The sequence below is a fragment of the Procambarus clarkii genome, chromosome 38 (assembly GCF_040958095.1).
Source record: "Procambarus clarkii isolate CNS0578487 chromosome 38, FALCON_Pclarkii_2.0, whole genome shotgun sequence".
NCBI classification, from domain to species: Eukaryota; Metazoa; Arthropoda; class Malacostraca; order Decapoda; family Cambaridae; genus Procambarus; species Procambarus clarkii.
In genome coordinates, this window is record NC_091187.1 from 9,428,204 (window position 1) to 9,489,151 (window position 60,948).

Below are 60,948 nucleotides of genomic sequence, written 5' to 3' on the forward strand. Positions count from 1 at the left end.
ATAATGTCCTCTCACACCACAGTTGTAGCATCGGCTGCCTCCCCTGGGCGGCCACTCGCTAGTCACTCTGGCGGTACCACTTGCAGACGTCCCCTGGGTCCTCCTTGGACTCCCTGTCGTCGTATCCGGGACTGCAGCACTTGCTCCCGAGTTAGGTCCACTGCTCACAGCTTGGGGCTTCCTCCCCGCGTCTCTTGAGCCCTTGAACCACGTTACTTCATCGGGCACACTACTCTTGGGAGAGTCCCCACTCGTCCTCGCTCCTCCTGGACTCCTAAGGTTCCCTCCCGACCTGGGGTAAGGCGAGTGTCTGGGCGGCCCCTCCCTCCTGATATGTAGTGCCTCCTCCAGCATGTCGGCTCGATCCGCTGCAGCCTTCAGGTCCTTAATACCTGCTTCTCTCACCCTTACTCGCAACTCAGGATGGAGCACCGACATGAACTTCTCCATCACTATCAGTCGTTTAACATCATCCACCGACTCCGCTTCCTCCGCCTTCAACCATCGTAGGAATTTCCGTTCCATATCCCTGGCGGTCTCGGCGTAAGTCTTTCCCGACGCTCTTGTACACTCTCTGAACCGCTTCCGGTACATCTCCGGAGTCAGCCGGAATGAGTGGAGAACCGCATTCTTAATCGCGTCATAACTAGTACACTCCTCTAGGTCCAGCATGTTATAGGCTTCCCGGGCCTCACCAGTCAACCTGCCCTGGACCAGAGCAGCCCAATCATCTTCCGGCCACTCCTTCAGAGTTGCTATCCGTTCAAAGTGTTCAAAGAACGCCTCAGCTTCTTGTGGTTCGAACGTAGGTAAGTCACGTTCCCTTACCTTGAGGTCATCCCGCCGTGCAGGTAGTGAGGGCAGACCACGTTCAACGCGACGCAATTCGACTTCTTTCTTTGCCCTTATCTCCTCCAGTCGCAGTTGTCTCTCTCCTTCTTCTCGCTGCAGCCGAGCTTCTCGCTCCTCTCGCTGCAGCTCAGCCGCACGTTCCTCTCGCTGCAGCTCAGCCGCACGTTCCTCTCGCTGCAGCTCAGCCGCACGTTCCTCTCGCTGCAGCTCAGCCGCACGTTCCTCTCGCTGCATTTGCGCTTCTCTCTCCTCTCGTCGCAGCTGGGCTTCCAGTTGCATCTTCATTATTTCCAGTTGCAGGCTCCTCTTACTACAGCTGGACCTTCCACTGCTCCCATGTTCACTGTGAATTCTCTCCACACTGGTAGGCGCTTGGGGAGGCCCTAGTCGGGACGGTTCACCTTGCGACGGCTCTCCTCGGGACGGCTCCTCTTGAGATGGCTCCTCTCCCGTCGCTTCCTCTCGAGCTGTGAGCTGTGCCATGATCTCTATCCTTCGCTCCGCTACCTTAGTCGTCCTCAACCTGATCCCAAAGTGGTTTGCCACTTGTTGGAGCTGGGCCTTGGTACACTCTTCCAAAATTCTCTCGTCCCTTGTGTCAATAAATTTCTTTACTTTGTCTTCCTCCATCTCTATATCATTGAGCATACACGACAGCACAGACAAGTTAGTAGGCACTAATTTCACCGTTTCAGTCCCTTAGCCGGTTGAGTAACAGTACCACCGAATTCACTGGCCACACTGTATTAGTACCCTGGCAACACTTGTCTTGAAATTTGGTCCACACTGTAGCTTGATCCACGCTTCCTGGCGAGGTTCCCAGTTCTTGGCTACTGGGGTTCGAATCCTGGCAAGGTCGCCAGTTCTCTTGTCACGTGGGGGTGGGCGGTCCGGGGCTCTGCTAACACTCGGCTGCTAGGGGCTCAAAGGGCCCAAATACTCAGCCCCTCCGACTCCCTGGATTCACCGGAGTCTCCTTGGTCACACAAGATAGGACCAACAATGCCCACCTCCGCAGGTCTTTGCTTCCACCACAAAGGGGTGCCACTGATTCACCCTGGAAGCCCTTCAGTCGACCACGGGGAAACTGCTGTTAACAGTTCCGGCCTAGACCCGTGGGGGAGTGAAGGAAGACTCAGGCTTACCTATAACCATAACCTCCCTGAGTCTTGCCTGCCAGACAAAAAAAAGGTTGCAGGAACTCCTTTCCCGCCTGTCTTCTCTATCTTCCTCTTAGCAAGGTCGCCAGCTGGGTTATTATATCTGCACCCCAGCAATGCAGTTCAGTGGGTGTATCATATATCGTTTGTAGCCAGAAATGTATGCTCATAGAGAAAATCACAAATGGAGGCACACTCAAACACAGTAATAAAATGTGTGGATTTACTGACGCAAATTACATGAACACACACACACAATCACAAGTAATACATGAATATGGAATATGGATGATGAGTCTGGAGATCGTCAGCCTCTTCTTCCACGACCTCCAACTCTCCTTCAACTGGGCAGGAAGACAGGAGTCTCACACTCTCACAGGAGGGCCTCTTCACCACGTCGGCACCTCTTCTTCACTGTCCTGCCATCCATACACACTGTCCTCTCTGACAGTCCTGGACACAAGCTGCCTTGCAGCCTACTCTACTATTAAGGTAATAAAGTCTTGCTGCCACATACACGAGTAAATATTGTGGCCTAACTAGCCTACTCATACAAGGGGTAATGGGAGGGAAAAATGATCTACCTTACACTCCTGGCTCACGACGCCTGTCCCTCGATGGTGTGAGGTTCCCACGCTTCCTTGGGTCGATCCTCGACGATCCAGGGCGTTCCACAGGTCCTCAGGTGTCGTGAAGCCTTCGCGTCGTCGCCGTTCCAATCCCTGAGATTCAGCTGCCCCAATCCTGGTTCATCGATGGGCGCTGAGCTAATCACTATTTTTTTTTTCCCACACTCGCCTCTCCCACAGGGCGTCGCTCCTTGTCCTAGGCACTGTGTCGTCCTTCCAAGATTCTCAGTGGATATGACCCCAGTCACAGCAGCTTGCTCGCCCACCTTCCAGACCTCAACGTCCAGCCAGCGGCGCCGCCTAGCGTCGTCGCCGACCGTTTTCCAAGTTTGGCACTTCTCTGCTCACTGAACTTGGTTCCTCTTTGGCTCCCCAGAAGCGCAGGGTCTCCAATGACTGTGAGGGGCAGCGAAGGCCAGCTCAATCCACTGAACAAGGCTTGCAGAGCCTCCAATCTTTGAGAGCAGACCGAGGCGCGTCCTGTCGCTTCCACGGTCAGTACAACTCTGACGTTGGCGCCGCCCGGGGCACTCGGTGACGTCATGGCGGGCCCTGATTTGTCGCCCGCGACCTACGTCGACCAATCCGCGATCGACTAATGTCCCTTCCAAAAGGTCACATCTGCCGTAGGGGATACTGTTTCATTTTATAACAGGGCGCCAATTTTCCTTTATTTACAACTTATAATGTAACTTCTTTCCTTTTACTGGCAGCCGGTCTGGTCGCCACATATGTCAATAGACTCCCTGAACCTCAGAGAATCAGTAGGGAGAGCTGATATGACTCTTTAAGCCGGCAAACGAAAGAAATAGGAGAGGGCACCGTAACAACACCCACCCAACTGGGCGGCAGCTTTACAGTCATGTGCTCCACACCCACCCAACTGGGCGGCAGCTTTACAGTCATGTGCTCCACACCCACCCAACTGGGCGGCAGCTTTACAGTCATGTGCTCCACACCCACCCAACTGGGCGGCAGCTTTACAGTCATGTGCTCCACACCCACCCAACTGGGCGGCAGCTTTACAGTTATGTGCTCCACACCCACCCAACTGTTCGGCAGCTTTACAGTCATGTGCTCCACACCCACCCAACTGGGCGGCAGCTTTACAGTCATGTGCTCCACACCCACCCAACTGGGCGACAGCTTTACAGTCATGTGCTCCACACCCACCCAACTGGGCGGCATTTTCACATTCCATTATATAATGACGCAAAGTATGCGAATAGTTCTGCTGACAGAGTTTACATTTAGTCAAATCTACATCAGCAGATGTTACAAACTCCCAGAGGTACTTGTAGCCGAGCCTAAGCCTAGCAGTGGTAACATCTAGAAGTCTGCTAACATTATTGGATGACACATAGACGTGCGGTTCTTTCTGCATAATAGAATGATGATAGATGGAGTAACTGGTGTGAATTTCACTTTGCCTCAAGTCTCCAAGTTGATGTTCCTGGGATATTGCTGCCCTCAGGCTGCTCAAAGGCAGTCCAAGTTGGTAATCAGTTCCCTCTTTACGAGCAAAAGTCTTGGCCAACTCATCAGTTCTATCATGCATTCGGAGACCAATATGGGAAGGACTCCACAGGAGACAAACTCTGACTCCATCATTGATTATTTCACTATATCTGTGTCTAGGTTCAGAGATAAGCACTTAGGGAGCTGAGGGCCTTCAAGGATGACAAGGAGTCACTTACAATTAGCGTGTCAACTTTGGAGTCATATACGCGCTCTAGTGCAAGGATTATGCCAACCAATTCTGTTTGAAGAATATGTATATATTTATTTCTCAGAATGTTTGGCAATATGTTTATTGTTTGTGATGTGTGTCTATGTATGTATGAACACGATGTACCGAACGGGGTGAGAATAGCTTGAGCTACCTCATCCCTTTGTGTGTATTTTACCTCAATAAACTTAGTTCAATTTCTGGAGTACAGGTGTCAATATGAGGAATAGAGCGCAGGGCAGCGTCTAATATGGTGTCATGAAAAAGGAATAGGCTCCAGGCAGATCGGAGAGGTGGGAAAGGGTATAGCATGTAGGGTGAATAGATTCCAGTCAGCCATAGCAAACTGCCACCTATCGGAAGGAGGAAAGAGAGATCAAGACAGGAGAGGGTGCGAGTACAGGTGTCGACATGAGCAGCTTAACCACAATTCAGAAGAGACAGAGAAGAACAGAGAACAAATGGTTTGAGAAGACGGCTCCCGTGTATCTGTCAAAACATCGCCCCAGAGGGTACGTCGACAGATTAAATCAGCTAAAAAGAACACAGGCTCAGATAAAGTGTTCAACAGGGGTTTAAGATCAGGAAGAAAGTGGAACATTTGGGGAACATAAATGGAACAGATCGTTTACCATTTACTCATAAAGATACGGGCCACTGAATGTGTGACTGGAAAAGTAAGGGGACGAAGGGAATATCAGTAAGAATCAAGGGCCAGATTCACGAAAGCACTTACGCAAGCACTTACGAACCTGTACATCTTTTCACAATCTTTGGCGGCTTTGTTTACAATTATTAAACAGTTAATGAGATCCGAAGCACCAGGAGGCTGTTTATAACAATAACAACAGTTGATTGGCAAGTTTTCATGATTGTAAACTGTTTAATAAATGTAACCAAAGCCGTCAAAGATTGAGGAAAGATGTACACGTTCGTAAGTGCTTGCGTAACTGCTTTCGTGAATCTGGCCCCAAGAGAGCAGTTATGGGCGCCAGCAAAAGTTTGAGGTCAGGAGAGATCACCAGAACTAGTGTCAAGCTTCGCCTCCTGGAGACAGCACGCTGGACTTGTGATCCTGTGGTCCTGGGTTCGATCCCAGGCGCCGGCGAGAAACAATAGGCAGAGTTTCTTTCACTCTATGCCCCTGTTACCTAGCGGTAAAATAGGTACCTGGGTGTTAGTCAGCTGTCACGGGCTGCTTCCTGGGGGGTGGAGGCCTGGTCGAGGACCGGGCCGCGGGGACACTAAAAAGCTCTGAAATCATCTCAAGATAACCTCAAGATAAGGACAGCATCCGAAAGAGAGAGAATCGAGGGCCAAGGGAATCTCCATATCCGAGACAGGGGATTAATCACCGAATTGGGAGGAGATGCAGGGATAGAGTTGGAGTCGGAGAGTGTGGAGTAAGGTTTAATCTCCGTGGTGCAGTGGTAAGACACTCGCCTGGCGTTCCGCGAGCGCTTTGTCATGGGTTCGTATCCTGGCCGCCAATCCTTAGCTGTAGCCTGTGTTTAACTCAACAGTAAAATGTGTACTTGGTTGTAACAACGATTCTTCGCGGCGGGGATCGTATTCCAGGGACCTGCCCGAAACGCTACGCGTACTAGTACTCACCTAATTGTGCTTGCGGGGGTTGAGCTTTGGCTCTTTGGTCCCGCCTCTCAACTGTCAATCAACTGGTGTACAGATTCCTGAGCCTACTGGGCTCTATCAGATTCAGATTCAGATTCAGATTCAGATGTTTATTCAGGTAAGGTATATACATACAAGTGATGTTACATTAATGGATTGATATATAGATAGAGCTAGTACATACAATGCCTAAAGCCACTATTACGCAATGCGTTTCGGGCAAGAAAAACATTAATATCTAGAACTTAATACTAATTGAGCATAAAGAATAAAAAGTGTTGAGAACAAATACAAATAAAGATAAAAAAAAGGGGGAACATGACTGAAAAAGCAGCACAAATACAATAGGATGACAAACAGTGTTGATTAAAAAAAAAAAAAATAACAGACATGGGTTGACAATAGAGGAGTGAGGTAGATTACAGGGAATTTATTAGGTAGTGTTTAGTTTTTATCTTAAACTGGTTGAGAGAGGTACAGTCTTTAACATGGTTGGGAAGGTCATTCCACATTCTGGGCCCCTTGATTTGCTGAGCATTTCTAGTTTGATTAAGTCGTACTCTAGGAATATCAAAACTGTATTTATTTCTGGTGTGGTGCTCATGGGTTCTGTTACAACCTTCTATGAAGCTTTTAAGATCAGGATTGGCATTATAGTTTAGCGTTGTATATATGTATAATACACATGAGAGAATGTGCAGTGACTTAATATCTAACATATTCAGAGATTTGAGTAGGGGTACCGAGTGATGTCTGGGGCCAGAGTTGGATATTGTTCTAATAGCAGCTTTGTGTTGGGTAATTAGAGGACGTAAGTGATTTTGGGTAGTAGAACCCCAAGCACAAATACCATAGTTGAGATAAGGATAGATAAGGGAGTAATAGAGAGTCACCAGGGCAGGGCGTGGTACATAATATCTGATCTTAGAAAGAATGCCCACAGTTTTTGAAACTTTTTTTGATATATTTAGAATGTGTCCCTGGAAATTCAGCTTGTGGTCAATGAGAATGCCAAGGAATTTGCCATCTAATTTGTTACAAATTTGGGTATTGTTTATTTTGAGATTTATATGACTAGAGGATTTATTGCCAAACAGAATATAGAAAGTTTTGTCAATGTCATATCATATCTACATTTGAAACTGTGTATGGAGTCAGCCTCCACCTCATCACTTCCTAGTGCATTCCATTTATTAACTACTCTGACACTGAAAAAATTCTTTCTAACGTCTCTGTGGCTCATCTGGGTACTAAGTTTCCACCTGTGTCCCTTTGTTCGTGTCCCACCCGTGCTGAAGAGTTTGTCTTTGTCCACCCTGTCAATTCCCCTGAGAATTTTGTAGGTGGTTATCATGTCTCCCCTTACTCTTCTGTTTTCCAGGGATGTGAGGTTCAGCTCCTTTAGCCTTTCCTCGTAGCTCAATCCTCTCAGCTCCGGGACGAGCCTGGTGGCATACCGCTGAATCTTCTCTAACTTTGTCTTGTGTTTAACTAGGTATGGACTCCAGGCTGGAGCTGCATACTCCAGGATTGGTCTTACATAAGTGGTATACAGGGTTCTGAAAGATTCCTTACACAAGTTTCTGAAGGAAGTTCTTATGTTGGCCAGTCTAGCATATGCCGCTGATGATATCCTTTTGATGTGGGCCTCTGGGGACAGGTTCGGTGTGATATCAACCCCCAGATCCTTCTCTCTATTTGACTCTTGCAGGATTTTACCTCCCAGATGATACCTTGTGTTCAGCCTCCTGCTCCCTTCGCCTAATTTCATCACCTTACACTTTCCCGAGTTGAACTTTAGCAGCCATTTTCTAGACCATTCCTCCAGTTTATCCAGGTCATCCTGTAGTCTCTGTCTATCTTCATCCGTCTTGATTCTTCTCATAATTTTTGCATCATCAGCAAACATTGAGAGGAATGAGTCTATACCCTCTGGAAGATCGTTCACATATATTAGAAACAGGATGGGTCCAAGTACTGAGCCCTGTGGGACTCCGCTGGTGACATCTCGCCACTCTGATGTCTCCCCCCTCACCGTTACTCGCTGTTTATATATTTATTTATTTATTTATTTATGCATATACAAGAATGTACATTGGGAATGTGAGGATACAAATATGGTAATTACAGTCTTGTAAAGCCACTAGCACGCGCAGCGTTTCGGGCAGGTCCTTAATCTAAGAAAATTTTAAGGAGGTAAATACTTGCAAAGTTTATAGACAAAAAAATGAAAACAGATTACATGGAATGAAAAAAAAAAGAAGATTGGTTCTGTTGGTTGTACAAGAATGTAACAACTCTTGTATATTAAAAGAAGAGATTGATGCCTTCTTAACTGGCCAACATGAAGATTGCTGGGAGGATGGACAATGACCTGGATGGACAGGCGGTGTAGAAGGCCAGAAGACAGGGGAGGGCTGAGAAGAATTGGGGCAAGAATGAAGAGGGAGTGAATGAAGGAATGACTGGAATGAAGGAAGACTGGGAAGGACGGAAGAAATGAAGATGTCATTGGACAGAGAACCAGGAGGAAGACTGATTGATAAAGATTAAGCCACCCAAAAGGTGGCACGGGCATGAATAGCCCGTAAGTGGTGGCCCTTTTGAGCCATTACCAGTATCAAGAGCTGATGCTGGAGATCTGTGGAGGTGCGACTGCACCCTGCGTGACGGGAGATGTCTCCCGGACCAAATGGTGACCAAATGGTCAGGAGAAAGGCCCTCTGGCCCAGAATTTAATAGAGTAGATGAGGTGATAGTGGAGGTATCCAGGTCCAAGACCCGGGGCCAGATTCACGAAAGCACTTACGCAAGCACTTACGAACCTGTACATCTTTTCTTAATCTTTGACGGCTTTGTTTACAATTATTAAACAGTTAATGAGCTCTGAAGCACCAGGAGGCTGTTTATAACAATAACAACAGTTGAATGGCAAGTTTTCATACTTGTAAAGTGTTTAATAAATGTAACCAAAGCCGTCAAAGATTGAGGAAAGATGTACACGTTCGTAAGTGCTTGCGTAAGTGCTTTCGTGAATCTGGCCCCTGGAAACGGTTGGGAAACTGAGAAAGTTGAGAGAGGGAGAGAAGTGGATCTCAACACAGGAGCATAAAACATGCCAGAGGAAGAGGGAAGATGGTGTACTTGGCATTTCGCCTCGGGAAAAGATAAAAGCAGTCTCCGTGGTGTAGTGGTAAGACACTCGCCTGGCGTTCCGCGAGCGCTATGTCATGGGTTCGTATCCTGGCCGGGGAGGATTTACTGGACGCAAATCCTTAACTGTAGCCTCTGATTAACTCAACAGTAAAATGTGTACTTGGATGAAAAAACGATTCTTCGCGGCGGGGATCGTATTCCAGGGACCTGCCCGAAACGCTACGCGTACTAGTGGCTGTACAAGAATGTAACAACTCTTGTATATATCTAAAAAAAAAATGATTCTGATGTTTCAATTTGAAGATGGCGTCCTCAAATTCGTAGTGCACACATGTGCAGGAGAAGGTAGGGGTGGGCGTCACTGGAATTGATGCAGTGAGCTTGAGATGAAAAGCACTGTCTTGGAATAACTTGAGTATCCACACAAGGGGCATAGAGACACGGCACTTATGCATTTGAGGGACCCATTCCCAAATTCCCAGCACCTATTCCAGAGGCAAGGAGAGCAGATGTACTCCGGAACAGAGCATCTTGGGACCAGCAAGACTTACGGAAGACGGAAGGGACCTACTATCAAAAGTGATGTTCATTACACAAAGAGACTATAGCCATGACGAGGAAGAGGGTGGGACAGTAATTTGGAAAGGAGTGATCTCCCAAGGGGGCAGGAAATTATTCTTATTGTCTCTCTTGGTAGAGGTGATGAAAGTTATACATTCTGAGCACATTGCCAGTTACGGTAAGCCATTTGGAGGGATGCTGACCTTCAAGGAAGAAGGCTTGGAGGGCTTCAGTGCAGGGGTTAGGCTGGGTTAGCCTAAGCATCTTGATGTCAACTAAAGCATTAATTTCAGTGATACGATCACTTACAGATGAAATATTCAGTTCCTTCCTCATATTTAGTAATTTAGTTGTACGGGGACATCCTAGAATTATCCTCATGGCTTCCTTTTGCATCTTTTCCAACCCTCCAAGTATTCTCTCAGGCACTAGAGCAAACATGGGTGCAGAATAATCAATCAGAGACCATATGAGAGATACATCATTTTTGACAATTCTCACATTTGCACCATAGCTTGGATGGTCGCCTGCCACAGCCTTGAGCCTCTCTCTCTCTCCATTGCGGTACAATGGAGCCTCAAGACCATTATATTTGTATAATGAGATCATTGTATCTGGTTACATAGTCGAGTAGAGAGCCATCATCCAACTCCATCACCCACTAAATGTAATTTTTGGACCAGAAATGCTATGCGTACTAGTGGCTTTAGGTATTATATGTACTAGATCTATCTATAAATTTATTTATTTTATTTATTTATGTATATACAAGAAGGTACATTGGGTTTGAGAGAATACATAGCATAGTATTTACAATCTTGTAAAGCCACTAGTACGCGCAGCGTTTCGGGCAGGTCCTTAATCTAACAGAGAATTTTAAGTAAGTAAATTCTAGCAGAATTATTAAAATTATAACAGATATATTGCAAGAAAAAAATGGTAAAAAAAAAAAAATTTAATCAGAATGTTTGTAACTGCATCTCTGTATGTACTTTGCCTAAATAAAATATTATTATTATTATTATTATTATTATTATTATTATTATTATTATTATTATTAGTAGTAGTAGTAGTAGTAGTAGTAGTAGTAGTAGTAGTAGTAATATTAATATTATTATGTCATAGGAGTCTACCCAAAAACTGGCGAATAGTTTTGTGCGTTCGATCGCGTTTGTGGTCCTTCAGCTGGGAAATAACAGCCGTCATGCTTATAAAGGCCTCATTATGTCTATCACATTACTCACCTTCATTTAATAAATATATGCTTGTTACGTAGAAGATTTTTAAGTGTTAATATCATTAAATTATGAGTTATTAATATTAACGAAATCCTCTTTATACGAAACTTGCCAATGTTTATGTGCGATTCGTACCTGTTGTGTACGAAGTGACTCGCATCATATACGGGTAAAATATTATTAAAATACGCCATAAAAAGCTTTAATAGTTATATAACACTAAAGTGCAATAAAGTAGTTAAATTTAATATATACTGGCGATGAGGTAGAGGTAAATTCAGGTAAAGGGATGAGTGTTGTAAGGAGCCTTGACGGACTGACGATGCAGATTCCTATAAAAGTGTAAGTTTATATCTATTTTATACATATATATCTAGTCTATATCTATTATATATATGTATACAAGAGTTCTAACATGGTTGTAAAGCCACTGGCACATATAGAGCTCCAGGGAGGTCGTTAATGGTAAATTACTGTTAGGTGAACAATTATGGTTTGGTGCCCAGTCAATCCTCGTCCCCGGGCCAGGATACGAACCCCTAGACGAGTGCTTTACCGCTGCGCCACGGCTCTAAACCCCCTTGTTCTTGTCTCCGGGGGTCGGGGGTTCGAGCCTGCTAGTGCCCAATACCTCTATTCACGAAGTATCGTTTATTTTTCTTTTCTCCGCTTTACGAAGGTTCTTAAGAGCGTCGAAAGACCAATTCGCACGATTCACCGAAGGGATTGTGCTCGGGGATTAGCGGTTTTGACGTAATTCACTTAATCGCATCTCGTCCTCGTAAAAATAGCGCGCGTAACGTCGCTTTCCGCTCGTATGCGCGCTGTATACTGTATAAAATTTATATGTATCTATGTAATGAATATGTATCTATGTAATGTATATGTGTCCATGTATATGTATCTAAATTGATGTACGGTAATTTGAAATGAAATCGGCTCAGGAAAGTGACGTCCCGTTTTCTGTTCGAGTCGTCCGGCTTACTCGGTTAGGTTAGGTTAGGAAAACTTTCTTAAACTTTAAAACTTTAAGAGGAAAAACTTTAAAAACTTTAAAAAAAGCTTCTTAAACTTTAAAACTTTAAGAGGAAACTTTCAATTAATGTTTTTCATGACTTTTGAAACCATAGGAGAATTTCCTGCCCCTCTTAACCTACCACAGGACCTTTAACTTATTGTTTTGGGAAAAAAATCCAAATTTATTCTCAATTTTTTTTTTTCAAATTACGTCCAATAATTTGGACGTAATTTACAGTAATTACGTCCACAATCGACTGGAGAATGGTCCAGGACGGACCGAAACGTCGTCGTCCCTTCACCTTCTAGTGTGTGGTCTGGTCAACAAATTACGTCCATTTTCGGGTAAACGGCCAAATTCAGACGTAGTTTGTAAGAGGTCAGGTTGATTCTCGATAGATGTCACTGGTGGTTTTTCATGTGGCCAATCGGAGAGAAGGTAACTTTTTCATCTCATTGTTTAGCCAATCACATTGCTGGATCAGATGTAGGTGTGACCGATCGCACAATAAATTGACTTTAACGTACCTACTGTTTTTTTCTGTCAAATTTCTTATTCAATGTATTTTTTTTATACCTTTTTACAATGTATTTTTATACTTTGTTACAATGTACCTATAAACTATTTTTTTTTTTAATTTTGCTATAAATTACTTTCTTAAAATTATATGTTAGATTAACCCTTGCACTGCTCACCTATTTTCGGCAAAAACGTCTTGGTGCAATTGACAAGGACATATTTTTGTTATTTTTACAAATGTTCAGGTAAATTTAATGTCAAAATGTTTCCAAAGTCAAATATTTCCATTTCAAAACACAAATAGTAATGAAAACATTAAAAAACATTAAAATATAGCCAAATTAAAAAACAAAAAGCACAACTCTCTGAGAGCCTAAAGGCGCTTTGCGCAGTGTAGTGGTTAAGGATCTGCCTGAAGTGCTATACATGACAGTGGCTTTACAAGAATGTCAAACTTTAAGTCTCTGTACTCTCATGAACCCAATGTACCTTTTTGTATATAAATAAATAAATAAATATATGTCCGGAGACTGGCAATTGTGATTTTGCTCGAAATGCCCGAAACGCTATGCGTACTAGTGGCTTCAGGTATTGCATGTACTAGCTCTATCTATAATTCCAACATTATGTTTGTAACTCCCCTGGAAACACAAACCGTAACTGTCTCTATTTTCCGCTTGTTACAACTTGTAATAAAGTTGTTACATCTTGGCTTAACGTGTTTATGCCGTATTAGAACGTTGTTACAACTTGTTATATTGGTTGTTATAACTGGCTAGGAGGTGTTAAAACTTGTTCGAACGTTGTAGCAACGTCTTACTTTCGGTGTGTGTTTGGTGGGTAATCCTCTATGTATGTACTTTTACCTCAATAAACATTTGATTTGATTTGATTTTGATATGGTAGTCCAGTTTAAAGTATCTGTGCACTAGCAATATATAGACTATGTCTTTGCTCACACACTATGTATCCTCATAATCCCAATGTACCTTCTTGTATATATATAAATAAATAAATAAATAAATAAATAACAAGATATATTCCTTGACGTGTGGTCGCAATAAAGTTTTTTTTTTTTTTTTTTTTTTTTGAGATATATACAAGAGTTGTTACATTCTTGTACAGCCACTAGTACGCGTAGCGTTTCGGGCAGGTCCCTGGAATACGATCCCCGCCGCGAAGAATCGTTGTTACAACCAAGTACACATTTTACTGTTGAGTTAAACAGAGGCTACAGTTAAGGAATTGCGCCCAGTAAATCCTCCCCGCCCAGGATACGAACCCATGACATAGCGCTCGCGGAACGCCAGGCGAGTGTCTTACCACTGCACCACGGAGACTGTTAATATATTTATATCAATCAGATGGTATATAAAATGTTAAGTATTGTTAACAAATTTATTTATACATTTATGTATATACAAGAAGGTACATTGGAGAGTTAAGAGAGTACAGAGCAATGATGATTTTTACATTCTTGTAAAGCCACTAGCAGGCATAGTGTTTCGGGCAGGTCCTTAACCTAACCTAACACATAATTAAAAATAGATAATTTCCAGCAAAATTGACAAAAATTGTTTACAGGTTCATTGTAAGAAAATTTAACACAATATACAAAGATTAGATTTAAGTAATTAACATTATATTTGTTATCTTTCCTGCTCCCATCAATCAGGTGTCACCTGTGGGTGTTGGGGAAAAAAAATGAGTTAATAGTTAGTAACAGTTGATTCAGTGACAGTCGAGAGGCGGGCCGAAAGAGCAGAGCTCAACCCCCGCAACCACAACTAGGTGAATACAACTAGGTGAATACCTGTCACCTATTTACGTCTTGTGTTCTTATAGAATGATTTTATGTGTTTTTCTCAGCTTCTAGGCTCGGCACAAACATTGTAGTAAAGAAATATTGTATATTTTTCTTTGCCTACATAATTCTAAGAGATATTACGTGGCTTCATTGGCATTGTTTAATTGAATGGTCACCCAAAAAAACTCATTAAAACATGCGTATCTTTGACTTACACATATTCCTTATGATGACTTCATAATGACGTATAACTGTTATCCTGGTCACATAATAACTTATAACTGTTATCCTGGTCGCATATAAAACTTTAAGTACTATTAGCAGCTCTTGGAAGGTTGATAAACGGGTCATACTGACAAATACTGTATGTGTATATATGTGTATGTATATGTGTATGTGTATATATGGTTTTATAATTATAGCTTGTAATTCGGTCTTTCTTGAGACATAAGCCATTTATTTTTTAACATGTCTAGAACATAAAATGAAATGAAAAATATGATAAAGTGAATGATTACGGGTAAAGTCAAGCCTTACAGCTTCTTTCATGATTTTGATGTATTACTAGTTAACTATGTAACGTGGTGTAATGTATATTGATTGATATTCGTTTGATTATCTTTTAGATTAAGGACCTGCCCGAAATGCTATGCGTGCTAGTGGCTTTACAAGAATTTTTTATTTATTTACTTATTTTTTTTTTTTTTTTTTGAGATATATACAAGAGTTGTTACATACTTGTAGAGCCACTAGTACGCTTAGCGTTTCGGGCAGGTCCCTGGAATACGATCCCCGCCGCGAAGAATCGTTGTTACAACCAAGTACACATTTTACTGTTGAGTTAAACAGAGGCTACAGTTAAGGATTTGCGCCCAGTAAATCTTCCCCGGCCAGGATACGAACCCAGGACAAAGCGCTCGCGGAACACAAGGCGAGTGTCTTACCACTGCACCACGGAGACTGGAGGAATGTAAAATATCAGTGCTTTCAGGAGTATCAGGAATCAGGAGTATCAGGAAAATATCAGGAGTGTAAAATATCAGTGTACTGGAGTACAGTACAGAGCACTGTACTCCAGTATACTACAATACAGAGCACTGTACTTCAGTATACTACAGTACAGTGCACTGTACTCCAGGTGAGGTTAAGTCAAGTTTGTCTTTATTACTTAATGTTTTATATTTCCCTACATCTTATATGGGTAATTAATTTCAATCTATAAAGAGTACTAAACAGTATATGAATGGGGGAAAATATTGTATAAAGTTAGGGTAAGACTTATTCTGATTCCCATTCTCATTGGCCTGGTCTTCAGGACTGTATTTGTTGCGGGTTGAACAATATAATATATAGGCCTGTAATCACTAACATGCCATTCACTTAGCTTGAAGTTATCTTGAGATGATTTCGGGGCTTTAGTGTCCCCGCGGCCCGGTCCTCGACCAGCCCTCCACCCCCAGGAAGCAGCCCGTGATAGCTGACTAACTCCCAGGTACCTATTTTACTGCTAGGTAACAGGGGCATAGGGTGAAAGAAACTCTGCCCATTGTTTCTCGACGGCGCCCGGGATCGAACCCGGGACCACAGGATCACAAGTCCAGTGTGCTGTCCGCTCGGCCAACCGGCTCCCTCAGCCGATCGGCTGTTGGAGACTCGTACTGCGGACCCCAGGCGTGTGAGCCCAAAGGTCTATCCCCCGTTTATTTTGTAATTACTAAAATACTTTACAGCTTTAATTGAGGGCGCCTGATAGCTGAGTGGACAGCACTTCGGATTCATTCTCCTGAAGTTCCGGGTTCAATCCCCGTTGGAGGCGGAAACAAAAATGGGCAGAGTTTCTTTCAGCCTGATGCCCCTGTTCACCTATCAGTCAATAGGTACCTGGGAGTTAGACACCTGCCACGGGCTGCTGCTGCTTCCTGGGGATGTGTAACAAAAAGGAGGCCTGGTCGAGGACCGGGCCGCGGGAACGCTGAGCCCCGAAATCATCTCAAGATTACCTCAAGATAAGATGGGTGAACTATTTATTTATTTATTTATTTATATATATACAAGAAGGTACATTGGGTTTATGAGAGTACAGAGACTTGAAGTGTGACATTCTTGTAAAGCCACTAGCACGTATAACGTTTCGGGCAGGTCCTTAATCTAACATATGATTTTAAGAAGGTAATTTCTAGCAAAATTAAAAAAGAAATTACAGATACATTGTCAGAAAGTGTAAAAATGCGTTGTCAGAAAGTATAAAAAAATTACATTGTATAAGAAATTTGACAGAAAAAAAAGTAGGTACATTTAAGTAAATTTAAGAGTTATCCACAGATACATTTGATCATAATTTGAGGATTATTGCAAGATATAATGTAGTAAACTATGTGTATAACACGATATAAGATAACAGCAACGATTACAATGGTGAAGTTGTATGGCATAGGTACATATATTGGGGGAATTGGGTAGCACTAGATACAGTGCGAGTTTCAAGACACTAGGTAGGAAACTATGAAGATGAAAATAGGTACTTTTTGCAGGCGATGAGTCACAATAACGTGGCTAAAGTAAGTTGACCAGACCACACACTAGAAGGTGAAGGGACGACGATTATGTTTCGGTCCGTCCTGGACCATTCTCGTCGATTGTGACTGGTCCAGGACGGACCGAAACGTCGTCGTCCCTTCACCTTCTAGTGTGTGGTCTAGTCAACTAGGTACTTTTTGGTTTTATTTTTCAATAAGGCAAAAGTTTGACAGCCTTTCAGTTCATTAGGGAGTGAGTTCCATAGACTAGGTCCCATTATTTGTATAGAGTGTTTACACAGATTAAGCTTGACTATGGGAATATCAAAGATATATTTATTTTTGGTGTGGTGATTATGTGTTCTATTACATCTGTCCAGGAAGAGTTTCAGAACAGGGTTTGCACTTAAGAACAGGGTTTTGTAAATGCATCCTTATCTCAATTATGGTAGAGCGGGGCCTCGATTTACGATGGTAATCCGTTCCCAGATACATATCGTAATTCAAAATATCGTAAGGCGAAGCGATTTTTCCCTTGAGAAATAAAGGGAATTGAATTAATCCGTTCCCCACCCTCCAATATATTAACTTACAAATACATTTTACACTGAATACAAATTTTTTCTCTAACTACAATACAGTACATATGTTTATCTTACCTTTATAGAGGACTCTTGATGGTGTATGGAAGATGGTGATGAGGGGGGGGAGGAGAGGTGTTACTGTTTGGAAGGGGCGTCCCCTTCCATTATAACATCAGGCAGTGAGGACTTCTCTGGGATACACTCTCTGGCATGTTTTGCCTGCATACCACTAGGACCTGCTTGTGGCTCACTGCTTGCTTGTCTTACTAAGAATCTGTCTAAAAACACTTGTTTTTCCCTACATTGTAACACTTGTCTGTAGTAAGACATCACATTGTCATTTAAAGGTAAATTCAACGGCCTGCTACAGCTTTATCTGGGCGTGTTTTTTCAACAAAACTTTGCAGTTCTTCCCATACTTCACACATTTTCTTAATGAGGAAGGGACATCCTCTACTGTCTCTACTCACAACTATTTTCTTTATTTATTGATTTATTTATTTATTTATATATATATATATATATATATACAAGAAGGTACATTGGGATTGTGAGGATACATAGCATAGTAATTACATTCTTGTAAAGCCACTAGTACACGCAGCTTAGGTTGAACCTTACCACTGACTTTCTTGGGACCCATGGCGTGATATATAATAATCAGTTTTATGTTCGAAAAGCAAAAAATCACCATAAAATCACCACCAGCTCTAGTAAACTGAGGCAGGTCGGCCCGCGTGACCGGGAACCACGAGCTCGGTCAACCCAAACGTGTACCAACAAATATTGTTAGTCGACGTCACTATCGTAAGTCGAGTCACATTTTTCAATCAAATTTACATCATAACTCGAAATTATCGTAAGTCGGGGCAATCGTAAGTCGAGGTGCCACTGTATTTGGTTGGGTTTTGTCATCAATGTCATCACTACTTGGTAATGCAAAACGTTAGGAAAGAAATTCTTTGATATGGACTGTCACATTGTTGTACCACATAAAAGAAGAAATACATGAGTGGGTCATGAGGTTGGGACAGAGTCCACTCGGAGCACAATATGTGGGCCGCCAGATGTAAATAAAACTCCAACTCTCTGGAGTGAGAGGTCACTCCCTTCAGTACAACTTATTTATTTATTTATTTATTTGTTATTTATTTATTTATTTATATATATACAAGAAGGTACATTGGGATTGTGAGAATACATAGCATAGTAATTACATTCTTGTAAAGCCACTAGTACGTGCAGCGTTTCGGGCAGGTCCTTAAACTAAGAAACTTATAAGTAGGTAAATACTTGCAAAATTTATAAAAATTATAACAGTTACATAGCATGAGAAAAAATAAAAGATGAGAGAAAAATTGTAGGTATATGAAAGCACATAGGTAGCTCAGAATGACTGCAATAACAATGACAGCTTGAATGGTAGTTTAACAAAACTTAGCAGGCACAATACAGCATATGGCTAGCACATAAAAGAAGACAGCAATGAATACAATGATAAAGTTGTTTGGATTAAGTACATAAAGATTGGGAGATTAGGTAACACTAGATACAGAGCAAATTTAAAGCTCAGTGTTGGAAACTACGAAGATGAAATTAGGTACTTTTTGGTTTTGTTTTTAAATGAGGCAAAAGTTTGACAGCTTTTCAATTCATTAGGGAGTGAGTTCCATAGACTAGGTCCCTTAATTTGCATAGAATGTTTACACAGATTAAGTTTGACCCTGGGGATATCAAAGAGATATTTATTTCTGGTGTGGTGATAATGGGTCCTATTACATCTGTCCAGGGAGAGTTTCAGAGCATGGTTTGCATTTAAGATCAGGGTTTTGTAAATGTAGTTGACACAAGAGAATGTGTGGAGGGAGTTAATATTTAGCAAGTTAAGGGATTTAAACAAGGGAGCTGAGTGTTGTCTGAAAGCAGAGTTAGTTATTATTCTGATAGCAAATTTTTGCTGGGTGATGATGGGCTTAAGGTGGTTTGCAGTGGTAGGGTGGTACCACTTAACAAGTTACCACTTGGTAACTTAGGGTGGACGGTAGAGCAATAGTTTTGCTTCATGCAGGTCGGTGTTCAATCTCCGACTGTCCAAGTGGTTGGGCACCATTCCTTCCCCCCTATCCCATACCAAATACTTATCCTAATCCCCCTTCCAAGTGCTATATAGTCGTAATGGCTTGGTGCTTTATCCTGATAAATCCCTCCCTTCCCTTCAGTACTTGCAATCTTACCTTAGTGACAGGCAGCAGTATGTTTCAGTGAACGATGCCACTTCTACTCTCACAATTAACATTGGCTTTCTCTAGGGTACTATACTTGGTCCACTCCTGTTTCCTCATGTATATCAGTGATCTTCCAAATACCACACAACATTTAAAGCCAGTTTTGTATGCTGATTATACAACCTTCATTTTCTCACGTGCTAACCCACTTAATATGGGTTAGGTGAAGTAACTTCACTAACTTAAAGTAACTTAACTTCACTTCAAGATGGGACACGACGAGCATAGCTCTTATCCTGTAACTACACTTAGGTAATTACTTATTCTAAACGACACAGTGAATACTGAAGTAAATCAACTCCATTTGTGGTTGACTGCCAACAAACAAGAGGTTTTACATAATGTTTGGTAACAAGTCCAACAATTACATTAATCTAAGAATTAATGATACCCAAATTACGGGTAGAGTAGAAGGGAAGTTCCTTGGTGTTCACATTGACCATAAACTAAATTTCCATTGCCATATACAAAATATAACTAAAAAATTTCTAAGACAGTGGAGGCATTCTCTTCAAAATCAGATACAGTACTATGTTCCTCGCTTTGCCCTAGTTACTCTACACTTAATGCATATCTCACCTTTGATATCTGTGCCAGGAGGATCCACCACCATTAATTACCTCCGACCTCTAATTACTCAACCAAAAATCAGGAATTAGATCAATAACAAATTCCAGTCTCAGACACCACTCAGCTCTCTTAGGGAAATCTTTGACCATGTTAAATATCAAGTCTCTGGACACACTCTGAAGCATTCTCTATATCTACAAAACTCTGAACTGTAATGCCAATCCTGACCTAGCAGGCTGTAATAGAACTCAAGGTAACTACACAAGGAACAAATAGTAGTAGGCATCCATCAGGGCCACATACCCACCACAGCTCAGTCGGGCTGTGGTGGGTATGTGGGCCTGCGGGCCGCTCCAAGCAACAGCCTTTTGGACCAAACTCTCACAAGTCAAGCCTGGCCTCGGGCCGGGCTTGGGGAGTAGAAGAACTCCCAGAACCCCTTCAACCAGGTATCAACCAGGTATCAGTCTCAGGAGACTATGTTGTTGAACTCTGGTTATCGATCTGGAGTGACTTCTCCAGGGTGCAAAGCCAGGGTGGATTGATATGGGGGGAGAAGCTGTCACCCATACAGCAGGTCCTTCCCTTTCCACAGCGCAGAAAGTCTCCAGTGGAGACTTGAGGAACAAATATCTCTTTGATATTCCTAGAGTTGAGACTCAACCAAAGCTGAAATGCATTGCAAATCAAGGATCTATACATTGAAATGGATTGGATCCATGTTTGTGGAACGATCTCACAAATGTAGTTAAAAAGCTGTATGTCTCTCAACCAGTTTAAAAGAGAGACTTAAGAAATATTTACTTAATATCGTGCAATTAATGCCCAAAAAGCTAAGCGTACTAGTGGCTGTACAAGAATGTAAGAACTCTTGCATATATAAATAAATAAAAAAATAAAAATAACACTGTCATATACTCAATATTATGTAACTAGTTTCTCTCACATTTTCCCAAGTTTTAAGGTCTTAGTGTGTTAATATTTTCTAGTATTTTTTTTTTACTAATAAGTACTGTATGTCCTTTCTTCATTGTCTTCAAGTTTTTTGCATTTCATTCGTAAAGTGTTTCTTGTGTCTTTTTCTATCTTTTTCTATCTTTTTTTTCTTTTCTATCTTTTTTTCTATCTTTTTCTATCTTTTGCAATTAGAGTCAGCTATCAGCTTGCTACTTCCACTGCGAGCTGACTCTTCTTCAGTCATCTTTCTTGTGTGGAGTAAATTAGATTTATGCCTCCTAACCCCCAGGGGGCCTGTTTACAGTTTAACAGGACATGTTTTGTGAGTCTTAGACTCCGTTAGTCATTCCTGTTGCCTCCAATTTGTGGTCTGCTGATGAGGGGTTCTTTTTATCCGTGGGTGGGTACCATTGGTTGGTGCTGGACTATAGTTCTGACATTGTAATTATAAGGTGTGAAGGATAGATGCAATTGTTTATGTAATAATCTCCGTTGAGGTCTGATAAAGACCTTTTGTGCCCTCTGTAATAATGTAATGCCCTCTGTAAGCGCATCCTGTGCGTTACCACTCACAGGATGAGTATGGGGTGCACAATAAACCAGATGCCTCTGGCAGCAACAATCAATACAATTTTAATGAACAAATCCACAAGGGCCGTGATGAGGGTTCGAATCTCATCATGTGTATTGAAGTAAGGGCGAAGAGGTAGAACAGCTTGCTGACAGAGCCCAGGTGCATGGGGAGAATTGTGTAAAACCCCGGTTTGTGTCTCAGAGAGGCTGCAGGATCTGTGTGAGGTCAGTTGAACTCCTGGTTGCAATTCTTTTCCATGTCGTGGTGCAGTCAACTAAGGCACGTTTGGGATCATCCCGGATGTAGGTTCGAACCCTCATCATGGCCTTTGTGGATTTGTTCATTTGATATATCATGCTATTGTGATTTCTGTGTGTAATACAGTTTTGGTTGAACTGCTCTCTCAGGCTGTCACCACTCTATGATTTAGGCATTTACAGCCTCATCTACAGATATGAATATGCCTTGTCTTTTTTATGAGTACTTCAGTGAGTGTGGGTCTTCGACACTTTTGCCTTGGAGCAGCTAAGCTTCCTCTGCTGCTCTTGCCTCGGGGGGGGGGGGGGGGGGGGGAACAGTATAGTAATTATATCAGTGCATGTTGGTGGATATTTTCTGGAGGCTACTTAGTGACTCCCTGTAGACCACAGAGCCACACAGGACCAACCAGAAAGGGGTATTTCTGGAGGCTACTTAGTGACTCCCTGTAGACCACAGAGCCCCACAGGACCAACCACAAAGGGTATTTCATTACACTCAGCACTGGTTTTTAACCACCTGGTAAATTCATGGTGCTCTCAAAATAGAGCAAATTTCAAAATAGACATGGAGTAAATTCCTGCAGTGTAAATAAGAATAATAAGAATACATTTTACATAGTAATTCCTGTTGCCTGTTGAATTGCATCCACATAAAACAATGACCCTATGTCCAACATCCACTCTAACATGCATTCAGACTTCCAAAAAATACAGCCAGTTTATTGTGATAAATTATTATATGAGGAAGTCAGTTCTATATTCATTACATTTTGCTTTGTGTTATCGTAATGTTTTCTTGCCACAGGACCGATCAAGACGGTCTTGCGGAATGGATGATGATAGAGCTCCAGGGAGACCTGGAGTCGCGGACCAAGTCAGAAATGCGAAACAAATTCATTGGAGATGTTCACTTCACCAAGCAGGTGCGTTGATTTATTTTATTGTTGAAAGATTTTAATGGTAAATAGTATTGGAATTTGAAATACAGTACAGTGGCACCTCGATTAACGAGCGGCTCTATCTACGAGCGAGCCACTCGCAGAACATTAGTCTCTATTAACGAGCTTTACCTCGATTAACGAGCGTTTTCGCTGGTTCTCGGACACCTTTTATGACAATTTTGTTGTTGTTTCGCAAGACGAGTTTTCCACATGACGAGCTCGGTGCCGGAACGGATTAAACTCATTAATCGAGGTGCCACTGTATGTGTGTATGTGAATTTGGAGAGATTTGTGGAAGCACTTTTATGCAAAGTTTTCATATGCTCTGATGAAATTTAGAGTTACACGGATTGCAAGTTGGACACTCACACTACAGTCTTTGGGGTTTTATTTATATACTGTATAGTACATGCTGTACCTAATTGCCAGGAACTGCGCTGCTTGGCCTAGTAGGTAAAGTCCGATTTGCTAACATACAGAACAATTTTCATTAATTTCAGATTGGTTCTTTTCGAACAATAATAGTATATTATGAGAAGATCCACAGGAGCCATGATGAGGATTTGAACCTATGCGCTGGGTGTTCCCGGATGCACACTCTAATCGACTATGCCACAACATGGTAAAAAAATTGCAACCTGGGGAGGGGCAGTGAGAAGAAGAAAAGAGAAGGGAGGAGAAAAAGAAGGCGAATGAGAGGGGAAAATTTGCTGTATGGAGAATTCATCAAATTTAACTTCAACAATAAACAGATAAACTGGGAGCAAATAAACCAAGACTTCACAGCAATAAACTGAGAAGAACAGCTAGAAAATGCAAACCTGAACCAGTGCCTGGAAAAAATAAACTCAGTAGCTCTAGAAATATGCTCAAATCACATACACCTATGAAAAAAAAGAGGAAGAGATGCAGACTGGAACGGGAACAGCGTTTCCTCTATAGGAGTAGAAAATGAATCGTGGAACAACTTGAGAGTCGCACCCTATCTCAAGAACGACGAAGAAGGCTAAATAGAGAAATAGAAATGATTGAACTAAAGCTACAAGAATCATACAAAATTCAAGAGAGACAAAGAGAGCAAAAAGGCCATCAGTGAAATAGAGAGAAATCCCAAATATTTTCTCTTCTATGCAAAATCAAGATCAAAAACTACATCTAGTATTGAGCCCCTGCGACATAGAGATGGAACTTTCACAGGTGACAACAAAGAAATGAGCGAAATACTGAGGAATCAGTACGACTGTTTTCAGCGAGCCACTAAACGCACTAAAAGATTGATAACCCAAATGAATTTTTCATGGATACGATACCAACATCAAATCATATATCAGACGTCACCCTATCCCCACTGAATTTTGAAGAAGCCATAGACAGTATGCCTATGCATTCTGCACCAGGTCCTGATTCCTGGAACTCCATATTCATCAAGAACGGTAAAAAACCACTGTCGCAGGCTCTTCACATTCTTTGGAGGCAAAGCCTTGATACTGGCGTTATCCCTGACATACTAAAAACAGCAGAGATAGCACCACCTTTATAAGGCAGAAGCAAAAAATTACAAACTGATAGCACTAGCATCACACATCATAAAAATCTTTGAGAGTGTGCTAAGAAGTAAGATCACAAAATACATGGAATTACAGCATCTCCATAACCCCGGACAACATGGTTTCAGAACAGGGCGCTCTTGCCTGCCACAGTTGCTGGACCAATATGATATGGCATTAGATGCTATGGAAGACAAGCAAAACGCTGATGTAATTTACACAGATTTTGCAAAAGCCGTTGACAAATGTGACCTTATTGCAATAATGTGGTGTTATTGCGCACAAAATGCATGCAAAAAGGAATTACCGGAAAAATAGCCAGATGGATCTACAATTTCCTGACTAACAGAAGTCTGTAATAGTCAACAAAATAAAATACGGTCCATCAACCGTGAAGAGCTCAGTCCCCTCAGGGTACTGTGCTTGCTCCAGTACTCTTTCTCATCCTCAAATCGGAAATAGACAAGGACACAATCTATAGCACTGTATCATCCTTTGCAGATGACACTAGAATTTTTATTTGAGTTGGCAACATAGAGAACACGGCGAACCTCCAATCAGATGTAAATCAGGTCTTTCAATGGGCTACAGAAAACAATATGGTATTTAATGAAGATAAGTTCCAGCTATTGCACTATGGAAAATTTAAAATATAAAATAGAAACCACATACAAAATGCAGTCAAATCATAACATAGAACGAAAAAGCAATGTACAGGATTTGGGTGTACTCATGTCGGAAGACATTACCTTTAAAGAACACAATAAAGTAGCCGTCACAACTGCAAGAAAAATGACAGGTTGGATAACAAGAACTATTCATTCAAACTACAGATGCTATACCAATGATGATACTCTTCAAAACACTAGTGCTTTCTAGAGTGGAGTACTGCTGCACAATGACAGCACCTTTCAAAGCTGGAGAAATTGCTGACCTGGAGAGTATGCAGAGATCCTATACTGCTAGAATCCACTTAGTAAAACATCTAAACTATTGGGACCGACTAAAATGCCTAAATCTGTATTCTCTTGAGTGCAGGCAGGTGAGATACATAATAATTTACACGTGGAAAATAGTAGTGGGGCTGGTCCCAAACCTGCACAGAAATAACATCACATGAGACCAGAAGGCATGGCAGGATGTGCAGAATACCCCCGTTGAAAAGCAGAGGTGCAACAGGTACTCTGAAAGAGAACTTTATCAACATCAGAGGCCCGAGACTGTTCAACACGCTTCCACTACACATAACTGGCCGACCCCTCACAGTGTTGAAGAGAGAACTATCAACATCAGAGGCCCGAGACTGTTCAACACGCTTCCACTACACATAACTGGCCGACCCCTCACAGTGTTGAAGAGAGAACTATCAACATCAGAGGCCCGAGACTGTTCAACACGCTTCCACCACACATAAGGGACATAACTGGCAGACCCCTCACAGTGTTCTAAAGAGAACTATCAACATCAGAGGCCCGAGACTGTTCAACACGCTTCCACTACACATAAGGGACATAACTGGTAGACCCCTCACAGTGTTCAAGAGAGAACTATCAACATCAGAGGCCCAAGACTGTTCAACACGCTTCCACTACACATAACTGGCTGACCCCTCACAGTGTTCAAGAGAGAACTATCAACATCAGAGGCCGGAGACTGTTCAACACGCTTCCACTACACATAACTGGCCAACCCCTCACAGTGTTCAAGAGAGAACTATCAACATCAGAGGCGTGAGACTGTTCAACACGCTTCCACTACACATAACTGGCCGACCCCTCACAGTGTTCAAGAGAGAACTATCAACATCAGAGGCCGGAGATTGTTCAACACGCTTCCACTACACATAACTGGTCAACCCCTGACAGTGTTCAAGAGAGAACTATCAACATCAGAGGCCCGAGACTGTTCAACACGCTTCCACTACACATAAGGGACATAATTGGCCGACCCCTCGCAGTGTTCAAGAGAACTCGATAAGCACCGCCAAAGGATACCTGATCAATCAGGCTGTGATTCATACATCAGGCTGCAAGCAGCCACGTCCAACAGCCTGGTTGACCAGTCCAGCAACCAGGAGGCCTGGTCGACGACCGGGCTGCGGGGATGCTAAGCCCCGGGAACACCACAAGGTATACTGGGGCACTACTGCACCCTCAAGGATTACCAAGGCTTCCACTGAAGCTGAACTAGAATCTCGGCCTCGGGAACCCTCGAAAATGCAGTAGTACCCCCCAGGTTGCAATTCTTTTACCATGTCGTGGTATAGTCAACTAGAGTGTTCATCTGGAAACACCTACGGCATAGATCTAATCCTCTCAACACAACTCCTGTGGGTTTTCTCATTGATATATATCACAATAATGTGATTTCTCTGTGTATTGAAAGAGGGTCGTCAAGAGGAAGAATTACTGGACGACAGAGCCAGATTGCATGAGGGAATTTTATGAAATCCCGGTTCAGCTTCAGTGGAAGCAGCAGGAATTCTCAGGGGTAAACTAGTACCCAAGGTTGCAATTCTTTTACCATGTTGTGGCGGGGCCTGACAGCTGAGTGGACAGCGCTCGGGATTCGTAGTCCTGAGGTTCCGGGTTCGATCCCCGGCGGAGGCGGAAACAAATGAGCAGTGTCTTTCACCCCTGATGCTCCTGTTCACCTAGCAGTCAATAGGTACCTGGGAGTTAGACAGCTGCTACGGGCTGCTTCCTGTGGTTGTGTAACAAGAAGGAGGCCTTGTCAAGGACTGGGCCACGAGAACGCAAAGCCCCGAAATCATCTCAAGATAGTTGACTAGAGCGTGCATTTGGGAACACCCAACACATAGGTTCGAATCCTCATCACGGCTTCTATGGATTTTCTCAATGATATACAGTATCATGATAATGTGATTTCTATGTGACAGTATATTATACTAGGAACATGATTTACTTAGTTAAGTTAGCAGAGATTTTATAAAAATTTGTCAGTTTTGATTGAAAGTAAATAAACTAATTAAATCAAATACTGTATAATGTAATGAAAAGCTTTATAATTTCATAAGAAAATGTGCTTGAAAATATATTATTTCTGGAAAATTTGGCTTGTTAGGCATCTTGGCCTATTAGGTATAACATACATACAGTATATGTAATTACCTAAGTGTAGTTACAGGATGAGAGCTACGCTCGTGGTGTCCCGTCTTCCCAGCACTCTTTGTCATATAACGCTTTGAAACTACTGACGGTCTTGGCCTCCACCACCTTCTCACCTAACTTGTTCCAACCGTCTACCACTGTTTGCGAAAGTGAATTTTCTTATATTTCTTCGACATCTTTGTTTAGCTGGTTTAAATCTATGACCTCTTGTTCTTGAAGTGCCAGGTCTCAGGAAATCTTCCCTATCGATTTTATCAATTCCTGTTGCTATTTTGTACGTAGTGATCATATCACCTCTTTTTCTTCTGTCTTCCAGTTTTGGCATATTTAATGCCTCTAACCTCTCCTCGTAGCTCTTGCCCTTCAGTTCTGGGAGCCACTTAGTAGCATGTCTTTGCACCTTTTCCAGTTTGTTGATGTGCTTCTTAAGATATGGGCACCACACAACCGCTGCATATTCTAGCTTTGGCCTAACAAAAGTTGTGAACAATTTCTTTAGTATATCGCCATCGCAATTCTGAAGTTAGAAAGCGTGGCATAGGCTCCTCGCACAATATTCTTTATGTGGTCCTCGGGTGATAGTTTTCTATCTAGAACCACCCCTAGATCTCTTTCTTTATCAGAATTCTTTAAAGATTTCTTACATAATATATAGGTTGTGTGGGGTCTATATTCTCCTATTCCACATTCCATAACATGGCATTTATTAACATTAAATTCCATTTGCCAAGTGGTGCTCCATATATTTATTTTGTCCAGATCATCTTGAAGGGCATGACAATCATCTAAGTTTTTTATCCTTCCTATAATCTTAGCATCATCAGCAAACATGTTCATATAATTCTGTATACCAACTGGTAGATCATTTATGTAGACAATAAACATCACTGGTGCAAGAACTGAACCCTGTGGTACTCCACTTGTGACATTTCTCCAGTCCAATACATTGCCTCTGATTACTGCCCTCATTTTTCTATCAGTCAGAAAATTTTTCATCCATGTTAGAAGCATACCTGTCACCCCTCCAATATTTTCCAGTTTCCAGAACAACCTCTTATGTTGAAAGCCTTTTTTAGGCCCAGATAGATGCAGTCAACCCAACCATCTCTTTCCTGTAATATCTCTGTGGCTCAATCATAGAAACTGAGTAAATTCGATACACAGGATCTTCCAGATCGAAAACCATACTGTCTGTCTGATATTATATCATTTCTCTCCAGGTGTTCTACCCATTTTGTTTTGATTAGTTTTTCCAATACTTTCACTACTACACTTATCAATAATACAGGTCTATAATTGAGGGGGGGTCTTCCCTGCTGCCACTTTTGTAGATTGGAACAATGTTAGCCTGTTTCCACTCGTCTGCTACGATTCCTGTACACAGGGATGCCTGAAAGATCAGGTGAAGTGGAATGCTGAGCTCAGATGCACATTCTCTCAGAACCCATGGTGAAACTCCATCTGGGCCAGCTGCTTTGTTCTTACCGAGCTCCTTTACCATATTTTCCACTTCATCTCTACACACCTCTATATGCCCTATGTTGTTCTCTGGAATTCTTAATGTATCTGGTTCTCTGAAGATCTGCCTCCTGGTTTGTATGTGTGTAATTACCTAAGTGTAGTTACAGAATGAGAGCTACGCTCGTGGTGTCCCGTCTTCCCAGCACTCTTTGTCATATAACGCTTTGAAACTACTGACGGTCTTGGCCTCCACCACCTTCTCACTTAACTTGTTCCAACCGTCTACCACTCTATTTGCGAAGGTGAATTTTCTTATATTTCTTCGGCATCTGTGTGTGTGTGTATATGTATATACAGTACTGTATGTGTATAACTTATATTAAGCATTGGCTCATTGTACATTTCAATCATTCCATTCTTAATTTATGACTGGAACGTGGAGGAAGCATTAAATATTAATGTTCAAATACTGTACTGTATTTGATTGAGCGAAGTGTAATTTTTGAGGTTTCTGGACCCCCCATCCTGTGTTTTCTATACACAGTGCCTTGAGGTTATCTTGAGATGATTTCGGGGCTTTAGTGTCCCCGCGGCCCGGTCCTCGACCAGGCCTCCACCCCCAGGAAGCAGCCCGTGGCAGCTGACTAACACCCAGGTACCTATTTTACTGCTAGGTAACAGGGGGCATAGGGTGAAAGAAACTCTGCCCATTGTTTCTCGCCGGCGCCTGGGATCGAACCCAGGACCACAGGATCACAAGTCCAGAGTGCTGTCCGCTCGGCCGACCGGCCTGGCTTTTACAGGAACGCAGCTCCTGCTCTTACCAATGGCTGCCTGTAAATAGGTTCATAAGTAGAAAAATGAGTACAGTTCTAAGCACTATACATATCACAAGAGTGTCGCTGAAAGGGGTGGCTCACTTTGGACAAGAAAATACACTAAGGGGGCCTGACAGCTTAGTGGACAGAGCTTCGGATTCGATCCCCGTTGGAGGCAGAAACAAATGGGCAGTTTCTTTCATCCTGATGCTCCTGTTCACCTAGCAGTAGTACCTGCTAGTTAGACAGCTGCTACGGGCTGCTTCCTGGGGATGTAATTATCTAAGTGTAGTTACAGGATGAGAGCTACGCTCATGGTGTCCCGTCTTCCCAGCACTCTTTGTCACATAACGCTTTGAAACTACCGACGGTCTTGGCCTCCACCACCTTCTCACCTAACTTGTTAATAAATGTGTAACGAAAAGGAGGCCTGGTCGAGGACCGGACCGCAGGGACGCTAAGCCCCGAAATCATCTCGAAGATAACCTCCTGAATGCAAAAGGTGTTAATTAACAATCATATTGAGTCTCTTCCCCAGTGTTAATAAGGCTTCTCACTGCTGTATGCACTTTCCATATCCATAGTAACTATGGATATCCATATCCATAAAGTTACTTTTTCCTCTTCCTCCTCTACCTGATCACTTAACACTACACCTTTTCCATTTGTTGATGTTTTTAACACTTTAATGTTTCAACCTGTCGACGTGTTCCGATCATGAACATTTTGGGCATCTCGGGGTCCTGCTTGGTGACATCAAACAGTTTTTTACTCTTAAAAGTTTCTTCAGTTTTCAGGTTATTATAAATTTGGTGTCAAAATGATTACTAATAATTTTGCTCAAGTATAGATGCAAACTAAATTATGATTTGAGTATAGAATTTGTCATACTGGGGCTGAATATACATATGTTTATGAGCATATCAACATTCCTATTTCTTTTCGAGTTTCATCTCATAACTTTTGTCATTCAGGTTGTTAACTTATCCAATAGCGACATTGTAGGACTACCAACTCCTTGCTTCAATTTCTCACATCTCGTCACTTGAAACAGCGGACTCTTCAGTTATTCCTACATTGTTTAATTTTAAAGTCAACTTCAGACCGTATTTAATTGACCGTAATAAATTATTCAACTGAAATTTGTATACACAATTTGCAAGAATGGGTGGAGGCCTGGTCTAGGACTGGGCCGCGGGGACACTAAAAAGCCCCGAAATCATCTCAAGATAACCTCAAGATGAGTACTTTGATTTCTTTAAGTATAGGGGTGGAGGTTATGTTTGTGAAATTTAGTTAGCATTTTGAAGCTTTAATGTTCCTTAGGCTCTGGATGGCTGGGAGAATTATCCAATATCTTTCCAGTATACCAATTTAATAGCATCTTTATCCCCCAGGGCATACCAGTTCTTATCATTGGTCATCATATATTATACGGCAAGGTTCAAGATCTCGACAAGCCCTTAGCAGTAATGAGAAAGACGAGGGTTGACGAGAGTATGGACGTTGATGGCGCACAAGACTTGCAAGATAGACATGCACACCAGTCTGTGGAGTACAGCATCAAGGCAATTGTCAAGAAGAAACTTCTCTTTAAAACTAGGCCAAAGCCAATTATTGCAAGCATGCAAAATTAAATTCAATATTTTATTAAAAAATATTTTTACGCTTCCATTTGTTTGATTTACTTTTTACCTACGAATACACAGTACTAGTATGCAAATATGTTGGTAGAATAACAGGCTGGTTTGGTGTCTCATGCTCCCTTGGAAAAGTCATTAGTTGGCCTAATTCTTGGGTACATGTTCACTCCTAGATAAACATCAGTTAGGAAATGATGCTTAAAACATCTCGTCCAATCCAGTAATTGAACCTGGAACAATTTGATTGAGAACCCTCTGCAAGTCTCCATTGTGACTCGTGTAAAAGTCATGGGGCCAGATTCACGAAAGCACTTACGAACGTGTACATCTTTCCTCCATCTTTGACGGCTTTGGTTACATTTATTAAACAGTTTACAAGCATGAAAACTTGCCATTCAACTGTTGTTAATGTTATAAACAGCCTCCTGGTGCTTCGGAGCTCATTAACTGTTTAATAATTGGAAACAAAGCCGCCAAAGATTGAGAAAAGGTGTACAGGTTTGTAAGTGCTTTCGTGAATCTGGCCCATGTATTGTACTGTATATCAATAATGCTACACTTTTGAGAGAAACTGCTTCTGTATTTCATCATTCAGAGTATTCTCTTCTAATGTATCAAAGTTTTAAGTATACAATAATTTTGTTGTCATTGTCCCCTACAAAGCTGAGAAATTATATTCTCCAGCACTTCTGCAGTTATTACATTTTTCACTTGATACCTGGTTGATGGGGTTCTGGGAGTTCTTCTCCTCCCCAAGTGAGAGTGAGACTTGTGAGAGTTTGGTCCACCAGGCTGTTGCTTTGAGCGGCCCGCAGGCCCACATACCCACCACAGCTCGGTTGGTCCGGCACTCCTTGGAGGAATAAATCTAGTTTCCTCTTTGAAGAACTTGCCTTTGGCTTTTTCTAGCGCCCTAAACTGGTCCCTTTGTCCCCTATCTTTTTTCAGTTTAACATTCATTCCACCATATCTTATGGCTGTAAATGGTATACTTGGAGTAGGTTATTGCAAGGTGTTCCGCTTTCAGGAGGTCAGAAAGCGGAATAATAGCTTTAAGAATTGTTAGACCTGGGGCCAGATTCACGAAAGGACTTACGCAAACACTTAAGAACGTGTACATCTTTCCTCAATCATAGACGGCTTTGGTTACATTTATTAAAAAGTTTACAAGCATGAAAACTTGCCATTCAACTGTTTTTATTGTTGTAAACAGCCTCCTGGTGCTTCGGAGCTCATTAACTGTTTAATAATTGTAAACGAAGCCGCCAAAGATTGAGAAAAGATGTACAGGTTCGTAAGTGCTTGCGTAAGTTCTTTCGTGAATCTGACCCCTGGGTTGTAGATGTGGGCCTCTGGGTTGCTTCAAGCAAGTGTTGGACCAAAGTATCACAAATCAAGCCTGGCCTAAGGTTACCTTAAGGTGCTTCCGGGGCTTAGCGTCCCCACGGGGACTTACGCCGGGGCTTAGCGTGGGGACGCTAAGCCCCGGAAGCACCTTAAGGTAACCTTAGGCCAGGCTTGATTTGTGATACTTTGGTCCAACACAGCCCAGAGCCCACATCTATAACCCAGGTCTAACAGTTCTTAAAGCTATTATCATCTCTCAAACCACTTTGTGCAATAAAGTTTGCTCGAATAATGTCAAATAGCCATGAACCTCTTGAGGTTCAGTGAGATCGTGCATATGGAACCTTCGCTGGCTCTATTCTGTATTTCCTGTATGTTGTTCGCTCTTAAGACTTTTTACTGTGTGCTGTAAATTTGGGCCCCCTGGCCTGCCGTGTTTTCCATGAAAGTAATTACACCCATCTTTGTTTAGTGCACACCTGGAAAGCGTAATTCAATGTGCTTTATCCTGGGTGTTCTCCATTTTAATACAGTATTATCCTGCTAAGAAAGGGAAGTACTATTGCCAGACCATTAAGGGATTAATAGTGATGTAATCCTGGATTTGAAAGTTTCAATAATCCCTTCGTCAATCCTAGCTAATGCTAGATTTTTGCTTTGGTTTGTTCACTAAACTTTAGCCAACACTAGCTTATGAAATTAAGGCCCTTTTAAGGCATGCCATTTTGTTCTAGGTTAATGTGCATAGTACACCTGACCTTTTAAAAGTAATTATCAATAGAAGGCACCAAACCGGGAAGGATATGTAGCACCATTGACCTTTTAAAAGCTGTAGGGTGCTTTTAATGCATACATCTTTAGATCAAATGCTGTATAATAGTTATCAATTCTGGCAAATGGCCAAACTAGAGCATGACTTCTTGTGTAATTGTACCATTTAAATGTCTAAAATCTAATTCTCAGTACATAATATAGCAGTACAGTACCGTGTAAGAGATTGCAAAAATTAACTTCAAGTCATTTTAAAGAATACAGTCTCCGTGGTGTAGTGGTAAGACACTCGCCTGGCGTTCCGCGAGCGCTATGTCATGGGTTCGTATCCTGGCCGGGGAGTATTTACTGGGCGCAATTCCTTAACTGTAGCCTCTGTTTAACGCAACAGTAAAATGTGTACTTGGATGAAAAAACGATTCTTCGCGGCAGGGGATCGTATTCCAGGGACCATAGGATTAAGGACTTGCCCGAAACGCTACGCGTACTAGTGGCTGTACAAGAATGTAACAACTTGTATATATCTCAAATAGTCAAGTTATGTCTCAATAGGACAGTACCAACAAAGTGTAAATTTACAATTTTTATTTAACTTATGATAATTTATTACAGGAATGGTTTTGCCATTGAAAAGTTATGACGATGGGGCTTATGCATTGATAAGTGATTCTGTACAAACTATATTCCAAAACCCCCCATTCAAGGGGCTTTTAAAAAATGAAATATGAACAAGGGCCTCTTTTAGATCTTTTCTTTCCTGGACAGGCAAGTACAGTTCATGGAACTATGATATGAGGATAGGTAACGGGCCTTGACAGTGATTTGTACATGCTTGGCCCACGACCCGTCCGCAACACCTGCCTGCCCATCCCTCCCTGGCTGTTGCTTGCTCGAGCAGATCGACAATTTGGTATAATAGATGAAATTTTTACTCTCCACCGCCAGACTTTGTACCGAAGAGCAGCAGCTGGATCTCGTCGTACATCACCAGCACGAGGGCACCACCTGTGGAAGGTTCAGTACTCGTGTTAAAATACAAAGTTAAAAGTTCATGTTATTTAAACCGTCAACAATGTTAACAGCAAGAATTATAACACTAATTCACAAAGTCAAATTTGAAATTAATACAAGTAAACCCTCTAAATCTAATTTTATTAACCCGAGTTCCACATCTAACCCGCCATGACAAAATGGGTATGAACAACAAATGCTTCGGTAAATCATTCCTACACAATTTTAAACCTTTTGATCCTTTTAAGGGGGGCAGTATTTGGATACAGTAAAGTAGTTGTTCAGTGTCAACCATTATTTTTCACTAGTTGTATATGAAAAGGACTGCAATTATTCTAAGTTTCAGTACTGTAGGCTAAATAGTAAGGGAGATTTTTAACATTTATTTTTTTTTAACAAATTTTACACATTTTCAAGTGTAAGTTTACAACCACACCTTTCAGATATAATCATTCTATGACACATTAACATATAATAAAGGATCTCTTGCAAGGGATTTTCCAAAACGTCTTTAGTTTTCCTAATACAAATAGTCTAAGTTCCCCAAATTATGCAAATATATCATGTTTATTGCTATTATAAAGTCAATAAATGAACTCTAAGATAAAAATGCTTGCTTAAGATTTTAGACATAAAATTTACATATAATATGTAAGTTTCATGTAAATTGAATAAAAAATGAAAGATTCATTTTCAAGTAACAAACATTCAAGTAAAAAATAAAGTCTAAGGTGCTGCCATCTGTGACTGAGGTTGAGCTCTGGCTCTTTGGTCCCACCTCTCAACTGTCAATCAACTGGTGTACAGATTCCTGAGCCTACTGGGCTCTATCATATCTACATTTGAAACTGTGTGGAGTCAGCCTCCACCACATTACTTCCTAGTGCATTCCACCTGTTAACTATTCGCGACACTGAAAAAATTCTAACATCTGTGGCTCATCTGGGTACTAAGTTTCCACCTGTGTCCCCTTGTTCGTGTTCCACCCACACTAAAGAGTTTGTCTTTGTCCACCCTGTCAATTCCCGAGAATTTTGTAGGTGGTTATCATGTCTCCCCTTACTCTTCTATTTTCCAGGGTTGTGAGGTTCAGCTCCCTTAGCCTTTCCTCGAAACTCATTCCTCTCCGGGACCAGTCTGGTGGCATACGGAATATACATGGAAGGGGGCTACACAACATAATGAAAGCACTAAGCCTGGGGGCCCCCACACAAGTGAAAGGTGCAGGGCCGTTTCTTAGTAATCTACATCGACAGTTGCAGTCTGATGCCTGGTTGATGGGTGTTCTGAGAGTTGTTCTCCCCATGCCCGGCCCGAGGCCAAGCTTGACTGGCTAGTTTGGTCCACCAGGCTGTTGCTTGCATTGACCCACAGGCCCACATATCCACCAGTCTGGTTCATCCGGCACTCGGATAAAATGATTAGTTTCCTCTTGAAGATGTCCACGGTTGTTCCGGCAATATTTCTTATGCTCGCTGGGAGGACGTTGAACAACCGTGGACCTCTGATGTTTATACAGTTCTCCCTAATTGTGCCTATGGCACCTCTGCTCTTCACATGCTACACGATATCATCCGTAGTTATGCTGTACACGTACAGTAATGTTGTATAAATAAGCCATGTTAATTCTTCCAATTTTCTCCTTTAACAAAATCCACAAGGGCCTTGATGAGGGTTTGAATCTATGCACCGAGTGTTCCTAGACTCGCTCTAGTAAACTGTACCACGACATGTTAAAATTGCAACTTGGAGTGCTACTGCCCCCCCCCCCACGAGGACCCCCAAGGCTTCCACCGAAGTCTAACCATTTGGAGGCCTGGTCGAGGACCGGGCCGCTGGGACACTGAAAAGCCCCGAAATCATCTCAAGATAACCAGGGTGTCAAAGAATTCCCTCCCATGCACCCAGGCTGTCAACCAAATAGTTATACCTCGGACACCTCTACTTCAATACACAAATCACACGATATATCGAATGAAGGGTCGATGCCTCATCAAGGCCGTTGTCGATTTGTTTATTTGATCATCACGTTACCATGATATTGGTACGCATTTTCCTTGACCACAGAACTACCACCTAACACCCCAAAATCTGCCAACGTCCAATATTTTTACGCATCTCAATTTTATGCTTGAACTATAGAGAGAAAAGTGAACGAGTAAAGTCAATTGTTTGAGGAAGATTGCAGTGGGGGAAGAAAATTAGTCGTGTGCACACGTGAACAGACTTAAAAACAACCTAGCAATAGGCCCCCCCCACCCCCACAGCAAACTACTATGCTTCCCTACAACGCAGTAACAATGCATTTGGAATAATGTTGTTTAAGATTCGCTACCTGGAACAAAAAATTCCAAGTAGCACGGGGCTATGGTGAGCCCGTAGTGCATTTGGAAGCTTTGCATAAACCTGCCTGTATTATGTTTTATACTGCAGCACCTGGTATGACTATTCTAATATCACAAATTTGTCCCGTTCATTACAAGTCCCTGTAATTGACATTAAAAAATCTTGTTGGTCAAACTCCATTTAGTCATCTTAAAAAAATGGCTATTTGAATGTTTTAGGGGCAAATTAATTTGGGTTTAATAAATCTTACCAGCGCACCTTTGTATTAGTGTTTGAGAAATGTACATTTGCCAACATTCACTTTATGCATGACTAATGTACCAGGACTATTTGTAAGTTAGTCAGAACTTGTCATGAGTTCCTAGTCAATAAAGGTATTGCTATACATCTCAAATCACCACTTGCAACAAAGTTCCAATGGCAGGTTGCAGGCTAGAAGGCGGGACATGACCTGCCAACGCCTCCGCAGAATCCTCCTGGATTCGGAGGGACGGAAAATCACTCTCCTGGAAGATACTGACGAACAGCCGCCTCCATATGACCCTGTAGACCAAGATTTAAGAACCCCAAAGCCCCAATAAACATGCAGCCAAACAGTAACCCAATCTGTTGACATATTTCACCTAGAAATGTAAACAATGTCTACCAATGGAACTCAACAGCTTGATAAGCTCGCTAAAAGCAAAAGGTTACCATATAAAGTGTCATTCACACGTCGGTGGAAATAAACGTCTCATTCACCCTGGAGTGTTTCCGGAGTATGTTTACTCCACGAGCCCGGCCTCGGGCTCGTGGCCTGAGCCAAGCCTGAGACCCGAGCTGTAGTGGTCACGAACCACGGACCCCCACACGTGTGAGCTTACCATCTTTATATAGGTGGCTATTGCAATGTGAAACTATGGTTATCTCGAGATGATTTCGGGGCTTTTTTATTAGTGTTCCCGCGGCCCGGTCCTCGACCAGGCCTCCACCCCCAGGAAGCAGCCCGTGACAGCTGACTAACACCCAGGTACCTAGTTTACTGCTAGGTAACAGGGGCATAGGGTGAAAAACTGCTCATTGTTTCTCACTGGCGCCTGGGATCGAACCCAGGACCACAGGATCACAAGTCCAGTGTGCTGTCCGCTCGGCCGACTGACTCCCATAATACATAAAACTGGCTTTAAGAAAACAATTCAAAATACGCATGTATTAATAGGATAAATTAACTGGATGTGTCAAAAATGCCATACGTATTACATAAAATGCATCCCATTTTCATCAAGTGTTTTATAAAATTGAAGAAAATTAAAAATATTTGGCCAAATGGTTCGGCATCTGCTATACATCAACAATACCAAGATTACACGATTTTCACACTGCTTTACATTGCACTGATAAACATTCCACTTATTTCACAATGTGAGTCACAAGATACTGTGTAAAGCAGCCTTGTCCAAGAGCCCTAGAACACCTTCAGCAGCTCCTAATACCCAAGATCCTCGTCCAAGAGCCCTAGAACACCTTCAGCAGCTAATATCCAAGAACCTTGTCCAAGAGCCCTAGAACACCTTCAGCAGCTCCTAATACCCAAGATCCTCGTCCAAGAGCCCTAGAACACCTTCAGCAGCTCCTAATACCCAAGATCCTCGTCCAAGAGCCCTACAACACCTTCAGCAGCTCCTAATACCCAAGATCCTCGTCCAAGAGCCCTAGAACACCTTCAGCAGCTCCTAATACCCAAGAGCCTTGTCCAAGAGCCCTAGAACACCTTCAGCAGCTCCTAATACCCAAGAGCCTTGTCCAAGAGCCCTAGAACACCTTCAGCAGCTCCTAATACCCAAGAGCCTTGTCCAAGAGCCAACAACTTGTCAAAAAAGTTTGATCGAAATCGAACGAGTTTTCATTTATTGCATATTTTTGGACTTAAAAGATGCTTAGATGTGCCAGAAAAGCCATGAAAACAAAACAATACAGAATGTGTGTTCCACCGACAGTCTGCCTGGGGTTTGTTCCCTTACCAAGCCACTAGGTTTGGGTTACAAGTTACGGTGGACGTCACGGTTGTGTCCGGAGTTCACCATGGTTGGGTCTGGTATTCTGCTACCCTTGCTAACGAAGCAGTTCTATGCTTGCAAGATCATCTTTGCTCTTGTAAAGCCCCTCAGTTATCTGCCTACTGTTTAGTGCGAGCCTCAACTTTTCCTATAGGGTGTTTGTTCCCTCGAGCAGGATTTGGCTCGGGGGTTCTCGTTCCTCCAGTTATGTCCTCAGGGGGCCTGACAGCTGAGTGGACAGCGTTTCGGATTCGCAGTCCTGAGGTTCCGGGTTCGATCCCCGGTGGAGGCAGACACAAATGGGCAAAATGTTTCTTTCGCCCTGATGGGCATCAGGGCATCTGTTACCTAGCAGTAAATAGGTACCTGGGAGTTAAACAGCTGCTAAGGGGCTGCTTCCTGAGGGTGGAGGCCTGGTCGAGGACACCAAACCCCAAAATCGAGATAACCGCTGTCCTCACTCAAGGTAACCACCACCGGGTTCGCAAGGTCCAAGCTATTTCCCCTTGGCCGGCTTTTGGTTCACCGGTTTCCTCTTTGGGTGTTCTGGGGTTTCGTAGCACTTTCCTTCCTATGTTGCTGCCTTTGGTAAAGGCGGCGTCTTAGCCATTGGAGGAGTTATTCTATTGACTGGCTGGGGATGCATCCCTGTCCTCTTGAGACTATCCCTCACCAAGCACATGATCACGGCCACTTCAAAAGTTTGCCGTTTTCCTTGTACCGTATCTTCCAACAAGTCTTGGGCTAATATCCAGACTTTTGTCCATCTTACTGGTAGTTTGTTACCTGGACTGTGTCTCTGGTACCCACTGGGCCATACATTGGGGGTAGTGTTTACTACTTCCTCCCCACCTTTGTGAGCAGGTCCAATGTACCCCATCCCCCTGATTAAAGTTTCACTAGTGTGCTGTTCAACACGCTTCCACTACACATAAGGGGCAGACCCCTCACAGTGTTCAAGAGTGAACTATCAACATCAGAGGCCCGAGACTGTTCAACACGCTTCCACTACACATAACTGGCCGACCCCTCACAGTGTTCAAGAGAGAACTATCAACATCAGAGGCCCGAGACTGTTCAACACGCTTCCACTACACATAACTGGTCGACCCCTCACAGTGTTCAAGAGAGAACTATCAACATCAGAGGCCCGAGACTGTTCAACACGCTTCCACTACACATAAGGGGCATAACTGGCTGACCCCTCACAGTGTTCAAGAGAGAACTATCAACATCAGAGGCCCGAGACTGTTCAACACGCTTCCACTACACATAACTGGCTGACCCCTCACAGTGTTCAAGAGTGAACTATCAACATCAGAGGCGTGAGACTGTTCAACACGCTTCCACTACACATAACTGGCCGACCCCTCACAGTGTTCAAGAGAACTGAATAAACACCTTCAAAGAATATCTGATCAACCAGGCAATCAATACCTAATCAATTCATACATCAGGCTGCGAGCAGCCACATCAAACAGCCTGGTTGACCAGTCCAGCAACCAGGCAGCCTGGTTGACGACCGGGCCGTGGGGATGCTAAGCCCCGGAAACACTTCAAGGTAACTTCAAGTTAGCATTTTGCATCTTTAGTTAGATTGCATTTCCACAACAACTTCAGTTATAACCCAAACAATTTATTTAAAACAAACTAATCTGTGCAGGGGTTCATCTACGCTCGTACCAATTATAGCAGGGAATGTGGCAATGGGCCAGACCCAGAGAGAAGGGTGCGCTAGAAAACTAGTACCAGGAGATACTTGGCCATTCAAGATTTGCAAGGTTTAAATAATATATTAAGGCTAACTTCAGTAATAGACCTTATTGCTCGGCCAAATTATAACGACATGTAATAGCAAAAATTTGAGTAACGGCTTATAAATTGTGCAAAATAGTGACACCTCGATTAACGAGTTTAATCCGTTCCAGCACCGAGCTCATGTGGAAAACTAGTCTTGCGAAACAACAACAAAACTGTCGTAAAAGGTCTCCAAGAACCAGCATAAACGCTTGTTAATCGAGGAAAAACTCGTCAGTAGAGACAAATGTTCTGCGAGTGGCTCGATCGTTACTCCAAATACTCGTAGATACAGCCGCTCGTTAATCGAGGTGCCACTGTACTATAACAGCGAAAGAAAATTTGAGATATCAATACATAATTGAAAAGAAATGTATATTGTATTTACCTGTACCACGAAGGACGTTTGAGAATGCACCCTTGAAGAAGGCAGCAGACCCTTCATTCTTTGCAATCTTCTTCCAGCAATCGATTGTGTTCTTGTACATGATATCGCCTCCTTTGCGGCCAGACTGCATCATCATGCGCCTACGCACGGTGTCAAATGGATACGAAATAATGCCAGAGATCGTAGTTACAGTCTGAGCAATCACCCAAGAGATGAAAATGCCACCACTCTTCTCCGGAAGCATGCCCTTAGCCGTGTCGTAGAAGCCGAAGAAGGCAGCACGGTAAATAATGATGCCTTGTACTGATACGCCGAACCCTCTGTAAAGACCAATGAGGCCATCTGCTTTGAAGATCTTCACGAGGCAGTCGCCCAACCCCTTGAATTCACGCTGTTCAGGGCCCTTGCCAATGTCGGCAGCCAACCTGTAAAAGCAGCCCGAGTAAGACATTTTGTTCATGGCACATATTATATAAATTACAAACTGCCTGGCATGTATTCCAAAGGATACATATCAACCAGGCTGTGACAAACATCAGGCTGCGAGCAGCCGCGTCCAACAGCCTGGTCGAAGACCGGGCCACGGGGACGTTAAGCCTCGAAAACACCTCAAGGCGAAGTACACAAAATCATCATACTGATTTTAATTGAACTACGCATCCAGCCTTAAGGGGGCGTCTGGTTGGGATCTGGGTCCAAAAATGCAAAAATGAAAACTCATTCGACTTCAATCAAACTTTTTTGACAAGTTCTATATGAAAAGTGTTTCATCTGGTCCAAGTTTCAGCATCGTAGCATAAATAGGAAGGGAGAAAAAAAATATTGAAGTAGTTGTGAAAATTATGCAAAAATGGTCAAAATCGATTATCAATCAAAAGTGTCAACTGAAATCATAACTACAACTCTTTGCTATCACAATAGCATATATTAAACAATTATAATTAGTTTAATTGGATTTTTTGGGGGGGGGGGGGGGGGGGGTGATTTGCATCAAACTTACACACCTGCCTGTACGTAAGCCTATCTGTAAGGATGCCAATTTTGGAGAAAATTGATTGATGTCAACCTCAGCCACAGATTTTAGAACCTTAGACTTTATTCATTTCTGTTATTTTTTCAATTGACACAAACGTTAACAAAACTGATTCCTTTTTTATTCAATTTACATGAAACTTACACAGTATATGTGGAGGGCATGTCTCTACATTGGGGGGGCTTTCATTTTTCTCTAAGTTCATTTATTGATTTTATAATAGCAATAAACATGCCATATTTACAAAAAATTTTGGGCAACTTTTAACATTTGTATTAGGAAAAAACTAAAGATGTTTTGGAAATTCTAAATCCCCAAATCCTTTATTATATGCTAATGTGTCAGAAAAGTGTCACAGAATAATTATATCTGAAACGTGTGTTCTGAAGTGTGGACTTGAAAATGTGTAAAAAACGTTGAAAAAAACAAAAAAAAAACTCCCTTTCTATTTACGCTGCAGTACTGAAACATGGGACAATTTAAGCACTTTTTCATATACAACTAGAAAATTAATATTGGTTGACATTGAACAACTTTCACTATAACAACCAGACGCCCCCTTAAATATACTGTACTTAAAGTTACGCCATATTTATACTTACTAGTCAATGACCGAGTACAGTACCGATGCAAATTTAACTCTAGATTCATTGTTAAAATTACTAATTACCTTTAAGTCTGTTTAGCCTATAATGAACTATATTTAACTTAGTGCTAAACATGTCCCTACTTATATTTCTAGCACAAAAGATACCAACATTTGCCTTTAGTTAAAAATCCAGCTGCATCTCTTTAAAGCCATATCTACTGATAACTTATCTGTACACAAACTTTCATTTCTCATGCAGACGAGGAGTCACAACGTGGCTGAAAGGTTAACCAGACCACACACTAGAAAATGAAGGGACGACGACGCTTCGCTCCGTCCTGGACCATTCACAATCTACTCTAGAATGGTCCAGGACGGACCGGAACATCGTCGTCGTCCCTTCATTTCCACGTCTCCTTGCCCCCAGAAACTCGCCTGGTTCGCGCGAAGTCAAGAGGGTAGACAAAGCAGAGGGAGGTGGCACCGGCAGCACCACCAGAGGCAAGATTACCGAGGAAGAACCGCCAGAACTGCTTCTTCTTGTCAACACCGCCAAGGAAAATCTACGGAGAAAACAAAATGGTTAATTTCGTACAATTGATCACCCCACTTCTGCTGCTGCTGGGGGGGGGGGGGGGGAGGGGGAAGGTAGAAATAACCTAAGCTACTACACACAGATCACTAACGTGATGCATCAAATGAACAAATCCACAAGGGCCGTGACGAGGATTCGAACCTACGTCCGGGAGCATTTAACCTTGTCGTAGCTCAGTCGATTAAGGCAGTGTCTGGGATGCACCCGGACGCAGGTTCGAATCCTCGTCACGGCCCTTCTGGATTTGTTCACCTAAGCTACTCTATCCCTTTGAGATGTATTTCTGGTCTCAATAAACATACTTGAACATCTGCCACATATTTAGATTACTTTTCTAAAATAACGTCAAAACTTCACTATAAAACACAAAAATAAAAATTCATTGCAATTAATCCAGTTAAGAGAGATTTCTTAACTATGCCCAAGTAATTTTATCAAGACATTAACTAGATAGAAAGGCTCAATATACAAAACTATGTACAAATCTTTTCAATACCTCAATTACCTAAAAACAAGCAAAGTGGATTTACAGTACATCACGACATGACTAAATTGGATTTACAGACTTGGCAAAAGTTTTACAGGGCCACCCAAGACAGCGTTAAACTAGATTTGACATCTTAAAAGTAATTCAACATTTAATGATTTCACACACGCTCAACGATATACAGTTTAATGTTTTGAACCTATTTTAAAAATCTTTAACTTATTTCTAACAAGTAACTTCTGCCACACCATACATTCTTAAGAGCACAGATCAATGATGATTCATTACCTTTAAAACTCTACCAACTGCCACACCACCCATTCTCTGTTATTTATTCCCCACTTTCAATATTTTAATTAGTCAATCCAAAAACGAGTATTTTTGGAATCTAAATTGGTCAATCATTACCCATGTTGTACTCTTAATACAAGGCACACAGTAAACTAAGCTCTCTATTTCAAATTTAACAATTCTGCCTTCCATAATTCTTCATTGCACACGGTAAACTAAGCTCTCTCTATTTCAAATTTAACAATTCTTCATTGGGATCCATTTAAGTATCCGTGCTGCTTAGCACTCTTTCCAATCATGATTGCACCTTTCAACTGCACAATGAAATTAAATTTTAATACAAATTTAACTATTCCACCATTTTGGAAGTGCATACTAGCTTCAGTAACCCGTAGTACAGTCCCCCACAGTAGGAAGACACTTTGTCTACTATAAATGCTCCACACTTACTGTGTGCTACTAGCTTCTCAATATTACATAATATTACATGTGTGTGTGCATTTTGCACATTACCACTACCAAATTCTCCTACTAAGATCATTACAGTCCTCTTGCAGAGTATAGCAAACCAACCGTATCTCAATCACACTCCGAGTGGCTCTCTGACGCAGGTTCGAATCCTCGTCACGGCCCTTGTGGATTTGTATCTCAAATCATTTCTATGTAATACAAGGCCAAATATTTTAAAGCTTGCCGTTTATCACAACTTCAGCTTGCCCTGATCACAAGTCCAGCACGCTGGACTTGTGATCCTGTGGTCCTGGGTTCGATCCCAGGCGCCGGCAAGAAACAATGGGCAGAGTTTCTTTCACCCTATGCCCCTGTTACCTAGCAGTAAAATAGGTATACCTGGGTGTTAGCCAGCTGTCACAGGCTGCTTCCTGGGGGTGGAGGCCTGGTCGAGGACCGGCCCCGCGGGGACACTAAAAAGCCCCGAAATCATCTTAAGATAACCTTATTATCACAAAAACAAATAAGGTATGAATTACCCACCTGTTTGTATTTGTCCTTGAAAGCAAAGTTGAGGGCCTGAGTGGGGAAATAACGAATAACGTTGGCAAGGTTACCGCGCCAGTAGGCAAGCACTCCCTGTTCTTTAGGGATACGCACAAAACAGTCTACCATGCCTGCAAAGGAAAGAAAATGTTAAAATGACACGTCTATTTAACACAAAATACCTGTAGTAGACAGAACACGAAACAACGGGTATAAATTGCATAAGTTTAGATTTAGGAAAGACTTGGGTAAATACTGGTTCAGTAACAGGGTTGTTGATTTGTGGAACCAATTGCCGCGTAACGTGGCGGAGGTGCGTCCCACGATTGTTTCAAGCGAGGGTTGGACATGTATATGAGTGGGATTGGGTGGTTATAAATAGGAGCTGCCTCGTATGGGCCAATATGCCTTCTGCAGTTGCCTTTGTTCTTATGTTAGTCAATATCAACATTTCCCTTCTACCAAACTGGCTTTTTATGGTAAAACGTTCACAAGTTGATCCCTCCGACAATAATTGTCTTATGTAATTGTGGGGCACAAATTCTGCTAGTAGTACACACACAGCATGGACGTGCTAGTCAACAATTTTGCAAATCCTGTCTAAAGGTCAGACACTCAATCTAGGTGGGAAGGGAATTGGGGGAAACAAGTCATTACGACTATATAACACTTTGAGAGGGTTACGATAAGGATTTGGGATTGGGGGGGGGGGGGGTGGTGCCCAATCCTTGACTGTCGGACTAAACACACAGTACGTGTTCTGTGTGCAGGACTTGGACCTTAGGCCTATTTATATTTGATTTAAGCTTCGTCCCTGAAGGGACGTCGTCGTCCCTCCATTTTCTAGTGTGGGGATTGTTCAAGTGAATGAAAATTTGTAAACAAGTCCATGATAATCTTTCAGAAATACACTACTGAAATTCTCCAAACATTACTACGTATAACTAAAAAGCTCCGAAAAACAGATTTCTGTATTGTAATGCACTTCAAAATTATTAGTAATCTGCCTATAATAAATGATTATCTCTCGATTGACTTATCGACATGCTTAATAAAACTTTGACATTCATCCATTTCTACCAAAACATGGCAATCAAAACCTGCATATTTGAACAATTTCAGGACTAACATTTTTCTTAACCATAGCTATTAAACTGCTTCTTGGGCCACCATTTTAAACACTAGTTCTATACCTCTTCGTGACAAACTTAAGAAAACACAAGAATGAATGTAACTGCAGAAGGGCCATTCAAGGCAGTTCCTATTTATATCCACCCAATCTCCCTATGTCATACCTAACTTGAAACAATCTAGGGATTCTTCCTTTTATCATATTACATGGTAACTTGCCCAATGGAACCAAACTTAGATTAGCCTAGTTAAATGTCCTTATGGATACTTCCAATGGGAAAACTTGCTGGGCTGAGACCTGTATAGACGAATCCCTTTCGACCAGACCACACTAGAATATAAAGGGACGACGACGTTTCGGTCCGTCCTGGACCACTCTCAAGTCGACAATCTACTTTAGAATGGTCCAGGACGGACCGAAACGTCGTCGTCGTCCCTTCACATTCTAGTGTGTGGTCTGGTCAACATACTTTAGCCACGTTATTGTGACTCATCGCCTGCAAATCCCTTTCGATTATACAACATAGCATTACCATTCTGTGATTTCTCAATTGAAAGAGGGGCATCAGAGATAAAATTACTGGACGACACAGCCAGAGTGCATGGGGGGGGGGGGGGGCAACTGTGTGAAACGCTGGTTCAGCTTCAGTGAAAAAGTCTCGGGAATCCTCGAGGGTGTAGTAGTACCCCAGGTTGGGTTTTTACCCCAACTACACATTGCCTCGAGCAGCCCACATATCCACTACACACTATATCGCTATTGATCTAGCACCTCCTGCAGATACTTAGCTAGGTGCTTAAGTGGTACACCTGTCTTGTAGCAATAATTATTAAGCGTGCTGGAAGAGTATTGAACACCCTCTCATGTTCATAATGCACTTTATCTATGCCAGTTATACTCCCTACTGGTCCTATTCTGTATTTCCTTCTATGGCTTTCATCAGTGTTCTTTTACTATGAAAATTTTGAACTTGGCCTTTCATTATCTTCCATGTACTGTAAATATTTTATGTCTCATTTTCATCGTACATCGAATCGAGCACATCGAGAGCCTTGGCCGTCCTAATAATTTAGGTGCGTTACTGTGTCCATTCATGCCATTCACGTTCTCTATATTGCCTCACACATCTCGCTCTGAAAGGAACTATCAGGAGAGCGCGCCAAGCCATTACGACTATATAGCACTGGGAAGGGATCCAGATAAGGGATGGGGACGGGGGAAAGGAATGGTGCCCAACCACTTGTGGACGATCGGGGATTGAACGCCGACCTGCATGAAGTGAGACCGTCGCTCTACCGTCCACCCCCAAGTGCTTGGGCACTCTGAAAGGGAGAGCGAGTATCGAGCAGTGCTCAAGGCGCGACACCAATCATTTAAATACCGACAGTGTAAGGATCCCTGGATTTTAACATTATTAACATTACGCTATCATTTCCCCTTGATTCATGTTCACATTATATCCAGCCACTAAACTACATTCCCTAAGGAATAACTACCTGCCCAATATTTAAATCAATACAATTTAAATTTGGCCAATTTATGGGAATTAAAACCTAATTATTTTGGGAGTATTATGTTCAGAGCTAAATACCCTGCCTGTAATGCACCTTTTTCCCTTACTCTTAATTTACAAATTCAGTTTAGCACAGTTTTTAAAGAGATATTCCTTATGCCAACAATTACAGCTATAGCCTCCACCTGACACGCATCCAATACCACCGTGTCCCCAATTATTAAACCTACCAATGGAAATAATAGACCATTTGGTCTATTACAAGACCAATAATAGACCATTTGTATCGTCCATTTGTCTACTATCAATTTAAAACTTGAGCTAAATAGATGAAACCTGGTTGATGGGGTTCTGGGAGTTCTTCTACTGCCCCCAAGCCCGGCCCGAGGCCAGGCGAGACTTGTGAGAGTTTGGTCCACCAGACTGTTGCTTGGAGCGGCCCGCAGGCCCATAGTGAAGGTTATCCTGGAGCAGTATATCATGCTGGTATACTGGAGCAGTATATCATGCTGGTATACTGCCATGGAGCAGTATGATATGGTAACATAAGCACATCCAACACTCGTGGCTAGGCCCCCCCCCTAACCCACACCCGTGGCTAGGCCCCCCCCCTAACCCACACCCGTGGCTAGGCCCTCCCCCCCTAACCAACACCCGTGGCTAGGCCCTCCCCCCCTAACCCACACCCGTGGCTAGGCCCTCCCCCCCTAACCCACACCCGTGGCTAGGCGCCCCCCTAACCCACACCCGTGGCTAGGCCCCAGGGGAACAATAAGGGTCAACAGCACAAGACATTCTCCCGGTTTTATAATACAGCTGGAAAAGATCAGGGGGTGAGTTTGACAAGCCGCCGGCTTCCTGCTGGCCTCAAGGGGTCACACTAGTTCAGGTAAATTCAGGTAAAGAGGTCTTAAAGGGACTATTTAGTGAGGCCGGATGCCTCCAGCTGCGTCCTGCTACAGCCGGCCAAGGGGAATAGCCAGTCAAGGGATAGCCGGTTAGGCCAGGGATAGTCGGCCAGAGGACACAGCCGGTCAAGGGATAGCCGGTGAAGGACGATAGCCGGCCTGGCTAGGGGATAGCCGGCCAAGGGATAGCCGGTCAGGCCAGGTGATAGCCGGTCAAGGAGGATAGCCGGCTTGGGACACCCGGCCAAGGGGGATAGCTGGCTAGGGACACAGCCAGTCAAGCGATAGCCGGTGAAGGAGGATAGCCGGCCAGGCCAGGTGATAGCCGGTCAAGGATAGCCAACCAAGGGATAGCCGGTCAAGGATAGCCAACCAAGGGATAGCCGGTCAGGCCTGGGATAGCCAGTCAAGGACGATAGCCGGTCAGGCTAGGGGATAGCCGGGCCGGGGATAGCCGGCCATCACCGGCACAAAACAAGATGGCCGCATCAGCTGTCCGGAGCCGGCTGTGTCTCCCAAGCCCCCAAAACCCTTATTTAACCCCATCCCCAGCCTCCCTATCCGGCCCCACGCCCCCCTAAACCCCCCACAAGCCCCTTTAAACCCCCTTAAACCCCCCCTTAAACCGGACAAATATCCGGCTGCCAAAATGGCGGCCTGACTCACCCTTGTAGGCATTCTCGGCGCTGATCTGTTTGGAGGCGGCCTGGACCTGTAGGAGCAGCTTGACGCGCTCTATGGGCGCCACGGCCGTCTTGGAGATGGCGGCGGCGATGCCTCCGGCCAGAAAGTCCTTCAGGAAGCTGATAGGGTCCAGAGCCTTGCCCATGTTGGTGGTTCTTGTCCGGCGGAGATCACGAGAGAGAAAGAGGCTCGGGCAGAGATGGCGCGCCACCTCTATTCTAATATTTACGTCTGTGGGCCAATCATAAGCGTCCGTTTCCGTGACGTCATCAATACGTCACATTTGCGCCAATCACAAGCTTCTATTTTCATGACGTCAGCTCTACGTCATATCCGCTGCAGCTTCATTTTCTAAAAGGTGCACTGCCTCTAGCTACCTACGGATGCCAAGTATTGTTTCCCGCGAATTATTTTTCGTGAAAATAGGGCAAAATAGCTTCTTTCGTTAATATATTGAACTCCTATTTATATTTTCAACTGATCTTTAACTAGTCTTTAAATATATCGGCTTAAACATTATATCTTTCACTTGAAATATTACACGTATATATAAATTTCATTTCCCGTATTCCAATCTCTCTATAACAAGAATGTGTGTATATTTACATTTCAAACAAACTCCACATGCAAAAATTGTTTTATTGCACCACTACGCTACATTAATAATAAAAATAAAAGCCAACTTAGCACCTCAGTCTTGCAATATTCCTATACATCTTTGCAAAGTTTGGGACCAATCTAGTTATTTTCAACCAAACTTGGCATTGGTCAGACCTGGTCACATGGGCTCCCGGGGGGCGGCGTCCCCTCTTGTACCCCTCTAACGCCAAGCCAGACAGTCAATTCATCGCATAACTTTGTCCTATAACGTGGGGGCCTCTCTGCCATGCGAATATAAATATATATATATATGTTCTATCTATATACAGTATATATATATATCAGTACAATAAAACCCGCGGAACCGCCTACCCGTCGAAGCCAAAATCCCTGCTGTAGGTTGTATAATACAGCTGGAAAAGATCGTCAGGGGCAAATGGGTGTACCTAAGCCATATAACTCCTATATAACATATAAATAAGGTTGTTACATGTGCTATCAGTGTGCTTAAATGTGCTTACTAATCTATATATCGTATTAACAAGATATCAACGTTTTCAGTCAAAGATTTCAATGTGGTTTAATATACTTACTAATCTCTCTAACATTTTATACAATAGACCTTTTATGATTGTATAAATTTTGCTAGAAATTACTTAATATTATGTGATAGAATAAGGCCCGAAATGCTATATAGGTGTTAATGGGTTTATAAGACTGTTAATACTTTATAATATGTATTCTAACTCTATGTAACTTATTGTATATATAAATATATAATTAAATGAGTTAATGTGTAGATAAAGGTGATCAGAATAGGCTATTTGATGCTTTAATTGTTTTAATTATGAGTGATAGGCTTTAGGGTTACCTTGAGGTGCTTCCGGGGCTTAGCGTCCCCGCGGCCCGGTCGTCGACCAGGCCTCCTAGGGTGGTGATAGGCTGTGTAGGTAGGCCTATGGGTGGTGCAGGGATTGACTGGGCAACTATCACTGCACCACCACGCCTCCTGCCTCACCTTCCCTTGGTATTGTCATGTTCTCCTTCCTCTACGGGGCTCGCCATAGCCGGTACTACTTGGATACTTCGTTCTGTGTTGCTGGTACACCCATGGTACACCCAGGGTACACCCATGGTACACCCAGGGTACCTTTCGACCCATTTTATTGCTGGATGAACAGAGGCTACAGTTTAGGAGTGGTGCCCAGTCAATCCTCCTCCCCCCCCCCCGGCCAGGATTCGAACCCAGTGCTGGCTAAACGCCAGGCGAGTGACCCGAATTTGGCACGTTCCCTACTGAAGGATCTTGACAAAGATCAGTTTAAAACTTCCTGCAGGTCCGAGTTCAATCCCCGACTGTCCACAAGTGGTTGGGCACCATTATATATATATATATATATATATATATATATATATATATATATATATATATATATATATATATATATATATATATATATATATAATGTACCTAAGTGGGCTAGTGATCCCTGGTCCGGACTTTAACACTTTGGCACACAAAGTGCTGGACGTGGCCCAACGTGTGTGACAGCAGCAGCAGCGCGCTGACTCTTTACACCCTGCTGTGCTGTCTGCTGCGGGCTGGACACCACAGTCTGCATGATCAGGTGCTAGATAGGGCTGGGAGGGTCGTTGTACCCTAACCGCTGGCCCCAGGGCAGGGGGGGGAGGGTATTTGGGTCAAACATTCCATTGACCCTACCCACTTAGAGCCGCCTCCTACCCCCCCCCCCCCCCCATTAACTATGGGGGTAGAACGCCTCACTCCAGCGATAAACAACACCATTAAACAATGATAAAACAGGTACTCAACATGTAATAAAGTTATACCCTTCACTAACAGAAATGAGAGCAAAATTAGGCCAGTGTGATGACACAAGAGCCAGAGTTAAGATACTACTGGCAGGCGCCCAAGCCCACTCAGACACGTGAGAGGCTTATATCTTATCCCCCGCATTCAACCTGTGGTGATTAGGTAGGTAGGTAGGCCTAACCTATAGGCTGTGGAGCCACAAACTGCGACCCAGTTCAAGTGACCCAAATTTGAATTTAAATTTGGCGCGCGGGAGCCGTTAACGGTTTCTAGCTGAGCACGTGGTCAAATTTTGGTAAATACAGCCATAATACAGCTCAAATACAGCCACAATACACGTTTAAAGAAGCCACATTGACTGTCCACCTGTCTGATGAGCCACGCCATGATGTGATGAAGTTTAAATAGTCATTGTCATCAAAGTTAATCTCTCCTGATTAGCCAACATTGCTCAATAGGCTGATAAACAATTCTCCAACTGCCTTATCTCCTCTTATCATCAAAAATATGTAACTACACCTGTAACCCTGTGTAGTCTAGGTACATGACGATATATATTTCTCTATATAGCATCTTAATCTTATAGCATCTTAGTCATATAGCATCTTAAATATGCCCAGCTTTTAACTCCCTAAAAATGCTAAGATACGAGCCCAAAATATAAAACTATCGACGCGTTTGTGTACGTCAGACAAGGGCTGCCAAAACGGTTCTGTTGGCCTGGCCAGATTCTCAACGTCATATTGGACTCCATTTATAACTAATATCCTAATGTAATCTTGCCTAATTGACGATATCACGCTATCTAGTGGATGGTTTTGGCTGCCCTAATTACCTGGGGCCAGATTCACGAAGGGGTTACGCAAGCACTGACGCACCAGGGGCAAGATTCACGAAGCAGTTACGCAAGCACTTATAAACCTGTACATCTTTTCTCAATCTTTGGCGGCTTTGTTTACATTTATTAAACAGTTTACAAGCACGAAAACTTGCCAATCAACTGTTGTTATTGTTATAAACAGCCTCCTGGTGCTTCGGAGCTCATTAACTGTTTAATAATTGTAAACAAAGCCGCCAAAGATTGAGAAAAGATGGACAGTTTCGTAAGTGCTTGCGTAACAGCTTCGTGGATCTGGCCCCGGGTATGTGGGCATGAGGGGCCCATGTGGGGGGGGGTAGAATTATGAGTATGAGGTGCCTGGGAGGAGCCATGTGGGGGTAGAGTTATGAGTATGAGGGGCCCATGTGGCGTAGAGTTATGAGTATGAGGGCCCATGTGGGGTAGAGTTATGAGTATGAGGGCCCATGTGGCGTAGAGTTATGAGTATGAGGGCCCATGTGGGGGTAGAGTTATGAGTATGAGGGGCCCATGTGGCGTAGAGTTATGAGTATGAGGGCCCATGTGGGGTAGAGTTATGAGTATGAGGGCCCATGTGGGGGTAGAGTTATGAGTATGTGGGCCTGGGGGGCCCATGTGGGGGTAGAGTTATGAGTATGTGGGACCATGTGGGGGTAGAGTTATGAGTATGAGGGCCCATGTGGGGTAGAGTTATGAGTATGTGGGCCCATGTGGGGTAGAGTTATGAGTATGTGGGTCAGAGAAGGCACTAATGCGCGCCATATTTACTACCCAGAAGCTGGCGCCCAAGTCGTGAATTTCTCCACAATAAACAATGCCAAACTGAATGAAAAACACAAACACCTGACTGCAAATCAACATTTACATATATGACATGACGGAATATATAATTTTATGGCAAAATTTAATTGAATGGAATGATTTTTGAGTATATTTGGCTATAGTGAGAGCGGGAGTGATCGCGCCTCTGGCACCCGAGCGATCAGCTGACGGCAGCCATGACGCAATGTTGCCGGCGATGGTGCCACTTTTTACTATTATAAAATCACTACAATCACCTTCTGTGGTTGATTGTTCAATAAATCACTATACTATATGTTCAATACATCTCTCACCCTGTCTATAGATAACAGAATAACATGTATATATGCTAGTTAGCATTGTAAATATGTGGCCGCGTCTGTGGTACAGATTAATACAAAAAAACTAAATCTTATTTTTCTCCTACAATGACGTACAAATACCCAAGGGTTCACTATAACGGGTGTTGCAGCAGTTATCCTGCTATCCTGGCAAATGTTACGATAGCTGGAATGAGTCAATGGCCTTCAATTACGATATAGTTCAAAGGGAATTTAAAATAAGGAATTCACAAAGGTATATTTATTTAACCTTATTAATTCCAGTAATCTCTAGCTAAAGCTTTACATATATAGCATATGTGCTATATATGTGTTTAATATCACATATATATACATGGGATACATAACAGGGGAGGATTCATAGGTATGATATGTATTAGGTGAAAGCTTCCTTAAACACGTACAGGGAAATTATGAACCCTTAGGGATAAAATCTTGGGGAACTTAGGGATAAAATTTTAGGGATCTTAGGGATAAAATCTTGGTCCCACACGGGGCTCCCATATCAATGTTGCAAAGCTTGGCATGGGAAGGATAGGGAATGGGAGCCAGGGAGGGGATAGGTAGGTAGGATAGGCTCACTAGAGGTTCAAATACGTTTATTAAGGCTCTCAAGGATAGATTAGCTTAAGCTATTTCAATCTTTCTGGTCAATTTTAGTTGAGAAAGTTGTGGGGCGAGTGGGAGGGGAATTATCTTCTAGATAATGGCGTAGGAGTTGAGCTCTGGCTCTTTGGTCCCGCCTCTCAACCGTCAATCAACTGATGTACAGATTCCTGAGCCTATTGGGCTCTATCATATCTACACTTGAAACTGTGTATGGAGTCAGCCTCCACCACATCACTTCCTAATGCATTCCACCTGTTAACTACTCTGACACTGACAAAAGTTGATTTCTAACGTCCCTGTGGCTCATGTGGTACTCAGTCTCCACCTGTGTCCCCTGGTTCGTATCCCACCTGTGTTGAATAGTTTATCTTTCTCCCTGTCAATTCCCCTGAGGATTTTGTAGGTAGTGATCATGTCTGATCACGTTAGTGGCTTTACAAGAATGTAAAAACATTAATGCTATATGCTCGTGTAAGCCCAATGTATCTTCTTGTATATAAATATATGCATCAGAGTCCGTATAGGTAATAAAGTTTTCTCGGTCAAGGCCGCTGCTAGGCTGCACTCTGGGAGCAGTTACCCTAACTCTCACGTCTCTGGGATCGTCACAGTATTGCCAGTTCCTAACTCTCACGCCTCTGGGAGAGTCACAGTATTGTCAGTCCCTAACTCTCACGCCTCTGGGACCGTCACAGTATTGCCAGTCCCTAACTCTCACGCCTCTGGGAGAGTCACAGTATTGTCAGTCCCTAACTCTCACGCCTCTGGGAGAGTCACAGTATTGTCAGCCCCTAACTCTCACGCCTCTGGGACCGTCACAGTATTGTCATTCCCTAACTCTCACGCCTCTGGGACAGTCACAGTATTGTCAGCCCCTAACTCTCACGCCTCTGGGACCGTCACAGTATTGTCAGCCCCTAACTCTCACGCCTCTGGGACCGTCACAGTATTGTCAGCCCCTAACTCTCACGCCTCTGGGACCGTCACAGTATTGTCAGCCCCTAACTCTCACGCCTCTGGGACCGTTCCACACCAACAATGTTCTGTGAAAACCCAAGTAACTATACAAATATTTTAACTATTTAATGAGTTTGTGAACATTTCATTCCTTGTAGAGTTAGAGGAGAACAGTTGGTCCACATATGTGCTTCGCATATATGCTAAGAAGCACATATGAAGCACAGTATACATACAAGAACAATGCAAGTTTACTGTGAAGACTGTACTGTGATCACTGTCACAGTAGCCGGGACAGGCGTGGTGCAGCATACAAGGTTATACAACATACTTGGGCAATAATACAACGTCACGCCCTGACAGCGGTCATGTATGTGTGTATGGCTGTATGTATACAAGGATCTATACACTGTATGTATACAAGGATCTACACACTGTATGTATACAAGGATCTACACACTGTAAGTATACAAGGATCAATACACTATATGTATACAAGGATCTACACACTGTATGTATACAAGGATCTTAACACATTATTGGATATTCACAAAGTTGTATGAGTACAAATTGTATAAGTTATCAGTGTGATATAGGTTATGATAACATAATCATACAACCCGTCGACAGCCCTTAGTGGAGTCCCCTGCCTGTCTGGGTTCGAATCCTTCAGGGATGAGGAGTTTCCAATTGCATATTAGCTTGGGGACGATTCACGTTTCTTCACACATATATTTATACATGTCTTCTACAAACCCAAGAAGACTTCCGACCTCATTAAAAACAGGCTGCACTCTGGGAGCAGTTACCCTAACTCTATTGGCCTATTGCCTATTGACGGCCTATTGACATAGCCCGAGTGCAGGGGGGAGTTGTGTAAAATCCTGGTTTGTGTCTCGGAGAGGCTGCAGGATCCTGGGGGTGGAGGCCTGGTCGAGGACCGGGCCGCGGGGACACTAAAAAGCCCCGAAATCATCTCAAGATAACCTCAAGAAGGCCGAAGCCGAGGGAGAATCCTTTACAGCGGTCAAGCGTTCTATAACATGTACACTTGCCCCCACGAAGGATGCAACCTTCAATCTAAGTACATAGGGACGACGTCGACCAAGCTGTCGAGGCGTTTGACCTGTCATTTTCAATCCGGTGCCCCCAGGAATCACATGAGACAAGCCCATGATATCACCCTCGTAGCTTGGTGGATAGCGCGCAGGACTCGTAATTCTGTGGCGCGGGTTCGATTCCCGCACGAGGCAGAAACAAATGGGCAAAGTTTCTTTCACCCTGAATGCCCCTGTTACCTAGCAGTAAATAGGTAAATGGGAGTTAGTCAGCTGTCACGGGCTGCTTCCTGGGGGTGGAGGCCTGGTCGAGGACCGGGCCGCGGGGACACTAAAGCCCCGAAATCCTCTCAAGATAACCCTAACAAGAGAAATGTTGAATAAAATCACTTGTTTAATTAACAAAACCCAAGATGTTTGGAGGTTACCAATTCTTGAAGATCTAGAAACAAAAGCAGAACAAGTTACTATAAACATTAAATTGACAGAATTATTCGCTCTTTATGAAGTTAAGGCGAAGAGGGAGAATGGCCTATTGACATAGCCCGAGTGCAGGGGGGAGTTGTGTAAAATCCTGGTTTGTGTCTCAGAGAGGCTGCAGGATCCAAGTAAGTTCAGTAGAACTTCTGGTTTCAACTCTTTTGAGCGTGTCGTAGCTCAGTCGATTAAGGCAGCGTGTGGGATGCTCTCGGACGCAGGTTCGAATCCTCGTCACGGCCCTTGAGGATTTGTTCATTCACTCTCCTCTGTGGATATGTGGAGTTCAGAATTGCACTTTGTAAACATTAAGGACACTATGTAAAAAGACCCCTAGAACACAGTTTATGTACGTCTGTGTATATATGTATTCATATATGTAGGTTAGATGTGGGGGCCTCGTAGCCTGGTGGATAGCGCGCAGGACTCGTAATTCTGTGGCGCGGGTTCGATTCCCGCACGAGGCAGAAACAAATGGGCAAAGTTTCTTTCACCCTGAATGCCCCTGTTACCTAGCAGTAAATAGGTACCTGGGTGTTAGTCAGCTGTCACGGGCTGCTTCCTGGGGGTGGAGGCCTGGTCAAGGACCGGGCCGCGGGGACACTAAAGCCCCGAAATCAACTCAAGATAATCTCAAGATAGATTAGCATTTTACAAGCACTACAATCACCTTCTGTAGTTGTTCAATAACTCACTGAAAGCTGATCAGAATTACATTTCACCTTTGTGAATGCACATTAATGACACTATGTAAAAGATACATCTAACACTTTATGTAGGGCGTACGTAAATCTGTGTATCTATGTATTTACGTATGTAGGTTAGCTTAGCATTTTAAAAGCACCGAATCACCTTCTGTGGTTGAGTGTTCAATAAACCCTTGAACTGTATGTTTAACACTTCTCTAACCCTGTCCATGGAGGACAGAAGAAAATGTATATATGCTGGTTAGCATTGTAAATGTCCGGCCACGTCTGTGGTAGAAAATAATAATAATAAAAAAAACTCTGTCCATGGAGGACAGAAGAAAATGTATATATGTGTTGGTTAGCATTGTAAATACCCGGCCACGTCTGTGGTAGGAAAAATAATAACCTAGACTAGACGGTAGAGCGACTGTCTCAGTTCCTGCAGGTCGACGTTCAATCCCCTACTGTCCATAAGTATTTGGGCACCATTCCTTCTCTCCATCCTGCCCCTTATCCTCATCCTTTCCAAGTGCTGTTTAGCCGTAATGGCTTAATGTTTTTTCCTCATAATTACTGCACAGTCACCTGAGTCTTCATTACCCTATCACTTGATTCGTCACGAATGCTGTCGGGTTTTGGGGTAAAGAGTCAGACGACTGACTTTCCGTTACTTTTGTAGAGTCTGTGGCTGAGTAGTTATAGTACTGGGGCCAGATTTACGAAAGTACTTACGCAAGCACTTACGAACGTGTACATCTTTCCTCAATCTTTGACAGCTTTGGTTACATTTATTAAACAGTTTACAAGCATGAAAAATTCCCATTCAACTGTTGTTATTGTTATAAACAGATTCCTGGTTCTTCGGAGCTCATTAACTGTTTAATAATTGGAAACAAAGCCGCCATAGATTGAGAAAAGATGTACACGTTCGTAAGTGCTTGCGTAAGTGCTTTCGTGAATCTGGCCCCTGGACGTTCCAAGGGGAATGGAACGGGTTCGAATCCTTCAGGGGGTCAAGAATTTTCATATAGGCTTGGGGGACCATTATATAAATATACTCATATATATCCCTGTGACGGAAGCGTTTGATATCATGTAAATATTATCTGGGATTTTAAATCACTGATAAGATATAAATTTACTTGTAAAGGTACAGATAGTCTATCAGAAATATGCGAAATATGTTCCATAGCGTTTGTGCATGGAGGAAAATTCTTAGTTTTGAAGGAGAATTTTTTGTTTACATTTAATAAAAACATAAGACACACGTTGATAATTTAATAGTTTGTGCCTCAAAATGTTTCATAGAAAAACGGTGCTTTCACTCGCTGACTATTATAAATAGTTCCAGGACTGGTTCTTTATGCTTCAGCAGTTCCAGGACTGCCTCTTTCTGCTTCAGCAGTTCCAGTACTGCCTCTTTCTGCTTCAGCAGTTCCAGGACTGCCTGTTTCTGCTTCAGCAGTTCCAGTACTGCTGCTTTCTGCTTCAGCAGTTCCAGTACTGCCTCTTACTGCTTCAGCAGTTCCAGGACTGCCTCTTTATGCTTCAGCAGTTCCAGGACTGCTTCAGCAGTTCCAGGACTGCCTCTTTATGCTTCAGCAGTTCCAGGACTGCTTCAGCAGTTCCAGGACTGCTTCAGCAGTTCCAGTAATGCCTCTTTCTGCTTCAGCAGTTCCAGGACTGCCTCTTTCTGCTTCAGTAGTTCCAGGACTGCCTCTTTCTGCTTCAGATAGTTCCAGGACTGCCTCTTTATGCTTCAGCAGTTCCAGTACTGCCTCTTTCTGCTTCAGATAGTTCCAGGACTGCCTCTTTATGCTTCAGCAGTTCCAGTACTGCCTCTTTCTGCTTCAGCAGTTCCAGTACTGCTGCTTTCTGCTTCAGCAGTTCCAGTACTGCCTCTTTCTGCTTCAGCAGTTCCAGTACTGCTGCTTTCTGCTTCAGCAGTTCCAGTACTGCCTCTTTCTGCTTCAGCAGTTCCAGTACTGCTGCTTTCTGCTTCAGCAGTTCCAGTACTGCCTCTTTCTGCTTCAGCAGTTCCAGTACTGCTGCTTTCTGCTTCAGCAGTTCCAGTACTGCCTCTTTCTGCTTCAGCAGTTCCAGTACTGCTGCTTTCTGCTTCAGCAGTTCCAGTACTGCCTCTTACTGCTTCAGCAGTTCCAGTACTGCTGCTTTCTGCTTCAGCAGTTCCAGTACTGCTGCTTTCTGCTTCAGCAGTTCCAGTACTGCCTCTTACTGCTTCAGCAGTTCCAGTACTGCCTCTTTCTGCTTCAGCAGTTCCAGTACTGCCTCTTTCTGCTTCAGCAGTTCCAGTACTGCCTCTTACTGCTTCAGCAGTTCCAGTACTGCCTCTTTCTGCTTCAGCAGTTCCAGTACTGCCTCTTTCTGCTTCAGCAGTTCCAGTACTGCCTCTTACTGCTTCAGCAGTTCCAGTACTGCCTCTTTCTGCTTCAGCAGTTCCAGTACTGCTGCTTTATGCTTCAGCAGTTCCAGGACTGCCTCTTTCTGCTTCAGCAGTTCCAGTAATGCTGCTTTCTGCTTCAGCAGTTCCAGTAATGCTGCTTTCTGCTTCAGCAGTTCCAGTAATGCTGCTTTCTGCTTCAGGTAGTTCCAGTACTGCCTCTTTCTGCGTCAACTTGGCAAAAATGGCAAAAATCAGCAATTATACAAGTTGGTCAATAATCAATTATGTTTTAAAATAGTAAGACACGTGTTAACATTTAGGGGTGAGGTAGGTTACATGGAGTTAATTAGGTAGTACTTAGTTTTACTATTAAACTGGTTGAGAAAGGTAGAGCCTTTGTGGACCAGACCACACATTAGAAGGTGAAGGGACGACGACCACATTCCGGTCCGTCCTGGACCATTCTCAAGTCGATTTGACCTGCATACAGTCTTTGATATGTTTGGGAAGGTCATTCCACATTCTGGGTCCCTTGATTTGTAGAGCATTTCTAGTTTGATTAAGTCGGACTCTTGGAATATCAAAAAGGTATTTGTTTCTGGTGTGGTGCTCATGGGATCTGTTACAGCCTTCTAGGAAGCTTTTAAGGTCAGGATTGGCATTACAGTCCAGAGTTTTATATAATACACATGAGAGAATGTGTAGAGACTTAATATCTAACACATTTAGAGATTTGAGTAAGGGTACCGAGTGATGTCTGGGGCCAGAGTTGGATATTGTCCTAATAGCAGCTTTGTGTTGAGTAAT

General features: G+C 42.9%; 3 protein-coding genes across 3 annotated transcripts; 1 reads left to right on the forward strand and 2 right to left on the reverse strand.

Annotated features, from left to right (window-relative positions):
- Window positions 1-11,132: 11,132 nt before the first annotated feature.
- On the forward strand, window positions 11,133-31,615 carry LOC123771859 (chromosome transmission fidelity protein 8 homolog). The gene is made up of 3 exons (XM_045764581.2): window positions 11,133-11,299; window positions 22,853-22,970; window positions 31,343-31,615. The coding sequence occupies exons 1-3, from the start codon at window positions 11,247-11,249 to the stop codon at window positions 31,580-31,582; spliced, it is 411 nt and encodes a 136-aa protein (XP_045620537.2). The 5' UTR covers window positions 11,133-11,246; the 3' UTR covers window positions 31,583-31,615.
- Window positions 31,616-34,276: 2,661 nt separating this feature from the next.
- On the reverse strand, window positions 34,277-49,727 carry sesB (stress-sensitive B). The gene is made up of 5 exons (XM_045764582.2): window positions 49,495-49,727; window positions 45,273-45,406; window positions 43,342-43,469; window positions 41,285-41,709; window positions 34,277-34,711 (listed from the first exon to the last, which is right to left on the reverse strand). The coding sequence occupies exons 1-5, from the start codon at window positions 49,655-49,657 to the stop codon at window positions 34,635-34,637; spliced, it is 927 nt and encodes a 308-aa protein (XP_045620538.1). The 5' UTR covers window positions 49,658-49,727; the 3' UTR covers window positions 34,277-34,634.
- Window positions 49,728-59,550: 9,823 nt separating this feature from the next.
- On the reverse strand, window positions 59,551-60,689 carry LOC138372166 (putative per-hexamer repeat protein 5). Its single transcript, XM_069337477.1, has 3 exons — window positions 60,630-60,689; window positions 60,237-60,372; window positions 59,551-60,182 (listed from the first exon to the last, which is right to left on the reverse strand). The coding sequence occupies exons 1-3, from the start codon at window positions 60,687-60,689 to the stop codon at window positions 59,551-59,553; spliced, it is 828 nt and encodes a 275-aa protein (XP_069193578.1).
- Between the last annotated feature and the right edge of the window lie 259 nt (window positions 60,690-60,948).

Coding starts and splice junctions, on each gene's coding strand:
- LOC138372166 (XM_069337477.1), bottom strand. CDS start 60,689: ATGCTCTACAAATCAAGGGACCCAGAATGTGGAATGACCTTCCCAAAC. Junction 60,373..60,629: donor TCCCAAACATATCAAAGACT/GTATGCAGGTCA, acceptor ATTTTTGCCAAG/TTGACGCAGAAAGAGGCAGT. Junction 60,183..60,236: donor AACTGCTGAAGCAGAAAGAG/GCAGTCCTGGAA, acceptor CTGCTGAAGCAG/AAAGAGGCAGTACTGGAACT.
- sesB (XM_045764582.2), bottom strand. CDS start 49,657: ATGGGCAAGGCTCTGGACCCTATCAGCTTCCTGAAGGACTTTCTGGCC. Junction 43,470..45,272: donor TCAAGGACAAATACAAACAG/GTGGGTAATTCA, acceptor TTTTCTCCGTAG/ATTTTCCTTGGCGGTGTTGA. Junction 41,710..43,341: donor CTTGACTTCGCGCGAACCAG/GCGAGTTTCTGG, acceptor CTGCTTTTACAG/GTTGGCTGCCGACATTGGCA.
- LOC123771859 (XM_045764581.2), top strand. CDS start 11,247: ATGAGTGTTGTAAGGAGCCTTGACGGACTGACGATGCAGATTCCTATA. Junction 11,300..22,852: donor ATGCAGATTCCTATAAAAGT/GTAAGTTTATAT, acceptor TTCTTGCCACAG/GACCGATCAAGACGGTCTTG. Junction 22,971..31,342: donor ATGTTCACTTCACCAAGCAG/GTGCGTTGATTT, acceptor TTTATCCCCCAG/GGCATACCAGTTCTTATCAT.